Source organism: Protobothrops mucrosquamatus, unplaced genomic scaffold (assembly GCF_001527695.2).
Source record: "Protobothrops mucrosquamatus isolate PMUCROS unplaced genomic scaffold, P.Mucros_1.0 scaffold1629, whole genome shotgun sequence".
NCBI classification, from domain to species: Eukaryota; Metazoa; Chordata; class Lepidosauria; order Squamata; family Viperidae; genus Protobothrops; species Protobothrops mucrosquamatus.
Genome location: NW_015387788.1, coordinates 80630 through 152718, shown reverse-complemented (window position 1 = coordinate 152718; position 72089 = coordinate 80630).

The following is a 72089-nucleotide window of genomic DNA, read 5'->3' as shown; positions in this document are numbered from 1 at the left end:
CTTGACTCTTTTTAATTCAGCTAGCTATATTAAGAAGTTAGAGGAATTTGCACTGGTGTCAGGAGTATCACTTAATTTTCATAACTCACATCTGATGTTTTTTCAAAAAAGCCCCAAAACTCAAATTTCAGAAGAAATTTTCCAGTTTTGGGGATTCCAACAGTATATAAATCTTTAAAACATTTAGGCATTATTGTTACTAAAAATATTAACAAAATCTTTACAAATTATGTACCGACTTGGAAGAAATTAAAGAAATGAAAACCTGGGTTTCAAAATATTTCAATATTTTAGGATGAATTGTAGTGGTTAAAATGAAAATTCTTGCACTACTTAATTTTTTTATTTCAACGCCTCTCGGTGGAAATTCCAGAATGGAGTTTAAGATATTGAGGGGAGGGGAGGAAAGCTTCTGCTTTTATGCCAAAAAGTTTGAGAATAAATGAAAGGATTTTATACATACCTCAGAAACAGGGAGATTGGGACATGCCCAATGTGATAAAGTATTATCAAGTGGCAGAGTTAAGGTAATGATTCCATTTATTATGGGAGATTTGTTTTCTAAACAATGCATTTAAATTAAAACTATGTTAGAATTGGGTATATTTTTATTTATATTATATTTATATTTGGCATTTCTAGAATGCCCATTTTCCCCAAAGAGAGACTCTGAATATTTGCAATTTTATGGGTTTTTTCGCCCTACATAATTTTACACAAAACAGACTGAAAATATTTTTATTAAAACAGGGAAAATCCATTTATCCCTTCATTCATGTTATTTTATTTATGCCAAAGAACAGAGTAAAACTAATTTTGTAGGTCTAATTGTCCCCTAGTTAATGGATCATGCAGCTTTCCCATTGCCTTTCACTCTACCTTAATAGTTTACTGCTGTCCACCATATTCTTCTCTCTTACTAACAGCACTCAAGTTTAGAAACTGAAATCATACTCTCATCTGTAGAACTTTGCAACTGGGAAAAACGGATGCCATCTAAAATATTTGGTTTTTGCAGAGTCAGAGCCATTACCGGTATTTCTTCTCCCAGAAGCCACCCAGATAGTATGTGGGAAAGCGGGGAACTGAACCAAATCTGCCCCATTCCAGCTACAACCTTCTTTGTCTAACGCATCACAATAAACCCTTGTGTCTCACAGAAGGGGTGTGTGTGTGCTCAACCTTGTGCCTGGCAGTGGTCCTGTAATTGGATTGCAGGTAGAGCTCATGTAACTGCGTGCTTCTCTATCCAAAGCAAACAGTTTCTTCTCCATTAAAAAGCAAAGCTCTGCCAAAGAGAATGTTCTAAACAGGGGTGGGAGAGGGGGGAGATTCTGTGGTGCACAGATGTTGGTGGAAGTTATTGAGTTCCTAAGAACTGAAATTCAGACTGGGTTCCTTGTTTCTCTCCTATGCCCAGATCTGGGAAAAAGCAGGAATAACACGGTAAGCAGTTAAGAATTACACTTCAGCAATAGGCAGCGGTCCTATCTTGGTTTAGGATCTTCATTTTGGATGTGGCTGCTACTGCTACTTCTTCTTCTTCTTCTTTTTTTCAGAGAAATTGCTTGTTTTCAATGGATAATCAAGCTGCTATATGAATTAGTCTAATGAAGAGAAGAACCAGGGGTGACATGATAGCAGTATTCCAATATTTGAGGAACTGTCACAGAGAGGAGGGGGACAATCTATTTTCAAAGTATCTGAAGGCCAGACAAGGTATAATGGATAGAAACGGATCAAGGAGAGATTCAACCTAGAAATAAGGAGAAATTTTCTGACAATGAGAACAATCAACCAATGGAACAGCTTGCCTTGAGATGTTGTGGATGCTTCATCCCTGAGGACTTTCAAGAACAGATTGGACAGCCACTTATCAGAAATGGTATAGGGTCTCCTGCTTTAGCAGGGGATTGGACTAAATGACCTACAAGGTATCTTCCAACTCCATTATTCTGTAGAATTACATTGCCTGATACAATTTGACAAAGTTGGTGGCAAAAAAGCATGGTTTGTTGAAAGCTTTCTTACTAGGTTTACATGTTTCATTCATGGTTTTATAGATTTATGCCACTTCCTAATTGTATATTTGAATCTTACTTCCAAATAGCGGTTTATTTAAAAAATTCAACATTAAAAATATAGGGTCAGTATATCCATCTTTAAAAGGTCTATAGAAAAATCAATGCTTTGAACCTACTACTACTAAATGTAACAATGAAATAGTTTGATTTAACTTCAATGAACATTCATTCCAGTATATAGGATAGGCACCATCATGAAAAGAGCAGATTTTATCATTAATGTTAGATATTATCATTAGGACTTGTAAATAGATCTGAAAGTGTGATATGAGGAGAAGCATCCAGGCATCAGAGATTAAACTAGTGCAACCCTAGGATTAAGCTGTGTGTGTGAGTCTCTGTATACAGTACCAAAAAGAGTTCCCTGGATTGGATTCAAAAGTCAGTCAGCAACTAGTGCTAAACCTAAAGTGAAAAAAGCCTAAGAAATAACAATCATTATAACCAATCAGAAAACAGAGTTCCAACTGGGACCGACAAATCTATGTGAAGGCTTCTGGCCATTGCAAATTGCAATTCTGGAAATAGTAGTTTCATGTCTTTGGAGGAAACTAACTTTTAAAAATCACTCAATTGTATGAAGTCCTCTACATTTTCCCACAAGGCTAGGAAGGTCAGAAATTTGCAGGTCAGCAAAATCCAGGGCAGTATCTTTTAAAAAGTACACACATTATTACGAAGGGGGGGTGGGGTTGCAGGAGAAAAATAGGAGGAATTTATTTTTAAAAGGCCACGGGGAGCCCCGTTGTTTAGAGGTTGTGTAGCATTGTATACCGTGATAGTAGGCACATGCTATTACATTCAACGTGGCCAGAAACACTTGGCAGGACATTGCTAGAGCCAAACCCTGGATAGGTAGACATTTGGCCTGGATCAGCAAGCCAAGCTTTCTTTTCTCCCAATTTCCCCTCTCAAACAACCAGCTCTTTGTCCAAATCCGGACTATTAAGACAGCTGCCCAGCACACGGTTCATTGTAAGAATGACTGCTCCCCTTAAACCAAGTGGTTTGCATTCAGATGCCAAACAGCAGTTCAATAGAGCTGGAGAGCTTTACCCTGGCAGCTAGTCCCTTGTCTTATTTTTCCCATTTTTTGGCAAGCAGGCATGTGGTGCTACACAAAACATTCAGCATGTATCTCTAATTATCCAATAAAAAGGACTGCTGTGTCAAGTTCACAGACCCTGGATATAAGAGGACGGATTAAATATCCCTGGGAATGGCATTAGCCCTGCTATTCACTTGTGCTTTTCCCAAATAATCATGTAAGACTTCGAAAATACTGCCTAAGTACATTGATTTCTCACCCATCACCCAAACGTATAGTTAAAGAAACATAGAGCACGTTAGCTAATTGTCATTAGTTGAATTGGACTTTTAGTGACTATATTGACAAATACTCTTCACTGGCCCAGATCTAATTAATTCACCCTTCCCTCAATCCACAGCACTCTTAGTAATTATTTCTAGATCTGTAATCTGAGTGTGTCTACCTTCTTCCATGGTCCTGGGAAAAAAAAATCTATCCACAGGGTCACCACGAGTCCACACTGTCCTGACAGCATATATTGAATTATTTTTTTTTAAAAAAAGTTCTTCATTTTCTTGCTTTTTCCCAGGAACCAGCTTTTAAAGCCTCACTTTACTACTGGAAGATAACTGTTTTAACTGTTCTGATCATAATATAAGTACGGTAGTCTCAACTTACAATCACAATTGGGATCAGAATTTCCATGGCTAAGCAAGGTTACGAATATTTAGCATTGGCCTAGGGTTTTTTTGCTTTTCATTCATAATTAATTCTTCTAAATCAGGGGTAGGCAACCTTGGCTCTTTTATGACTCGTGGACTTCAACTCCCAGAATTCCTGAGCCAGCATAGCTCAGGAATTCTGGGAGTTGAAGTCCACGAGTCATAAAAGAGCCAAGGTTGCCTACCCCTAAATCCTCTTTTTAAGTTTCAGATGAGATTCTTTTCATTTCCTGCACTAAGCTGTGTACAGGTAATCATGCTTGTTCTGCTCTTACAGGAAAAGCCAGCAAAAACTGCATGTTAATCTGCACCGCCCCTAAAATTAGTATACCAGCTATATCATTAATTACAGTATATTAGTGGTATTCCCAAAGAGGAGCATTTACAGGATTTTTTGCCCCTGTGTCAAGATAAAATACCAGCCTGTCTTGAGTCATGCTGATCTCAATGCGGGTCCATTTTTTGAGCAAGCTGCACAGGAAAGACAAGATTTTGAATAGATGGCCCACTGGCCAGTGCCCAATCTTTATTACCCTTATCAGGAGTATCAGATGTAAACAAGGAAAAATGCTTATGGAATCCCAAAAAAAATTCCTAACTCCTGGCACCAGGCCATAAAAGTTCTTGTGTTGTCAGCATCCCTACTTTGGGAGGGATGACACATTCTGTCAATGCCTGGAGAATGCAGTGGGCTTTCTTTGGTGGTGTTTTATTCTGAGTCACCAAGAGAAGTTGTTTACAAGGAAGTGCCTCTCCTGCTGCTAATGATGTGTTTGACTTTAAAAGACTATCTTTAGATCAAAGTCAGTACACAGCTCAGCCCCTTTTATCAAGTCTGTTCATCAGACTAGGTGATTGGAACACGCTTTCCCAGGGAAGGGCGGGAGACAAGCAAAGGAGTGGAAAGAGAAGAATTTTTGGTCCTGTCATGTCTGGCATCTTCCCAATCTCTCTCCTTTCAAAAATAGTTCTGCAGAAGGACTATAATAGTAAAAGGATAATTTCATGGAATTTGCAAGGAAACAAGATAAAATTAATCAGAAGTAAAGAAGTGGACAAAAGACCTTGTTCTGGAATAGTGCATTTAAGGTGCAATTTAAAACTGTACAAATGGCAGGGTTTAAGATAATGACATTTGGAAATGCCTGCAGTCCATAGCCCATTGGCCTCATTCTATCCATGAATTTAAATTTTCTTTTCTTTTGTATCCTTCTGATTATGGATGTACAGGCAGCCCTTGAATTACAGTCACAGCTGAGCCCAAAATATCTGTTGCTAAGCAAGGCAATTGTTAATTGACTTTTGACCCATTTTATGGCCTTTCTGCCACAGTTGTTAAGTGAATCAATGCAGTTGTTAAGTAAATCATGGAGTCATTAAACACATCTAGCTTCCCCCATTCTTTGTTTGATGGAAGCTGGCTGGGAAGGTTACAAATGGTGATCATATGACCCTGGAACAGGATAACTGTCATAAATACGTGCCAGTTGCTAAGGGCCTGAATTTTGATCCTGTGACCATGGGGATGCTGCAAAGGGCGTAAGTGTGAAAACTGGTTATACATTTGTAACTTCAAATGGTCACTAAACAAATAGTTGAAGTCTACCTGTACCATACTCCTTTATGGGTCTTCTGATTACCATTTTCATCTCCTAGAGATCCTTGGGAAATGAAGTTGTATGACTGAGATAACGCAGCACTTTTTGTAGGAAAGATAATACATTCTTACTGTTAGATGTTTCTGAACTACTACTCCTCCCTTATCAAAAGAGAAGAACATTTTCAAGCCTACATCCAGCAACAAAGCCAGTTCTTGGTTGCCAATATACTCACTGTCAATAATAAAGGTTAGAAGCTGAAACACTATAAGATAGCTGGGTCAACATGAGCCTCATTTGATATTTCTTTCATACTTTTTAGACTGCCCATATGAACAAAATTGAATAACATGTGAAAAGTAATACAGCATTATTAAAAGTAATTTAAATTAGGATCTAGATTGTACTAAGTCAAGGTCAAGAAGAAGAAAGTCATAGGAACTGGATATTTCCCTCTGGAAAGAAATTTATAAATTATCCTTAGCCTGTAATTTACACGGAAATGCCTATTTGAGTTTTCTTAACTTGATGCCTCCAACTATTATATGCTGAGACTGCATTAATCTGAATCTCCAACCAGCAAAGTTAATGGCCAATAAATTTTTACAGCTGTGATTTTTTTATATTTGGAGGGCATCAGGTTGGAGAAGACAAGTTTTCTACGATCTTGTAGAATTTGAGAGTCAATCCAATGCAATTTGATAGCTAGCATTTACCTCAGGAAAGTCAACTTTTGACTGAGTTATTCTTGGCTACATATAATGTGGTTGCTGGATTTGACTTCAATGCCACCCACCCTGCTTCAGCCAAACCCAATATAATCAGTTTCGTTTACTTCAGATAAAAGGAAGCATTTTCCTCTAAAACTTCAAATTCTGAAGAGTGAAATGCTTCCAGTTTAACTAAAATTTCCAGAAAGTTCTGTATTCATGAGGAAGACTACAATATTAACAAATAAGGTGCATCTCAAATTTGGGGAATTCCTCAGTCCTTTTCACAGAATCATATTAACTGAAGTCAGCAGCCAACTTTATATGAAAATAATGTATGATGTGCTGCAAGCATTTGTTCTTGTCAAACACTGGAAGTTTTTAAGAAGAGAATGGACAGCCATTTGTCTGAAATGGTGTAGGTATAGGGTTTCCTGCCTGAGCAGGGGGTTGGACTAAATGACCTCCAAGGTCCCTTCCAACTACTACTACTACTACTACTACTACTACTACTACTACTACTACTACTACTACTACTACTACTATTATTTATTGTTACAATGTCATATCTGATTATACAATCTTGAAGCCTGACTACAAAGAGCAATCTTGAAGTTTCTAGATGGCCAAAGATGATTCTATCATCATCTCTTGTACCTCTGCTGCAACATCTGCTATTTGTTTATTAAATGTATTTGTATAACTCCACAATCAAAAGCAACTGTTGGAGGCTCATAGAGGGAAAAAAAAATACAAGAATCACTTAGGAGGGAAAATGCATGGTTCTTTGCCACATAATCTTTTCCTTAAGAAGATGAAACTATATTCAGAGACCATAAAGTTTTGTCCATCAATAGGCTTTGCTTAGAGACAACCTTTAACTTCTTCTGGGAAACCATGCTGAAAATTTGACATAATTTCTTCACCATGATCTGGAATTAGAGCAAATATTTTCACTGACGTTTTGAGATTAAGTTAGAATTCATTCAAGCCTGAATACATGCAAATCTTCTATTGGTGGCAGCAACCAAGTTACAACAAATTTATTAGATCCCAAAGAAGACCAAAATTTATATATGTTCTTCATTTAACTTTCTACTAATTTCCTCCAAAACCATAAGATTAACTACTTGTATTGCCTGTCTACTCATATTCTGCAGCTTAATCTTCTTTTAGTAAAAGAAACCTGAAAGAGCTTTTTCTTGCATGATCAAAGCCATTATCTTTTACTGAAGATCCATCTGGAAACTTCAATTCCAGGTATGCAAATGTTTTCAACTTCCTATCAAAATGTAAACCAACACACAGTTTACATGTTAGACAGCATCACCACCAGATGGATCCGTAGCTGGCTGACCGGCCGTACTCAGCGTGTGGTCCTCAATGGAACCGCATCTACATGGAGGGAAGTGTGTAGTGGGGTGCCCCAGGGCTCTGTTCTGGGCTCAATGCTTTTCAACATCTTCATCAACGACTTGGATGAGGGGATAGATGGGGAACTCATCAAATTTGCAGACAACACCAAGCTGGCAGGAATAGCCAACACGCCAGAAGACAGGTTTAAGATATAGGAGGATCTGGACAGACTTGAACACTGGGCAAAATGAAATTCAATGGTGAAAAAAGTAAGGTTGTACATTTAGGCAAGAAAAACCAAATGTACAGGTATAGTATAGGGGGTACCTTGCTCAATAGTACCGTATTTATTCGAGTATAACACGCACACGTGTATAACGCGCACCCCTAATTTTCGATTAAAAATCGGTATAAAATTTTGTTTCACTTTTTCTCGGCTCAGACCAAGCATTGTAAGTGACAAACGTTGTTGAACACGCCGGCGGTGGACACGTGCGAGCATTTCCCAATAGCCAGAGAGCGGGGAGGGAGCCCCGCCAAGGCTCTTCCTAGAGCGGCTCCCGCAATCCCCGCGCCCGGGGCTCGGGAGTGACGCATGTCGCGTTGGAGCAAGAAAGGCGGAAGGGAAGAGAAGCTTTGCAAACTCTCCGCTGGGCTTGGCTGAAAGTGCCAAGCGGGCAGCCGAGGGCAGTTGCGTGCGGGAAGTCGGTAAGAGCGGTTGTCGCCTTCGGCTTGCTTTCTAACCTCGCTCCTTGCCCAACTTTCTCTCCCTNCGAAAGGCCCCGGAGAAGCAGTTCTTCCTCCCCGGACTTCCCTGCCGCCCCCGGTTCCCCATTGGCGGCCCTGATTCTCCAGCAACTCTTCGGAAACCATGCCGTTTGGAGCAGCTGGGCCGAGTAGCCTCTAAGGCTGGGTCCCGTCGTCGGCCGGGCGAGGCGGGCGAGACGCAGTTGCCTAGGCGAGCAAAGGGGAATCCGGGCGAGCGTTGCTCGACTGCCGCGCGTGGAGCCCGAAGCGATGCGATGCTCCGCTCGCAGCAGGGCTCTTACTCGAGCGGAGGAAGCGCCCCAGGATGCCCGCCGAGGAGCTCAACACTACCACTTTGAAAGATGCTCGGTTGAAAGACCTGCTTTTTCACAGAGGTATTCCAGCAAACTCTCCCCCCCCGCTCAGGACTATTCCCAGAGAGGGGTGGGGCCGGACTCCGTGGGCGTTTATAGGTTTCAGGCGGATGTTGGCTTGCTGCTGGGGGCGGGGTGAAGGGGTGTGGCACCTCGATATACAGCACTGGGAGCAAGCCACTCCCAGTGCTGACTTTGTTTTGGCTGGGGAATAAACCACCCTGCTTTCACCACGTTCCTGCGTTCCTGTCGTCTTTCTCTCCTCGGGACGCCGACAGACGGAGAGTGATACCTCGTTTATAACGCGCACCCAAACTTTGATTTCTTTTTTTGGTAGAAAATTTTGCGCGTTATACTCGAATAAATACGGTAGTAACTGTGAGAGGGACCTCGGAGTCCTAGTGGACAATCACTTAAATATGAGCCAGAGTGTGCTGCAGCTGCCAAAAAGGCCAACACAGTGCTAGGCTGTATTAACAGGGATAGAATCAAGATCATGTGAAATATTAATACCACTTTACAATGCCTTGGTAAGGCCACACTTGGAATACTGCATCCAGTTTTGGTCACCACGATGTAAAAAAGATGTTGAGACTCTAGAAAGAGTACAGAGAAGAGCAACAAAGATTATACTGTAAGGGGACTGGAGGCTAAAGCATATAAGGAACGGTTGCTGGAATTGGGTATGTCTAGTTTAATGAAGAGAAGGACGATGGGGGACATGATAGCAGTGTTCCAATATCTCAGGGGTGCCACAAAGAAGAGGGAGTCAAGCTATTTTCCAAAGCGCCTGAAGGCAGGACAAGAAGCAAGGGATGGAAACTAATCAAGGAGAGAAGCAATCTAGAACTAAGGAGAAACTTCCTGACAGAACAATTAACCAGTGGAACAACCTGCCTCTAGAAGTGGTGAATGCTCCAACAATGGAAGTTTTTAAGAAGAGACTGGACAGCCATTTGTCCAAAATGGTATAGGATTTCCTGCCTGAGCAGGGGGGTTGGACTAGATGACCTCCAAGGCCCCTTCCAACTTTACTACTACTACTGCTGCTGCTGCTGCTGCTGCTGTTGTTGTTGTTGTTGTTGTTGTTATTATTATTATTATTATTATTATTATTATTATTATTATTATAGACACTGCTTCATTCTCCCTAATTAATCTGTTGCATCCAGGCACTGGTGTGCTGATAAATGTTTGGCAACCAGCTCTGCCAGCTCCATTACTGCTGCCACGTTGTGTCACTAGTGATGAAAGAATTGACCAGCATACTAAATGCTCGGGCTCTGCTTTCTTCAGCTTTCAACCAGCTCACAAAATTCCAGAAAACAGAGCAATCAACTCTTACAAGCTTCAGCAAATCTAGGTTATTTACATGTCTGGGATATCAATCCAATGAAGCTGGGACCACAAATCTAAATTATTATGCCTACAGAATGCAAAGCACAGCACGGCTACAGTGAGAAAAGGGGGGAAAAAACCTCCCTAAGTTACAGACATTGCAATTTATTTCATTTTATTAATCAAAATGTTTCTTACAGTCCTACATTTCATTATAGTCTTACAATGTATTTTTTTGCTTATGTTTGGATTCATGCATTGTATTAAACTGTAATGAGATGTGCTTATTTTTTACTTACATGTGAACAAACGCACTGCTTATAAACTATGATTTATGGTGTCGCAAAGACAGCCAGTAACATTTGTTTGAGTTGTGATTGGTTAAACCTGTCTGAGCTGGGTAAACATCATAATCACTCAGTTACTGGCTGGGAATAATTAAGCCCCATCTGATGAATTCTGATGGAAAAAAAATAACTATTTAAGGGGACCAGAGTGTGTCCAGCACAGCACAGCCAGTTTGGTCTAGAGCAGGCATGTCAAACTCGCAACATCACATGACGTTGCGCGACGTATCGGAGCTTTTTCGTCATTGCTGGCAATGGGATGGGCGTGGCTCCGGTATGATGAAACTAGCCCGTGGGCCGCTAGTTTGACACTCCTGATCTAGAGCAGGCATAGGCAACCTTGGCTCTTTTATAACTCATGGATTTCAGCTCCCAGAATTCCTGAGCCAGCCATGCTGGCTCAGGAATTCTGGGAGTTGAAGTCCACGAGTCATAAAAGAGCCAAGGTTGTCTACCCCTGGTCTAGAGGTTAAGGCACAAGGCTAGAAAGCCAGAGACTAAGAATTCAAGTCCCTCCTTAGCCATGAAAGCCAGCTGGATGACCTTGGGCCAATCCCTCTCTTTCAGTCCAACCCACCTCACAGGGTTGTTGTTGTGAAGAAAATAGGAGGAGGAAGCTGTGTTGGATATAGTCACTTCCTTGAGTGATTTGTAAAAAGAATAAAGGTGGGATGCAAATAAATAAATAAATATCTCTTCAATTGTTCTATGGCATTTAATTTTTAAAGTGTTTCTTCTTGGAAATGACCAAGTAAGTGACTCAAAATAGTATAACAATACTACATATCCAATAGTAATGTGACAAAGGCCATGCACGAATGATGGTTATGTCTCCTAAATCAGTGTGAATGAGAAAAATCAGTCCTGCCTTTTCACTATGCAGTCGTTGTTTTAAACACAAAACTTTGAATGTTGTAATTTTTGGGAGAAAACTATATACATCAGCTTAGCTAAAATGAAAAGGTTGTTCATTTTTCTGGAATGAAATCAAATGAAGTTCTTCTCATGGATGAAGACAGGACAATATTGTGTCCTTCAAAATCAACTGTGGAGGTTGGGGATACAGATGGAGAAGAGTCAATTCTTTCATGCATGGAAAATTCAGTTTGCATATTTGATTTCATCCTTAAGTGTTATTTGCCTACACATAATGCTCTTTACTCCCTGTTGGGCCATTTTATATGGAAACTGTTTTAAGCAATCAAACATTTTAAGTATAACAGCTTTGGGCAACCCACGGCTCATGAAATGCTTGCAGTCCTATTCTGAGCACCCCAGGATGCTGCCATCAAAATCAAGCAGCAAATTCTTCTCCACTGCTTACAGTGGGAATATCCTCATGTCATTGGTCATACCCCCAGTGGAAATGTTGAAAAGGCTCCCAGCTGCAAAGGGGTTTTTCATCCCTATAAAGATATTTAACTAACTTTGCCTTATCTTTCATCCATTCCTTAGTCCAGCATAACAAAATTATTAACAACTCTCTGATTCTCCGTGTTCTTGTTGCTTTGCTCACAAACCAGCAAAATAATATTAATAGTAATAGGAGCCCTGGGTACAATCCCAAAATAAGTGGAGCACCACTTGAACACCATTGTCACTGACCAAAATCACCACCAGTCAATTGCAAAAGGCAGCTTTACTTGGAACAGCTTACATACTACGACAATATCTGTAACACCATCAAACATCCACATCTGCCTATCCCAGGTCCTTGGGAAGGACTTGATAGGTAGACAAAAATGCCAACTCCAGTCTGAATATTTGACAGACTGTGTGATGAACCATGATAAATTTATGTGCCGTCAACTTCAACAACGCTATAAATCCCTTTCAAAATCCTCTGTGGGTGTTGGGGTGCTCTCTTCCTTGTCATCCAGCTCTTCAAAAGTCATTTTACCCAAGAAAATTTTCTTGGAACAACAAAGCTGCCTCTTTTCAGGAGCCGCTCCCAACCTTGTTTAACAGCTGGAAGAGTCACCGTTTTTTTAATGAAACGCTAGGGTTTTTTTCCAGGTTTTTCTAGTCCTATTATCTCCCAGCAGTACTACCAGGACAAGGAAGCACCCTGCAACCGTAACCAGAGAAGGGCAGGCATGCCTGCTCCAAATTCCACTACAACAGTGTTTCTCAACCTTGACAATTTTAAGGCATGTGGACTTCAACTCCCAGAATTCCACAGCCAGCATTGCTGGCTGTGGAATTCTGGGAGTTGAAGTCCACATGCCTTAAAATTGTCAAGGTTGAGAAACACTGCACTACAACCAATATTGCTGTGGTGAAAGAATAGAGACTAGATTAGTATGATTCCTTTATGCAGGCAGTCCTTGACTTACAACAGTTCATTTAACAACTGTTCAAAGTTACAACTGCACTGAAAAAAGTGAGTTATGATAGTTTTTCACACTTACGACCATTGCAGCATCCCCACGGTCACATGATCAAAATCTGAATGCTTGACAACTGGCTCATGTTTATGCCAATTACAGTGTCCTGAGGGAAGGTCGTATGATCACCATTTATGACCTTCTGATAAGCAAAATCAATGGGGAAGCCAAATTCACTTAACAACCATCTTACTGACTTAACAATGGAATTGATTGACTTCAAAACCATGCCAAGAGAGGTCGTAAAATGGGACAAAACTCATTTAACAACTGTCTCATTTAGCAACAGAAATTTGGGACTCAAAAATGATTGTTAGTCAAGGACAGCCTGTACAATATATCAACCCTACTTAATGCAACAACAGAAGACCCCAAAATCTGTGTCCACGCCATTGGAAAAATTGTTTAGCCATTAATTTCATGGCTATTTGCCTTTTGGCAACAGGAGCACCACAGCTCTGTTATCATGGTAATAAGCCATTAAAACAAAAAAAAATCCTGCTGATCCATGGATGGGGCTAGAGATGAGGGGCACCAGGGAACTTTGATTCTAGGTGTTCCACTTTTCTATGAGGGAAAAGGGGAAAAGAGTTGTGAGAACAGGCATATGAAATTTTATTTTCTCTCTTTCTTACCTCAACTGCTTCTCCTATCACCCATAACAGAATAACTTTGGAGGTCTTCTAGTCCAACCCCCTGCTCAAGCAGGAAACTCTATACTATTTCAGACAAATGGTTGTCCAATCTCTTCTTAAAAACCTCCAGTATTGTTGTACCCAAAACCTCTGAAGGCAACTCGTGCTACTGATTATTTGTTCTGTCAGGGAATTTCTCCTTAGTTCTAGGATGGTTCCCTCCTTGATTAGTTTCCATCTATTGCTTCTTATCCTGCCCATCTGTGTCAGGAGAAGTTGGGCAAAATGGGTGAGAAGAAGTTATTTGCTGCAAGTTTTCTGACCCCACACGTTTTGAATTAGCAGGAGAAGTCATGGGGAAGAGAGAGTGGAGAAGCAACACAGAATGGCTTATCTGGTGGGTTCTCCTTTGTTAAATGGTACCCAGCAAGATGCGCTCTATCCTGTTTCTGCCAGGCTCTCAATGCAAGCAGCATCTTTACTCCACTTTATTGCTAAGCCAGAGTTGGAGTTGGAAGCACAATTGATATTTCTTTACCAGCACTCTTTCTGCTGGCTCCAGTGTTGCAGAGTAGTGCTCGCTGTGCAGAAGATCATCAGTAAGGTTCAGATTAGATTTTTTTTAATGCAGGGAAAGGGAATATACAAAGTTCTAGATTTGCACTTGGATAATTGTTTACTCTACAAGTAATATACCAGAAGCTAATATGTCAATGTTAGCCTCCCGGATGCATGTGTGCATAATGAAAGGAACACTTGGTCCAAATTTGCTGTTGTACCTGTTCAGCTGTTTAGAAAGCTACAGTTCCACCTCCAGAAGGTCACACCCAATATCTGATCTACATGAGTAGCATTAGTCCCCGTGTATGGTTATAACTCTAGGTAATGGCCATTTTCCTAATGGAAAAAAGCACAATCTCATGTAGTATATTTATATCCTAGTACTTTCGTAAGAGTGCAAGATGAGTCTTATTTGGTCATTAACCTTTCAAATTAGATGTTCAGAGGAATCACAGACAGGCCACTAGAGCAATATTCTCTATTACTATTCTCCAACTGTTATTTAAAGGCAGTTTCTTCCAATATACCCCCAAATCTTCTTATGTTGCCTCATTGCGATGGCTGTGTGTTTGAGTGTGTGTTCCTGAGAATGATGAACAACTTAGGGAATACATGGCAAGAACAAATTTATATGGCCATTAAGAGTTGACATCAACTTGATGGAACTTAATCAATCAACCTGTGATAGTAAGATAATTATCATAAATAGGAGCAATAATAAATTTTCCATCATATATCTAATCTCAATTTAGAGCCTCAAATCATCTGACATTACAACATCATAATCCAACAATGTTCTGTATGTAGTTCCTTTTATATATTTTGCATTGTCTATCATTTAGCTCAGGGGTGTCAAACTGCCTGCCGAGATGACGTCTCGGGTTTGACATGTCTGATTTAGCTGCACTAGATGTCTAGGAGTTTTAATATCATACTATTTCCACATCTTGAACATATCCCTATTATACCCACCATCTTTTACATATCTTTCTGCTAAACTGAAGAATTAACAATTCTTTATGGTTATGTCCAATAATGTTAGGTGTTTTCACACTTTCTTTAACTTTTTCTTAAGTGGCTTTCAGACTGTATATGTAGTTCACTATTTTATCATTTTGTTGTAAATCTCTTTGGGATGTTAAGATTATGTTTAATAAATAAACACATTATAAGACATTTTAGATCAAAACAAATTTACTATTTCCAAACTGATTTGTGAGCTTAATGGACGAGGAGGAATTTGAAATTGTGTCTCCTTAATCCAAACCCAACAAAGTCTAATTCAGCTTTCCTCCAGCAGTTTACCTCCACAAGACAATTATGCTGAATTCCAATTCATTTTCAGTTGTGGTGGAATTCCATTCACACTGCCTGGGAATTATGGAGAAAGGTATAATTAATTCCTATAGAACATTCCATAAATCTTTCAACCCAGACTTGGCTAAAAAAAATGCTCTGATGTACCTACAAACATTGTCAAGAAAAAGAAATAGAGTTATCAGGAGCAATCAACCACCAGGAAGAGGTAACACAGCTTTTAAAGCATAATCTTCTGGAAAACCTGCCCATACAATGCCCTTTTAATCAAATTAACTAGACAGGATTTCCAGCTTTTCTTTAAATAATGACAGGACTCTTGACTTTCAGTATCCAGTTACATAAAGTGAAATGTCTTCCAAGTTTATGCCAGATGCAAGTGGGAATCATGTGCTTTTTTTGAAATTCAGCAACTTCAAAAACTTCATGTAGTGCTGCATGCCAACTACATACCCACACCCCTGCAGCCAGAAGTTACATAACTAGCAGCAGCAGCAGTATAGCATAAAATTAGATGGTATCTCAACTGATTGAGCAAGCTTGGTATTAAAACCTTAAAGGTAAATACACTCTTTGGAACCTCCATAATTTTAAAAAACATGGTTTAAAAATACAGATTGTAAACCATTATGTTAACAAGTCTTGTTAAGGGTAACGATTAGCAAGTCAGGAATTGTGGACAAAGATAATAATTTTCTATGTGGGATTCTTATTTTTTCTTCCTCCATCATCATATTTTTCATTTCTACATATTTGTTTTGTTTTGTTTTGTTCTTATCTTAGCCTAGCAAGGGAAAGATACAAAAAAAACAAAACCATTTTGCGCTGCTGTATGAAATACAGTCAAATATTAGCTAAACGTAGGTCTTGATGGGATTAATTCCTGGGCATAACATTGATTTAGTGTACTTTTAGAAGGCTTGCCTGGAAATCTCAAGCATTGTTTGGAAATGTAAACCGTGATAAGATAGGATTTTGCTCATTCAAGTTGTTTTTAAAGATGGATTTTGGAAGAGGTAACACCACTAGTCTGTTCCAATGATCAAAGAGGGAGGAAAAAAAAATAAACATTACCAATTGCTAACAGTATACTATCTTGAAGAAAAATTCTTTGCAAGAAATACAATATGTCTGACATAATGTGTCAGGAGGGTGTTGGCAAAATGTGTCAGGAAGTCAGCCACTTTTGGCTTTCACTTTTATGTAGGTTCCATCAACATTTTCATTCACTTCAGTTTAATAAGCAGTTTTTAGCATTTTCAGTTTTTATGCCCTAATGCAGCTAAGTCTGATGAACAGATTTGTTTTTAAAGGATCTGAGTTCATCCAAATGGTCATCTGAAAAGTAAATGGAACATGCCTTCAAAGGTTTCATGTTTCCACTTCCCACCTGCATTGCCTTCAATCAAAACCTGGCAGTGTCATCTGATTCCAGTTAGAGAAAGAAAAGAGACAGTGAGCCTCATGAACATGCCTCTATGCACAGAGCAAAAATGACACCTGCAGATTTGCCTGTGCTTTCAGCGAGTTGTAAATCCTAACAGTGGACTCTTGCTTTAAAAACTGCCTCTGATGGAGGCCACAGTATGATTCCTCAGGACAAAATCTGGAAGGTTTCATGCTGGTGGGGGTTAGGCCGAATGGGGTAATCATGTTGGGATGTGTGCAGAGTATTTGGGATGACTGTGGAGTCCTTGATGCTCTCTGAGCTTGGTTGTTTTCTTGCAGACATTTCATTACCCAAACTAGGTAACATTAATATCAATTCTAGTCATCAATACTAGGGCATGATTGTGTTTCTGAAGCAAGAATCTCAAGGATGAGCAAAGTAAATTTTGTGATGAGGGATGAGTTTTGAGAGATTGCTTATTATTGTTTCATGGAAAATGCTGCCAGGAATGAATTCATGTGGATAAATAGGGAGATGCAGAATGTACCACTGACAATAGTATTCTCTCCAGTAGATCATTCTACATAATGTAATCAAAAGGGNCTTGGCTCTCAGATATGGGCAACTTAAGAAACACAGATCCACTATAAAATATTGCCTCATACCAAGATAATTGGTTTATCTGGCTTACTATAATATATGCTAGCCAGTGTGGTCCTTAAAAGCTTTTTCTATTCATAACTGGAGATGTTAGGGACAACATTTGGGTTTATCTGCCTGGAAACACATGCCTTGCTATAGAATTAGGGCCTTTCCCATTAATCCTCACCCTCATCATGAAGAAAGGAGGCTTGATATGTGCAAACAATTCAGCTGTGGAGTTAGTCTTACAACTACTACCTTTTCCTTGTGTTTGAGAAGTTGAGCACATCCATCAATACTTCAGTTTGTCCACCAACACTATAGTAATTCCTCAGAAAGAGCTCCCCCTAAAAAAAAAAGTTCTATGCAGAAAATCTGCAAACATCACAGAGTGATAACAAACGGGAAAGAGCCCAGATGTTTCCTTTTTGGCAAGCCTTGGGCACTCAGACAGAATGACAGACAACTTCCCATGCAAGAGGAAACAAGAAAACTTTCCCCAATAAGCTCACAACACAGATTGCTGGGGTTAGAGAAAGGAAGTTTCAGAGTCATAGTTAATCTCTGAGGTTGGTCATTTCCATCCAGGTGAGGCGTCTGGCTGCATCACAGTGTAAGATTCTTATGCCAATTATTTCTTTGCCAGAGATGCTATAATGTGTTACGTACATGAAACCATCAAACCAGGGCAAGAGGTTGAATATTCCCCCAGGAAGGTACAACCAAATTTAAAAGCAAAACAAAAATCTGCAGAGCACTGAATGCACCAGCACTCTCGTGATCCTGCAGCCAGCATGGCTGACACTAGGCTGAAGAGAAAGGGAAAAAGCACATATAGGCAATATTCTACCTAATAGATCAACATTTTAGCAAATTAGTGAAGAAAGCAGCAGGATGACCAATAATCAAAATTTATATTGTTTGCTTGGAATAGGCAGTGTTCAAATGAAATCAATTGGTCAATCAATCAATCAATAAATAAATCAATCTTTCCTAAAATTTATTTTCCACAATCCACAGTAAAAAGTGCAGCCCAGGTGGTTTATATTGTTTAAGCAAATCACAGAGACAAATACAATGGCTAGAATTATCAGAATAAACTATTAAAACTTCCAAAAGCATTAAAATTAATTTATCTGTCTTAAGTGAGGAAGGGGGGAGAGAGACGGAGGGAAGGAGGTCCACAGTTTGTATGGAGCCTTCCTACTCTTAGCAACAGTCAACATTCAGAGAAAATGCTTCTAATGCCACTCTCCCAATCATAAAATTGGAAGGGACTATTGAAGCCATCAATTTTACTTCTTTGCTTGGTGCAAGAATCTAAATGAATGTTTCTATACGTTGGAAGGAAGGATTTCCTCCAAACCTTATGTAAAACCCGTATAGTATTGTACACCATCACCCTTCAATATCTCCTCCTCATCCACACCAGTCATGAAGGTCTGAGATTCTGGATACCAATCAGGACAAACACTGCTTGATGAACAGAATCAACTTGCTATAAATGCAATATATAATATAAATACCCGTTTCCTATATACATGTCTTGAAGCTTCATTGTTAGCTTTTTGATACTTGCAGCCTACTGTGTGGATCCCAAAGGTTAAATCTAGGAAAACTTAGAGGTTTGAGATTTCCCCAATCTGGCACCCTGTAGCTGTTATTACAACTTTCATAATCCCTAGCCATGGCGGCTAAAGCCTTTATTGAGAACACTTTTTCTACAGGTATCTGCTATAGACCCTTTTCAAAGAAAAACAGTTTGCCTACTGGAGAAAGGTGTTGTTGATGATGGTGTTCTTGCATGGCCATTTGTTTGGGAGTTTATCTAGCATACACTATAAGCTTTTAAAGCAAGGAGCAATGTCTATTCTATATCCTCATCTGCCTTTGAATGCTTTCAGTGATAAGGGAGAATTTTTGGCTATTTTTTTTCCACTATTAGATTTATTGGCTTTGTTTTACATAGTGTTCCAAACTGTACTGCCCTGATAAATTGGCTTTATTTTTCTAAGTATATCTCTACTTCAATGCTATTATATTATTTTGTTTTTAAATTCAGTCTTCATTGCTCCAATTATGTATTGGAGAATTAAGTGGTGTTCAAAGTTGAGTGCCCAGAGTGGCCAATAAGTAAATAATTAAAGATATAAAAAATAGTGAAAGTAGTTTTGGAGATATTTTGTGAAACAGAGCATAAAAATATCTGAAAGAGATAAAATGACATATATGGAACACTTTCCCTAAGAAATTGGCTCAATGTGATGCCCTCAAATTGGGTTAAAATTGTTTTTGGCTATGACAGAAAATTCTAGACACTGAAATTCCAACATATCTGCAGGGCAAGATGACATGACAAAAAATAAATCTGCTAATAGTGTATCTGTGATTATTCTAAGGAAAAAAAACTTGAAAACAAAGTTGGAAATTCAAGAATACAAGCAAATAAGATCCCATTACACATAAGTGGCCAGATGTCTTGCTCAACATAGAGGGATACTAAAGAGGGTCACAGTCTTAAAATAATCACGCAAAGGTTGCCAAATGAGAACATACTTACTCTTTGTGGGATAGATTTGCTAGGAAACGTGTTGAACAATACAATACACCAAACAAATTGCATTCCTTGCTGCAATATCCTTCATACAGAGAAATGAAGTTCTGCCAAGATTTTTGAAATTAGCAAAATACAAATATACAAAAGCTGTCCCCACTATCTGGTTAAGAATCACAATGCATCTGACTTTCAACCTACTCAGGCTTCAAAGCAAAATTTATAATCAAGTGAACTAAAAGAAGCTGCATTGATCCCCCCTCCCCCGGTAGTATCCATTCCAGGTAGCTCACTGTAGGTTTGGCTACAGTGCTTTCCACATAGACAACCATCATTCAACATTTTTAAGGAAGACAAGGGTTTTGTCAGCAGCTAAATGGAAAGAGTATAGTACATTTGCCTGAAGGACTTGCGACTGGCACAGATCAAGCCATGGATACATGGCAGAATATAAATTATTTAGGAACAATAGGGGGAGGAAAACCCTTGTTTGGTGGTTTTCAGGGAAGCATCTGATTAGTCACTGTATAAATAAGATGCATCTTTGATGTATTCCAGTAGAATTCATGCAGTCTTTCAACACCATGCTTGTCAACCTTACCTGTGCTTTTAACATAACAATGTGCATGAACAGCCTTGAAGTTCAAGAATCAGACTGGTGTAACAAATGACACCATTTATGCTGAAGCAAAGGAACTCATTAAAACCTTGTTTGTTGGTGCATAATGCTGTAATGAAACAAATAAGGCTATGTACGGCTTTCTCAAAACTCTTTGGAGAAAAAAGTAGCATAAAAATGCAACAAATGTATCCAAAGAGGACAAAAAAAATGTGTTCAAGTACTGTATCTGATACTCAGGAAAAGATAAGAGAAGTTAACACACTTGCATTCAAATATTAGATAACAAAACCCTGATTCTGCTATTTTGTAAAAATGCCTCTGGCTGTTATGAACAAAGATGTAGACACAGGAGTACCCAGACAAATTGCTGATAAACTCTGAATTCATTTAATGTTTTGGGTATCCCATTTCAAGAGCATTATGTTTAAAAAAAATAAGCATGCTGAATAACATTTAAATGCTCTCTTAAAAAACACGCTTCCCTTGAAAAATATTTTTATTGGCATACTCAGATATTTAGAAATTATGACAATCCAACTGCATTCACTTCTCTTAAGATTTGTTTAAGTGCAAGCACTGAAAGCTCATAACATACTCATTTTAGCAAGCTCATAAAAAACTGAGCATGTCTTCCTCCAAGTTTGGAGAGCTGGGGAAACAAAAGGCTGGCATCATATTTGTTTAATAAGTTACCAGTTAATTTGATGAAACAGTACATTTCCAGAAATAAAAATCTTTTTCACAGAAAAAGTTCTAGAAGCATTGGCATAGTTAACAGGAAAAACAAATAGGCACCCTGCACCAAAGCTATTGGTGGTTGGCTGCCAAAGCCAACACAGGAAAGATCCCAAATCTTTACTTTGAACAAGCCAAAGCCGCATCATCTTGCCAAGCATACAGGCATCCAAGGTAGATTCCAGGAAAAAGACCATTTATCAACATGGAGTACTCTGTACATCATGATTTGCATCACCCTCTTCTCCCATCCTTTGGAAAGTGAAATGTTTGAAAGCTAACAGAGAAAGCATGTAAAAAAGAAAGAAAGAAAAGAAAACAGAAATATTGTAGTCCTGCTTTGCAATTGTTAAAAACTTAACAGCAGGTTGCCACTGGCCACTGAAACGTGAAAACTATTTGATGAGACAGTCTTATGTGGCAACCAGAGTAAAACTTTGATTATTCTTGTCTCTGTAACACTGACATGATCTGATCACCCTGCTGCAAACCATTTTTTTCCCCATTTAATTATAACATCTACTCCCTCTTCCCACGTGAACACGGTTTCTAGGACACTCTGTCCTTTGCATTAATGATGTGCTGCAACTATTGGGGGAGAAGGAAATGCCTTGTTTAGGACAAGCCATGGGATGCCTGCATTAAACAAAAAAAAAAGTTCTGTGTGTCTAGATAATACCTAAATAAACCCCAACCCATCTGAAAGGAGCCATGGATAAAACAACCATTTTGAGAAAATTTATTTTTGCTGCTTTCTATGCATACAGTTACATATTGCACAATCAACTATGTACACTCAGCTCACAGATAACAGTTGCCTTTTCGGCTATGTTCAGTCTGGAAGCCTAATAGCACTTTATTGCTCCAGAACAAGTACTTTAAAAGTTTGATCTTTGGTGCTGCTTAAGAATTTATCATTAGTAATGGGGAGATAGCAAATGTACTGTATTTCAGTCCTGCCTGCCATCTGAATTTTTCAGTGATTAAATATAAGAGGAACTGGTACTCCTGTATTGCAGCCCAATTGTCAGATTTGAACAGGAGGGGACTGCCTGCATTCAGGCTGAGCAGCAGTTGCTACAGATGTTCATGGAAACTATGTTGTAGGGCTCCAAGATGAAAGACAAAAACATCATTTCGATCTGACACATCTCTCTACCCAGGAGAAGTGGAAAAATGGATGCCAGGCAGAAGTTCAAGAGCTGGGCAAAACAGGCTGATTCAAGTATTCCAGGGCTACCCACGAGATGGAGAACTAAGTGGAGTTGAAGTTCCATTCATGACTGTTCTTTCGAGTACCCTGGGATTCTTCATCACACCTTCACTTCAAGACATCACTCTGTGACATGCAGCAGATGACAGCACTTGCTGGCCCTGCCTATGCTTAGAAGCTAAGAAATGTTGGGCCTGATTAGTACCTGAGTGGGAGAAAGACAGTGGGAAAACATTCTGAAAGAAGGCAGTGCCAAACCATTCTATTGTCAAGAAAATTGTAGAGACACATCCAACAAGACATCAGGAGCTGAACTCAGTTCAAAGGGGACTTTCCAGCTTTATCATTTATATTGCTGATGGCACTATGTCACCACATTCTCCCTCTTCCTGTCCTTTTGGACCTCTGAGTCAAGCTTGACTCCTGGTGACCACATACAAGGAAATGGGCTCTCTGCCACGTTTTTCAGAAGTGGCTTGCCACTGCCTTCTTCCTAGGGCTGAGAGAGAATGATGGGCACGAGGTTGGCTTTCAAGTCTCAAGCCAGGATTTGGATCCACGGTTTTCCAGTTTCTAGTCCAGGGCCTTTATGTGCTACTTTGATTTTAGACAGAAATTTGTGTATATTTATTGTGGTTTTTATTATCGCCTGTTCACCGCCCTGAGTCCCGTAAGGGAGATAGGGCGGTATATAAATTCAATAAATAAATAAATAAATAAAATACTACACCAGACTCTCCTATGGAATACCCTCTGCTAGACATAATCTGAACTTTTACACTAAAGTCCAGAAAACATAAAACGAGGAATAGGCTCTCACTCTGTTTCTGCAATGGGAGAAAAGACAGGCTGCTGTTGGCTTCTCCGGCCAACAAATTCAGGCAAAGAGCAATATTTGCACAATAGCATGATGGGTCACTTATTAATTTGTATTTTATTATTTGTCATCTGGTTAATTAACAAGGGAAAGACCTGTGGATTCACTTTTTTTTCTCCTTTTTCCTTAAAGACCCTCATAAAGGGTTGCCTCTTTTTCATTTGTCCAAACAATGAAAAAAGCTACTGTACTGCAGTATAAAGCTGGAGATGCTGACAATCATTGATTGGTAGTAAAAAGTTTCAGTTGGTATTCACTTAGACAATAAAAAAAATCTGCCATTGCATTTCTAACATTCAAACCACAACTACAATTCCTGTACCACCCACCCCATGCACTACCCTTGTTTTATCTTAACATTCCCATACAAAAATCCTAAGCTCTTTTTCTCTCAAAAAAAAAGACACATCGCTTTCCAGTTCAGTAGAAAGAAGACAGTCTTCCAGAGCAGAGGTGAGTAGTCTTAAAAAACTTCACTCTGGTTTGCAGGGCTTTTTTTCTCATAGAACGCCCAGAACGAAGTTCCGGCACCTTTTTTGGATGGAAACTTGTAGTAGGGTAGGCAAGGCGGGTTGTATGACATGTGTGAGTTCTGGCACCTTTTTTTTTTTTTTTTTTTAAGAAAAAAAGCACTGCTGGTTTGTATCAGTAGATCTTCCAAAGTGACAACATACAAATCAAACAACAAATCAGGAGGCAGTACTGAGCAGCTAGTGTCAAACCCTTCCTTTGCAAATCTGTTTTGTTCCATATTCAAGAAATTACGCAAATTTCTAGCCCCAAAGATTTTTAAAACTTATGGGAAACAAGATGCATGGAATACGCAGATCACCTAATTATTCACCCTGAAGATGCATCTCTATGGATGTTTGTGATCATGAAACAATATTTGATACATAACAAATGTTCCTGTATAATATTACATGAGATTGTACCTGGAGTGAATTCAAACATACTAATCAACGTCTGGTGTGATGGCAACAATATTTTAAACTTGACAAAGGCTGTAGCTCCCAGATGTTCTATTATGAATCTCACTGGGTGGCCTTTAGGGAGAGTAGGCCTGCTTTGCTGTAAAAATAGGTTTGCTATTTTTATAACAAAATATAACCTCACCATTGACTGTTGTCTGCAGCTCCCAAGGTAAGCTCCACTATACAAAAGAAATATAGTTGCAAATGAAAGTATTAGAGGCTGTTCCCATCTCCACATTGTGGAACATTTCCTAAAAACACTGCTGCACAGCTTTAAAACTATTCCAATTTTCAAGGGTAAAAACATCACAAACATCTCAATATATAAGGATTAAAAAAAATGTAATGGAAGACTGAGCTATCCACCCAGAGCTCAAATGGGATTTCTTGTAGTAAATAGTTGCATTAAGCCAGGGCTTTTCAACCTTTTCACCCATTGTACCACTTTTAGAATATGGCAATATCCGAGTACCACTAGTCACCTAGTAGTCAAAAACTTGATGACCCCCCCCCCAAAAAAGGAAAAAAGTGATAAAATACAGGTAGTCCTCGACTTACAACATTTCGCTTAGTGATTGTTCGAAGTTACAATGGCACTGAAAAAAGTGCCCCCCAAGCCACAGCCGAGCAAGACACCTGCCTGCCCACCCGGCGGTGCTCTTCCTCCTGTCCGAGGTTTTCATTGTTGTGAGCATTTATGTTGAGGATTGGCAGTGGAGGTGGGGTGGGGGAGTGTTTGGTTTTTATTCCCCCCATCTGTTGGTTTTGATCACTTCACATGACCCTGGGACACCATGAGCATCATAAATATGAATGAGTTGCCAAGCATCTGAATGTAAATCACAAGACCCTGGAGATGCTGCAACATTCCAGCTGATTGGTGCTTCTTCAGGGCTCAGCAGAAGCACCAGGATCAGTGCCGAGCTCCAGCTGGAGCCTGGCGCTGATCATGGCGCTTCCGCTGAGCCCTGACAGCCCTGCAGCTCCAGCCATCTCTCGCTCAGGCTTGTGCGGTGCTGCCACTGGTTCAGCTCAAACAGGAGTCATGAGTCCAGGAGAACCCCCAGATTATGCATCAGGTCTGCCTGGGGCAGTGCAACCCCATCCAACACCAGAGATGGCAATTCTCCATGGACTAAATAACCTCAAACGCACAACCATTCTCTCTTTCCAGGGCTCAGTTTCATCCCATTGTTCCCAATTCAGCCCTTACAAGCCTCCAGGCACTGTGAGAGGGAGTTCAGGGAATCACTTAACTCACCATGGGCTGAGACATACAGCTGGGTGGCTATCAGCATATTGATGAAATCTCAGCCCATGGTAGGGGATGATCTTGCCCTGTAGTTTCATGTAGATGCTAAACAGAAGAGGAAAAGGGTACTGGAGTCCTGTTGCCCAAATCAAGGCAACTATGTCCTATTCACTAATCATTGTTAAGTGCATATAGTAAGTATATAATATACTTATTGCCCCAAGGTTCTCAAGGAACTGGCAGATGTGATCTCAGAACCACTGAACTATATTTTTCAAAGATCCTGGAGCACACAGGGGAACTACCAGAGGACTGGAAAAGAGCTGATGTCGTTCCCATCTTCAAAAAAGGGAAAAAATGGACCCAGGAAATTATAGACCTATCAGCCTGACCTCAATACCTGGGAAGATCCTGGAAAAGATAATGAAACAACGAATCAGCGAACACCTAGAGGCAAACAAAGTCATTACTAAAAGCCAACATGGGTTTGTCAAAAATAGATCATGCCAGACAAATTTTATTGCATTCTTTGACCAAGTGACAAAATTAGTGGATCAGAGGAATGCTGTGGACATAATTTACATGCGACTTCAGTAAGGCATTTGATAAAGTAGATCACAACCTACTACTTGACAAGATAGAAAAATGTGGGGTAGACAGCACCACCACCAGATGGATCTGTAGCTGGTTGACAGCCGTACTCAGCGTATGGTCCTCAATGGAACCGCATCTACATGGAGGGAAGTGTGTAGTGGGGTGCCCCAGGGCTCTGTTCTGGGCCCAGTGCTCTTCAACATCTTTATCAACGATTTGGACGAGGGGATAGATGGGTAACTCATCAAATTTGCAGACGACACCAAGCTGGCAGGAATAGCCAACACTCCAGAAGACAGGCTTAAGATAGAGAAGGATCTGGACAGACTTGAACACTGGGCGCTATCTAACAAAATGAAATTCAATGATGAAAAAAGCAAGGTTCTACATTTAGGCAAGAAAAACCAAATGCACAGATATAGTATAGGGGGTATCTTGCTCAATAATAGTAACTGTGAGAGGGACCTCAGAGTCCTAGTGGACAATCACCTAAATATGAGCCAGCAGTGTGCTGCGGCTGCCAAAAAGGCCAACACAGTGCTAGGCTGCATTAACAGAGGGATAGAATCAAGATCACGTGAAATGTTAATACCACTTTACAATGCCTTGGTAAGGCCACACTTGGAATAGTACATCAAGTTTTGGTCACCGCAATGTAAAAAAGATGTTGAGACCCTAGAAAGAGTACAGAGAAGAGCAACAAAGATGATTAGGGGACTGGAGGCTAAAGCATATAAGGAACGGCTGCTGGAATTGGGTATGTCTAGTTTAATGAAGAGAAGGACGAGGGGGGACATGATAGCAGTGTTCCAATATCTCAGGGACTGCCACAAAGAAGAGGGAGTCAAGCTATCTTCCAAGGCGCCTGAAGGCAGAACAAGCAGCAACGGATGGAAACTAATCAAGGAGAGAAGCAACCTAGAACTAAGGAGAAACTTCCTGACAGTTAGAACAATTAACCAGTGGAACAACCTGCCTCCAGAAGCGGTGAATGCTCCAACACTGGAGGTTTTTAAGAAGAGAATGGACAGCCATTTGTCCAAAATGGTATAGGGTTTCCTGCCTGAGCAGGGGGTTGGACTAGATGGCCTCCAAGGTCCCTCCCAACTTTACTATTATTATTGTTGTTGTTGTTGTTGTTGTTATTATTATTGTTATTATTATTATTATAGTAAGTATAATTTGCAGAAAGAAAATTGGACTTCTAAAAAATAAATAGAATTTTATACACATGTCCTTGACTTACAACCAGAGTTTGGACTGGAAAATTCATTGTTAAGCAAAACTGTCATTAAGTGGGGCATCACATGACTGCACCTGACTTTATGATCTTTGTTTACTGCAGTCATAATCATGTGACCATAACTTCCGCTATCCTGCTAGCTTCTCCATTAACTTTGCTTCACAGAAGCCAGCTGAGAAGGTTGCAAATAGGGATCAAGTGGTAATGCTACATCCATTGTAAAAACACGTCAGTTGCCAAACACTCAAATCATGATCAGGTGATCAGGCGATGATTGTAAATCACTTTTTTTCAGTGCTATTGTAACTTTGAATCGTCGCTAAACAGTTGTAAGTCAAGGACTTCTATATTACAAAGTACCCAGAGTATATTAAGTCACTTTAATAATTTCCTTAGTTTCCCTTTAAAAAATAAATGTTGCAAACTCAGTTAATTGCAAGACTAAAGGATATTCACCTCATTCAGAAATGATGGTTAAATTAAACTTAGTTCCACAATTTTAAGGGGGAAGGGGAGACAAAGTAAAAAGAATAACCAGAAGTTGATTTTATATAGTGTCCTACACATCAACCTGTAGTTATCAAAAAGGGGCTTCTACATTTGTTCAAGATATGATTAATTTAATCTTCTTTGCTATTAATGGAAGTGAACACTTAAGTAAGACATGAAGCAAAGATTTCATTTAGATTTCAAGCCAGATTTAGCCAGGCTTTAGTCAAACGTGAAAAAGATTATTCCACAAATAAGATATTATCCATACTATAGCATCAAGCAACTCCAACCTTCCAAAGAAACTTACTGTAAAAATTGATTTACAATCTTGTTATGCTGATGTTATCAAAACTGCATAGAAGTCCATCAACTGAAGGACACTCAGTGAACCCTGCCCTTCAAAGAGATCAACCTACTCTCTAGTTCCACATAAAACCTGAAATAAATACGGATATTTCGGTTCATCCAGAAATATCCAGACCTGAAACTTTATTACCCATGAATCTTTGGCCAGGATGACTGAGGCTGATTTACACAGCACTGGAAGACATCAAATAATATACTTACATTTTAACACTCAGGATCACTGTTCATATCCTCAAGCTGTACAAGGTAAATATTATACCTTACAAGTACACAAATAATAGCTACATTTGTTTCAATTACACCAACTGAACCAGATATATGTATCCCAATCAACACAAATACAAGTTATTTTATCTGCAATCCTAAGCAAAGTGATCATTATAGGCTATTCAGTCATTTTTGAGTATTTCGTGTTAGCCAGAACAGAAAAGTCCTCCTGCTCATCAACATAATAAAAAAAGCTCCATTGAATATGTCTGTACAAACATACTGCAAAAAAGAAACCTTAATAAATTTCCACCCATCGTCAGTCTACTTCATCCCAGTTTCATCCAACAACACCCAGTAACACTGAGCCCTGCTTGTTTCATTAACTTCAACTCTGTCAGTCTGATGAAACAAAGAGCTTTGTGATACCGCAAAACTGTGTGTTTATTGCATAATATGATACCTGGCTGGGAAGGATCCGGTTCTCGCCCTGGATATCTCATTCTTCCTGCTTCCTCTCCCAACCCTACAATGATTCAGAATTCCTTCAGAAAAGTAGTAATAAAAACATTTCTTGGAAGAGGGAAAGGCAAGTTTTCATTAATAAACTGTCATAAAACATGAACAAGCAATTTAGATAGTGGCTTGCAGAACTGTTCATATAATTATGTCATGTCTGTGGCATAGTCATTTTAATGTTTATTTGTTTATTTTCATTTCTCTGTGGCAAATAAATTTAACAAACAAATAAATAAAATAGTATAAGAGCTATATAAATCATGGCAGGCTGGGGGATTCTGGGAGCTGAAGTCCACAGGTTTTAATGTTGCCAAGGTTGGATATTAATAATAGATATTAATAATATATAAATAAATAATAGGACTATGTCAAAGATACACATGGAGATTTATTTTGGATAGAAACAATTTCATTCTGCTTTCTGCGGACAACCTATCACTTTTAGAAACTGTCTTCCCTTTGAAAATTGAAAGATCATGGACGTGATAGCCTTGTTATATGGATCAGACTTTTTAATCCCTGTATCCAACCGTTGCCTGCTTTGGCAGCAGCTCTTCAGGACTTTCTGCAGAACATCTTCATCCCCTTCTTACTCTCAAAAAATATTTCCAGAGAACAGAACATGCTGCAAGCACACAAGTCATATCCAGAACTAGGACAGCTTGTTAATTGTCACAATGCTTTAAGTCAAGACCTAGCAAGCTTTCCAAGGACTTCCCGGGCTACGCATGCTTTTCTGAACAAGTGGTGTATATTTATCAGAATGGAAGCTCCATGTTGCAATGTTTTGTTCCAAATAACCCAGCATCATCCGTGATCATTACCATCATGCAGAACTTCTCCAATATATAATCGACTATACAAAATACTTCATATATATCTTTAAGTTCTTTAAACTTTAAAAAGTTCTTTAAAAATACAATATATTATATACCATGTGTGTGTGTTGTATTCTTTAAAACAAACCCACCTAAATATATATTTAGTATTTGATTCATTTGTTTATTATAATTTCTATCCTGCTCTTATTGACCTTCAATTCAATTTCCTGAATGCTTGTTGCCTGAACCTTAAATATTTTATGTACCACTTTGTTCAGAATGATTGGATTCACATGTCTTTTATCAACTTTACTGCTAACCTGAGATCAAACAAATGGAGGATAATGCTTTTTCACAATTATTAACCAATTATAGTGATAAGGAAATTAGGCACAGATGAAACTGGGGAATGCTCTGTTCTGTTGATCCTCAGTTATCTGTAGCCTGGCTGACTGTTGTTAAAATGCTAAACAATGTTTCCCATGGTCTGATACCATTACAAATGTTCCATTCTCATGTGGAGAGGCAGAACCAGCCAGTTTATCAAAGGTTTAACTCTGCATGTGGCCCACAAGCACTGCTTTTATGCCTCCTGAGCCATGTCAGTTTAGATAAAGCCAGAAAATTGGCCTGCATGATTTTGGGGATGAACAAAATTAGTGCCTTAACAAAAAAAAGTATACACGGGATTAGACTGCATTAGGACAGCAGCATTTATTTTATTTTTTATTTTCTAAACATTAGCATATATGGACATCTGGTTTGAAATCATTCATACAAAACTGAGGATCAGCCACAGGACATACGTGTGAAATGTCATTTTGCACAAGGAGTATTTTTCCAGAGTCTTTGGGGATTAGCTTAGTTTAAGCCACTCTTAATATTGTTTACTGGAGCCACAAATAGATAAGATTAACTTTTCACATTCAAAAACCTTCCTCTTGCCTAAAGCAACCCAGCACCATTCATTAAACTTTACATTGCTCTCTCTCTCTCTCTTCTCCTTTCTTTCTGACACCAAAGCTAGCTTTGAAAAATCTTTTTAGAGCATTTATTATGATCAAAATAGCAACATGAGGTATCAGAGTAGAGAACAGACCAAAAATTCTTACTTTCTAAACAAAAAAGCCAACTGATATATCAAAATGAGTGGGGCATTCTCTCTCATCCTATTAAACAATGAAGTCCCATGGTGCCATCCCAAGGTAGATATAACCTCATGGAAATATAAGTGTCTTGCTATGGGACCTCAGTGTAAATGACCATTCAGCTCTACTCACCACCACACAAGAAGTGATAGTTTAGACCCAACAGTAAGTTTTTAAAACCACAAAAAGGGTGAGGATGTGACTAACAATCATCATGCATTGCTCACTGTCCATTACTATGTACTACATAGCACATTCCTTTGGGAAGATAAGCAGCATGAAAGTGCTTGCCTGTCAGCACAGGTGATTAGGAAAAAGGTTGCAGTCTATGATCTGGTAAGCTTCCCTAGGTGAGGTTACTTCAGATACTTTGCAGCAGGGAGGAGGCTGTTAAGGAGAAAACACCAAATCCATCCTAAAAGACTAACAGCAAAAAGGAATCCAGGGGTAGAATGATGGGAAATGGAGTCTTCATCATCATTGTCTGGAGAGATTCAGGATCCTTACCATGAATCCATGGTAGAAGAGATACTATTAACCCTAGTACAGACATGTCAAACACAAGGCCTGCGGGCCGGATGCAGCCCGCGAAGTGGTTTCATGTGACCTGCGAAGCCATCCTGGAAACAGTGAGGAAACGGCCCCCTCTGCCTTGCCCTGGCCCTGGCCAGCTGGGAGCCAATGTACAATTTTGTGGTGGCCATCTATGCTGAAACGCATTCAGTCTTAGCTCCATAAGCCCCCCCCCACATGGCATGAGAGGAACAATGAGGCTCCTCCAGTGGACCATGCCTTGGCACTTGCCCTGGTCCCACCCCCTTCTGCCAGAGACCCTCAGATCTATCCCACTCCTGCCCAGGCCCCCACAGGCACCCTTGATGCGAACGATGTAGAGCTGGCCACACCCACCCAGTAGGCCACACCAACTCCATCCACACCCACCCAGTAGGCCGCACCCACCCTGGCCAGACCCACCCGGCCCCCTGAGGGCAACCGCAATGTTGATGCGTCCCTCAATGAAATTGAGTTTGACACCCTTGCCCTAGTAGGTCAAGAGTTGTTATATTTTATTTTAGGGTACTATTTGCATAAGTGCCCAAAGAATTTCAACAGCTTCTTCTCGGTCATTGTTGCAATTGCTATTTTTATCTTTTGTGTCATTCATGTCATTGCATATGTAACAACTGCTTTTCTGAAATCAGCCAATGTTGTCATCAAATGAGGGGAGGAGAGAAGAATAGCTCCTTTGAAGCCATTCAGCAACTTTATGGTTGAATTAAATTTTAGAACAAGGACTTCCTTGGTTGAGAAATCACACTATTTGTTTCAACAATATTAAACACCCTTAAAACCAAGGAGTTCTTTTTTTCCCTATAAATCACAGCTGTTTGAAACAAGGAAGGAAAATCTTTATTGCTTAAATGTTATCGGCACAACAATTTTACCCCACTAAATTCTCTCCCCACTAAATTCCACTGTATTTAAGCTGTGAGCAAAGTGAATAACCCATGGACCACGGGATGCATAACTCCCCCAGGAACATTTCTGCAGCTCCTAAGAGTGTTTTATTTTCAGCTGTTTCTTGTTTGCATAAAGGTGATTGGATGGAAAAATAGGCATTAAGCCTATTTTGTTCTTTGTAGCATTTCTAAACTTCATGAAAACCAAGCTACATTTTTTGTTTCCCCCATTTGTGTAGCCCTAGGTCTCAATAAAGTTGCCCACCCATGCAGTGTGCTAACTCCTATTATCTCCAGGAGAAAGAAAGAATGAGAGAAAGAGAGAAAGAGAGAAAGAAAGAAACATGGGGTTGGGTAGTGTTTTCATGGAGTGAAAGAAAAATTTAGGTTGCATGTGGGTCACCTGCAATCTTTTTCAGTTCAGTGGTTTTTGACTCTGAAAGTATTTGTGAATGGATTTCTTGTTATATATTGCCTGGGGCATACCTGGTCAGAACAGTAGGCATCCACACCCAACATACAATGAAGAGCAAAAAAGATATACAGACTTAGAATACAGAGCAAGTTGAGTTGGATTTGCAAACGTCTTAGAATGCTATTTAAACTCCACACTCCTCAATGAAACCTGATGAGAGAACCTTGGAGCATCTATTGCAGTGCGTAACACTGCATATCCATGTAAGTTCCTTTTATGTATTTATGAATAAAGCACAAATGTTACTGAACACGCTAAGCCTTTGGTAACCTCATTCTAGGAGTGGCCAGCCCAAGTATATATTATAACTGTAAACCTGGCTGCCACCACTTAAGAGAATTGGGGCATGAATAACAGGGCCTTAAACTGCCTGCAGCCAGTTACCACATATATAATAATCCAATTAAAAAACTACTTTTGCAAAAAGCCAACTGGCTCTGACCATCCTGGAACAAATGCCAAAGTCAGCAACAACTCGGAAAAGGTCTGTTGAGCCTCCCATAAAGATACCCCATGTGTTAGCCTTACATGATGGCAAGAATCCAGTTTGCCCAAGAATATCTTGACCCACTGCATGCCAAGAACAGAATATTGAGGGAGGAGAAAAATTAAAGATCAGGGTTAGCTTTATTTGATAATGTTTGCTGGTTAATCCTGACACTCTTCTTCTCTCGGGCAGGAAATGTTTTAAATCAAATTTCTACAGACTGAGAAAAACAAGGCCAGTAGAACAGTTCTTCCTTGAAGATAAGTATCAGACAAAGAATTCCTAAAATAGTTTTCTGTATATCTCTGGTGTTATGCACAGAGCTCACCTTCCCCCTCCCACTAGGGATCTAATGGGTTCAGCAGAGGAGAGTCAGAACATAGAACATAGAATAATAGAGTTGGAAGGGACTTCTTTCTAGTCCAACCCCCCCCCCCCCACTCAAGCAGGAGACCTTATTTCAGATAAATGGTTGTCCAGTCTCTTTATAAGACAAAGTACAGGAACACTGAAGAAGTCTCTTATTCAGTGTTTTTGTACCCTGGTAATTTTAAGATATGTGAACTTCAGCTCCCAGAGTCTGGCTGGAGAATTCTGAGAGTTGATGTTCACACAAAGTTGCCATGATTAGGAAACAATGCTCTAATGCCTAACAGATTTAGGACATTTTACTTTATATAAGAATGCTTTAAGGTCTCTGATGGTGCAAGATTACTAAAGCTTTTCAGAAGGTAGCTCTGTAGACAGGGTCTTCTTAGTAACTCACTGACTGCCAAATCTGCCCCAAAGATGTGCCAAGTTTTTTGTCTGCTGTCCTTTCTAAACCAGGCAAGATTTTATTTGTCCAACAATCAAACTGCTGTGTTCATACCGTAATTCTCATTATAATCAAGATGATTCCTGTCCTTGTCTTCAGCTGTTATACTTACTTGTGTTTTAGTTTTACTTGTTTAATCCTGTTGGCTGCTAAGAGATATTGTCTATATATTTTTTAAACCTCAAAAAAGAAGTATGGCGTTTCTCTCTCTGATCTCTTTCCTGTAATTCCAAAAGTACAGTAAAAAGGTTTGGCCAAAGCCTCCTAGACTGAAGCTAGAGGCCACTGGAAATATGTGGCTGCTATTGTATCCTGCAGGTGTTGTCACAACCTTGCCAACTTCTGCTCTTATCACTGGAAACAGATAACAGAGGCTGAAAAACATGGAGAGGAAAGTAACACCAACAATAACTGAGGAAGAGAGTAGGAATTGATACAGGACTGTAATTTGGGGGTGGCAGTCTCACAATCCTTCTCATCTAATTGCAAATAGTGCAGTTGGGTGAGATTTGAAGCTGCACTGCATACATTAAAACATCAGAAAGAATGATTGCTCTTATACCAGGCTTGAGGCACTGAAATGAAACTAGTTTGACCAAAACAGCTTTTTGAAAATGAAGGACTGCCAAGTCAGACTTAAGACAGTATCACTTATATGCATATAGTTAACGGCAAAAATCCAAGCAAATCTTTGAATTCAAAAGAATTTCCTTTAAGTACACCACATTTAAATGTTCCATTTAAACTTAAGAGTCAGTGACTCAAATCAAAACTGCATTTTGCATAAAGCTTATTAATGCTATCAGCAATACATGTGCTTTTTAAAAAATGCATTAAAAAACTGGAAAACAGAAAAACTCCTAATTTGTGAGATGACATTGCAAAGAAAGGTCATTGAGGTATTTTTTTTTGTCCTCCCTAAAAAGGAAGGAGGAACATTTTGAAGCAAAAAAAAAAAAATAAAATGCGGCAAGTGGGATTTTTAGATTTGATTATTTTTGTTTATTTTCAGCCTTGTTACACAAGATAAGACTCAAGGTTTAGGAATTCCCAGAGCATCAAAACAATTGACTTCTTCTTCCTCTATTATTCAAGCTAAGTGTTGTGGTTTTATATTGCATGCAATCCAGCAGTCTAAATCAGTGAAAAATAACTAATCATTTGCTAAGGACAGAAATAATTATAGTTTAGGCATAATATTACAAGGCTACATTAACAGAACTATCTAATGGACCATTTTGATGCTCAATTTATATCACTCATTTATATTTTAGCACTTAGAATAGCTTGAACTCAAATTCCCTGCTAAAGCCCAAGATCCACTTCTAACTCCCAGTTCAGGTAAGGTAAGGTAAGGTAGGGTAGGGTAGGGTAGGGTAGGGTAGGGTAAGGTAAAAGGCTACTTAGTGTGACAGACTGGCCCTAGAGCTACCTTTCCACAAACACTCTGATACTATGCCATCTTCATGACCCAGTCAACAGAAATTCATTTGCTTCTTGAGAAAAATCTTGACTCTCAGTGTGTAATTTGTGTTTCAATGGGCACATTCTGCTACGTAATTATCTATAAAATGCATACATATAAAATTGCTTTTTGAAACAATTCCTCCACTAGAAAGATGTTTATAATTTTCATTTTTTTTTAAAAGTACATATTAATAATCCTGATACATTTTCCTGATTTTATAGCAAGCAAAGAAACATGCACTGATCAGCATTATCAAACTTGTATAAGAAGAACAAGTTTTACTTTAGCACAAGACACACTCATGTTTTTAATTTTAAAACTGATGGATACATTCCAGGAACTCTACTCCATAATAGATGGGAGTGAGTTATTATCTCAAATGTTTTGAAGATAGTAGAGATTAAAATGTTCAGCCAACTAATCTGCACTAGGATGGCTAGAAGCATCTTGTGGATGTTCATCACCTGGCCTTAAAAACCTAACTGCCAAGCAGCTGGGGGATGGTAAGGAAGATAAAGTTGAAGCAGCACTGATAGGTTCAGTAAGGCTCAAAGGTTTCCAGAATCAAAGCCCAAATGATTCAGTACAATTTTAGACTATGGAGTAGGGCAGAGAACTTTACATAGCTTTTGGGCCCCTAAAACGGAGAATAGGGTCACCAAATACACCAGGTAATGCTTTATGGAATTTCAGAAAAGGGAGCATGAATTAGCAGAGAAGGTAGTTTTGAAGCTCCTTGCCATGCTTTTAGTGTCTGCTGGTTATCATGACAAGGCAATACTAGCTAAATCCTGAAATGTTGGAGGGACTCTATAGAGGCCATAAGAATTCTTAACAATTCTAGGAAGAGCCAGTATTTACAGGTATCTAGCAGCTGGGAATTGCTAGAGCAGCAGGTAAACAGCCTTGGCGGTAAGCCACTGAATGACTAATAATCAGGAAGAAGTAGAGTTGATGTCTGTTGGGGAGTGGAGAATACAGGCAAAGCAAACAACATAAACATAACTTTTGATCCTGTTACAGAAGTCCACGGGGTGCTTAGAATGCAAAACAATCTGCATTTGAAATGTCTTCCTTACCATTGTGTTTCTATGCAGTTACTCACCTGGGGCTTGCAAACATTAGCAAGCTAACATTTCCTGGAAACATCACAAGTTGAAGAGACAGCGAATCAATCCCCAGGCATTCCATTCTCAAAATCTTGCATCTTTAATACATTTAGAGCTCTATCTACTGCTCCATATAGAAAACAGTTACTATTGCATTGCTTATAAGGATCCCTCCACTATTGAGTACATTCAAAAACTAGTAATTAATTCAGTGATTAACAAGCTCAAGAAACAAATGGATAACAAGTCCCTACTCACTTGCTTCAATTTATGGTAGATGCAGATTCTGGGTACCATTCAAGGTGCTAATGGTCTTCTACAAAGCTCCTGGAATAGAACCAGGAAATCTGTTGAACTGCATCTCTGTAATTGTTTCCAACTGTTAATAAGAACCAATAGAGTCAGCATGAGAGGAATCCCATCAATTAAGCAATGCCATTTTATGGGAAACAGGAGGGGTGCCTTCTTTGCTGCTACACCACCATTTTAAATAATATCCAGAGGTCCATTTGGTGAACTCAGATACAGTGATGATGAGTATACCTTGGAAGACCTGAAGGACCAAGTTAGGGACAGATTTTCATGCAGAAAATCTATCTAAGAATTGGCACCAATTTAATGGCATGTAATCAATCAATCATATCTGATGTAAGTTTTAATTTTCTGCCTGTGGGATAGAGAAGAATATGATGAGACTTGGAACAGTGATTTTTGAATACTAAGAAACAGAGGAAGGTGGTTTCTATCATTTTAGAGAACTGACACACAAGATCTGTCTGCTAACCAATACTGAATTTACACTGTGGTCTTTGCTTGCTGAGCCCAGATGCTATTTTAAAGTAAATGAGATGCTGTATCAATGAATGAAGCATTCTAATATATACTACCTGTGGTTTCAGGGACCAAGTTAGGAATATCTTATTGTTTGGGAATATCCTCTGCACTACAACAACAAAATCTATAACTTTTTTGAAAGAGAATTGTTCTCTTTGTTGTCATCTAGATACTGTATACCAATCTATTCCGATTTGGTGTTTCCAGATGTTTTGAGTATACTGACAGGAAATTCAGTACTACCAAGTTGAGGAAGGCCAAGATGTATCACTCTTTAATGTACTAATCCCATCTAGTCCTATTTCCTCAAACACACGCATTGTAAACCAGTTTAGGAAGCTGGTTCTCTTGTACTCCTATGATGAGTTCTACATCAAAGAGTTTATTTTTATCCTATGAAGAACTTATGAATGCAAATGCTTCCAAGAAAGCCTCTATGTATTATTTTCAATGATAGTCTCTGAGCTTGAAAGCTAGCAAAATAAAAGTTTCTGAGAACTCTCTTGTAAAGAAAAGAATAGTCCTTGACTTATATCAATAATGGAACCTGCCAATAATGGTTGTAAGTCATGAAATTGTAAAGTCCATGTGACCGACCCAATTTTATGACCTTTTTTACAATAATTGTTAAGCAAATGACATGATCGTTTAAAAGATTTTTACTGTAGGGGGTAAAAAGGCATACACAACTGCAACCATAATAATTACTTATTCATCCAAAACATATGCTCTTAAAAACAAAAGTAGATGGATGGGTTAATTTGTTTAATCGGGCAGCCTTTGCATTTCTCCAAATGTTTACACAGTGTTCTATAATTGCAGAAAAATTGAGAAGAAATGACCTAGATCTTTGGACATGGTAATAAGATCAGTGTTTATTATAACAAGAAACCACTAGTGCTTATTTCAGTGGAAGTTATGTTCCAAATTTTTAGGGTCAGCCCAATGTATTATGCTGCATAAGAAAAAAACAAGATTTATGTTATTTATTTATGGTGCATTTTTACTTTAGGTACAACTAGTCAATGTTGACAATACAACGGCATCCTCCACTGTAGCTGAAAGAAGTTGATTAGCTTTGGAGTTGCAGAATACACACCATTTTCTCCATCATCTTGCTATCACTTCCCAGCAGCCATTATTCCTGCCACTTTAACTGCCTCATTCAGTCTAACAACAGCCCCAGGTACTGAAAAATGCATAAAATTACTGGGCATATCAGCGCATTTTCCACTTGGGGTAGAATTTTCAATACTCTACAAATCCTTAAGCCCCAAGCAATATGTGGTATAGGAACTTTGTATTTAATCTTGCAAATCCTCCACTCCTTCTTTGTCTCTAAATTCTCCCCCTCAGCCCTACTTACTTCCTTAATTTGCCATAAATTATATTCAAGAGCCACGAGTGTGCAATGCATGTTGCTTGGATCATACTTGCTACCTCCTCCTGTGAGTTGACCCGAGAACTATCATAGCTCCATCTGGGAAGTGATTAGCATATCATGAAAACCAGGTGCTATGGCTTGTTGCTCCATGAAAAAAAACAGAAAAAGAAATTGCAAACAATCTGCATAATATATCAAACAATCACAGAAAAACTTATTTGTTATTGGTTGGCCAAACCTATGTATGAGAAGCCACAGAATCCGTAAACACCAGTTTATTCATAACCCATATTGTGCTTTAATGTGACATACAAAATTTGATAGCCTGTTATTCTGTTCAGAATCCCAAGATTTTTTTTTAAAGCCAAGCTCGTAATCATAGATTTAACCTGGAATGTTATAATGAAAGAAATCGGTTGTCTCCATACCCCACGCATTACTGCTTGCTGGAAATAAGATGGTATGCATAGTAAATTGTTCGACATCTTCACACATTTCTTATAAATATGACCCATAACTTGAATTTATACATGATTTTATGTAAAGAAGCCGCAACTGGCTGGGTACACACATCAGACTCTTAGATTACACCAATATGGCTGGTTCCTACCCTTGAGCCTCAAGATGTAGATTACTAATTCTGTTATCCTACAATAATAATTAAATCACCATAAGGTGTGCAGCGGTGGTGAGGGGGTGTAGGAGAAAAATAATCTGTAGCAAATTCCACTTTAGAAATCTCATCTTAAGCGAAGTGGAGAAACCATCAGTTCTGCTAGCCAAACTATGCAAACCAGTGTTATTCCAAGGGGAATGCTCAGAAGAGAGGTTTCGGAAATCGGTCCCCATCTAAACATAACCCAGGTACTGTTTGGGAGATGGGCTGAAGCAAAGGCTTGGCTGGCAGGAGTTCAGCATTCTTGGCCATGCTAGAAGACTGCAGACATAAATCATCCTGTTACATAATACTGTACACGAATAATATACACCACATTTTAAGAGATCAACTGAAAAAGGTCCCTAGCATAAAAATCTTTCAAAGTAAATTTCTGCAGATGTAGAAACAAAGGTAAAAGAGGGAGTTAATTACCACGTAACTCTGGCTTCCACTTTGATTGAGAATCAAAGAATTGCAGAATAAGAAATATAGCATGCTAAAAACTATATAGCCCATTTTTTCTATATAAAGATGGGCTGAGAGAAAGATCTATAGAGAGGCAGCATGTCATAACCAGGCTAACAATGTTCTCACACAGCTAAGGTTAACAGATGATCATTTTCTGGGCAACTTATGGCAGAAAGGTACCATATCTAGGGAATAACACAACTATGGCCTTGCAACCTAGAAGGCAGTTGCTTATTTCCTTTTCTGCCTGTCTTGGTGACGTAAACATAATGGGTGGTGACGGGTGACAATCTTATAGCATCACAGATATTTCCTTCTGAACAAGACTACACCCAGTTCCACCTTATGGCTCCACCAGAGTTGTGAAGACCTGCTCCACTCATGGCTAGTAAAACAAGATATAATGATCAGCAGTACAAGCAATTCTTACTTTCTTATATTAAGCCTAAAATAACATATAAGGTTTCCAAGTTCTATGTGGTGGCATATAAAATTAGACAAAGAATAATTAAGAGCAATTGAACTTGTTTGACTAGGGCAGGGATCTGCAACCTTGACAACTTTAAGACTTGTGGACTTCAGCTCCCAGAATTCCTCAGCCAGCTATGCTGGCTGAGGAATTCTGGGAGCTGAAGTCTACAAGTCTTAAAGTTGTCAAGGTTGCAGACCCTGAACTAGGGAATGGCCTTGTCTCTGCATTACCAGCTGGCAATTTTTTTTATGTCAGCTACTGTCAACTGTGTCTTCCTCAGATTTGTCAGAGGTTTTGTAATTCTACATTATAAGTTAATTTTAACTAATAAGTATGACGCCCTTTAGCATATTTCTCTATGCATCGTTCCTCCCTAATTATTTTTGGATGTTCTGGATATTTGGAAATTACTTTTTTCTCCCACCCCCACCCCGCTTTCTTTCTGCTGGTTAATGACCACAATAACATTATTTGATTTGAGGTTGTGAAGACCTTCTTATTCCATTAGTTATTTGAGTTATTTTAAAATTGGGTACTTTATAAAAGGATACTTCAAGATTCTTTTTACATATATATTATGGTGTTGAGTCGATTTGATTATTAGATAGATTTTCCCCATCTGGAATATTGGCTTATTTAATATCGTATTTTTGTTAACTAAGGATGAGGAAGCTAATAATTATTCGTAGATCTGTTATGTAAGGGGAGGAGAACCAATCAGTTTCTTTTTTAATCTATTCATCTTTCAGCATCCAGGTAGGGTGGACCCTTTATGTTCAATGTTATATATGTTCAACATTTGGGCTTTTTTCTTTTCCTGTTTTTTTGTACACAATTTTTTTTCTTTTTTTCCTTGTTAGTGTTGGATGTTTTTCAGTTTTGTATTTTATTCTTGTTGATAAATGAAAATAAATATGTTAAGAAAGGGTATTTCAAGATTATTAACTTTGTTCTGTCCAGTTCTATTATAGCAACTGCCTGCATAAGTCATCCTACTGTTTTCTACCTCTCTTGCTGCCAAAAATTCAGAGGCAATGTACTAAATACAGCACTGTGACTATTCACCCACATCCTGTACAGTCCCCCCTGGCAGGCAGAAATTGCAAGGTAGAGATTCAGGTAGAGATCTTTCTCTATCCCCCTCTTCCTCTGCTTCTCCCCCTTTCCATTTTAAAACCAAACAAACATGAAAATGACAGGAATAAAACCCAGGGCATTGTTTTTTTCAAGCAATGGGTTTTTCTATTTAGCTACGGTTTCTATTCCTAAATAGCAAGTCTTAATTATTTCTGATAAAACAGCAACAAAACCAGACTAATAATTTCTGTGGCCTTGTGTGGTTATTGATACTATATTGTGTGGGAAATCTTTTATCATAATTAGAATGATTAAAGAGAAAATAAAGTCAGCCTTTTAAAATTAAGACATTTGGGCTCTTTATAAATTAGATCATGACCAACTACTTCTCATGGTTGCTTACCCGGCCGCAGCATGCCAGCAACCGGTCCGCATAAACAAGCAAAGCCCCATCTGCGGGATGCAGGCAGCACACAAAACCATGCACCCTCCAGTCCGCGGAAAAACCTCTTTCCACATAACCGGTCCCTGGTGCCCAAAAGGTTGGGGACCTCTGGCTTAGGGTACACATTCAATCTGACTGTTTATCTGCCATCAAGTCATTGCCAACTCTTAGTGATGGTAGTTTTCTTCATGATGATCTATCCCTAATCTGGTCTTTCAGGTCTCTCAAGGGCACCCCGCATTGTATATGAATCCATCCATCTTGTTGCTGGTCATCCTCTTCCTCTTTCTTTCCACCTTCATTAGAGCCTTTTCCAGTAAGATACTGTCACATGATGTACCCAAATAAAAATAGTTTGAGCCTGATCATTTGTGTCTCAAGGGAGAATTCTGGGTTGGTTGCTTTGATGATCCATCAGTTTATTTTCTTGGCTGTCCAATGGTATTCTTGGAGTCTTCTCCAATCCGAAAGTTCAAAAGTGTCAATACCTATCTTGCTTCTTCAAAACAATTCAATCTACCATGAAGACAATTCATTCTACTGTGAAGATCATCCATCCTTGGCTTTTTTATTATCTCAAGGGAGAGTCTTATTCAACCTTTCACCCATGCTTCTCCAAACTTGTCCCATTAGTAATAGAAATACAAATGCCATTCTTCATATGAAAATCCACAGCAGAAAAAAGACACACCTCACTCAGGATTGTATTGTAATTTATTTCCCAATCCAGAAGAACCAGATGGATTTGGGCAGGCAATATGGTACCCACAGGTCCCTCCCTTGACACCTCGCCCTAGCAGAATGTAAGAAAAATTTAAAAGTATTTTATTTTTTTAAAAGTGGCAAAATAAAATGCAGACCTTCAACATAATCATAATGTATCAGGATACCTTTAAACCTCATATAGCATCACAGGCTTTCTAGGAAAGTAAAAGTTATAGGTGGCTTCAGTTTAATACTTAGTTTGTAATCTGGAAGCCGAGTCATGGCAACAGAGCTTCTTTTTTGGTTTGAAATGTTTCATTACTTTTATCCAAGTAGCTTCTTCAGTCTGAGGAAGCAACTTGCTTATTAGACTGAGGAAGCTACTTGGATAAGCAGCGAAACATTTCAAACCAAAAAAGAAAATAAGTCCAGTTGCCATGACTCAACTTCCAGACAACTCTACTTGGATGACTGAGAATTTTCATGGGCTTTGTTTGTAAATTTGCTCCTCCCCCCCCCCCTTTGAAATTAGGATGAGCTAACAGAGTGTAGCTTCATCAATTTTTCTTTTGAGTTGGCTATACAGATTATATCAATTCTACGTAAATCCACAATATATGTCATTTTGTAGAGGGAAAAACCACAACATGCTGCAAAAATTGGAGGTGCAGAAAATACCTATCTTCTTGTAAACCATCATTTTAAAGCCATTTATAAAGATTCTTCTGTTCCACAAGATAGCTCATTTATTACCGTAGACCGAATGAGAAGAGCAGAGAAGGGGAACCTTGCTATAATTTTTTTTTTCTAGCTCAGGAAAAAACTCAGGATGCAAAAGAATAGGAAGAGACTACCAAAACAGTAAATAATAATAATAATAATAATAATAATAATAATAATAATAATAATAATAATAATAATAATAATAATAATAATAATAATAAAGTTGGAAGGGACCTTGGAGGTCATCTAGTCCAACCCCCTGCTCAGGCAGGAACCCTACACCATTTCAGACAAATGGCTGTCCAGTCTCTTCTTAAAAACTTCCAGTGTTGGAGCATTCACCGCTTCTGGAGGCAGGTTGTTCCACTGGTTAATTGTTCTAACTGTCAGGAAGTTTCTCCTTAGTTCTAGGTTGCTTCTCTCCTTGATCAGTTTCCATCCGTTGCTTCTCGTCCTGCCTTCAGGCGCTTTGGAGAATAGCTTGACTCCCTCTTCTTTGTGGCAGCCCCTGAGATATTGGAACACTGCTATCATGTCCCCCCTCGTCCTTCTCTTCATTAAACTACACATACCCAATTCCAGCAACCGTTCCTTATATGTTTTAGCCTCCAGTCCCTTAATCATCTTTGTTGCTCTTCTCTGTACTCTTTCTAGAGTCTCAGCATCTTTTTTACACCGTGGTGACCAAAACTGGATGCAGTATTCCAAGTGTGGCCTTACTAAGGCATTGTAAAGTGGTATTAATACTTCACGTGATCTTGATTCTATCCCTCTGTTAATGCAGCCCAGCACTGTGTTGGCTTTTTTGGCAGCTGCAGCACACTGCTGGCTCATATTTAAGTTATTATCCACTAGGACTCCGAGATCCCTCTCACAGTTACTACTATTGAGCAAGGTACCCCCTATACTATACCTGTACATTTGGGGTTTTTTGCCTAAATGTAGAACCTTACTTTTTTCGCCATTGAATTTCATTTTGTTAGATAGCGCCCAGTGTTCAAGTCTGTCCAGGTCCCTCCTGTATCTTAAGCCAGTCTTCTGGAGTGTTGGCTATTCCTGCCAGCTTGGTGTCATCCGCAAATTTGATGAGTTCCCCATCTATCCCCTCGTCCAAATCTTTGATGAAGATGTTGAAGAGCACTGGGCCTAGAACAGAGCCCTGGGGCACCCCACTACACACTTCCTTCCATGTAGATGCGGTTCCATTGAGGACCACACGTTGAGTACGGCCGGTCAGCCAGCTACGAATCCATCTGGTGGTGATGTTGTCTAACCCACATTTTTCTATCTTATCGAGTAGTAGGTTGTGATCTACTTTATCAGTAACTGTTTGAAGGCAGAATGAGGGAGAAAAGGAAAGTCGAGCAGACAATTTGATTTATGGTGGGGAACTCAAATGCACTATATCCATCTCCCACAAATCTAGTTTTCTCCAGTTTTTAAGGGACTAGATTTTCCTTAATTAATGTTGCCTGTATTGCAGTCCCAACACAACTGATGGACAACAAATGCAGGAAATATGCTATTAATAGTAATAGTAGTTATGGTGGTAGCAACAAAGCAGCAGCAATAGTAATGCCACCTTAATGTATAGCTATGTTTGTCAAAATCGGTGGAGTAAAGTATCATAGAGTATATAGAGATAGTAAAGCAGAAGAAAGACTATTAGTTGAAAAGGAAAGGTTAGTTTATATACAATACAGTATAATCTCTGCTAATCATTAAAGCAGCTTTCTTCCACGTGGGGGGGGGGGACATGCCACTACTTCAAGGAAGACAGTCATTACGGTATGGAAACTTCTAAATGGTTCATGGGAATGAAACTCCATTCAGCATCAAAAATGATATTTCACTGGAATTGTTTACCCACAGACCCAAAGCCCCACTCTGTCTTGGGGGGATTCAGATTGAGTTTGTTTTCCCCCCATTTGGACCCTGGGTACTGGGTTAGCATTTCTGCTGCAAAATCTAGCCCAGGGATGAGATGTATTGGCATTATGAGCATACTGATTATACTAAGTCCCATGCTGGCAGATGACCTTGCTTAGAAGTCGCCTATTCTATAGGTGTCATACAGATGTTAGGAAAGGACCGGAGAGATCCCTGAGGTTCTCCACAAAGTACAAATCTCTGGGCAGATTTCTCCTTTCCACTCCACCAACTGGAAGGGCCCCTTAGGAAGAAGAACCATTGCAAAACAATACCACCACATCATTTTCAAGGAGGTGAGCCGGAGGAATACCAAAGCTGAGCATATCAAAAGCTACTGAAAGATTAAAGAGAAGCCAAGAGGCATCTCCAAGTGTGACTAATGCAACTTTCATGCTCTGCCCTGGCCTCAAATTCAACTGCCAAGGCTCTATTAATACAAAGGGAAGCTTAGAGACAGGTCCAAAATTACTCATTAATACTTGAATCAAGTCAAGGCTTCTTCAGCAGGAAGCACATCACAGCCTTTTTTCATAGATAAGGGAAACATTTCCTCAAAGAAAGGTTGCTTACTGCTAAAATTCAACCTTCTGCCACCTTATGGGAACTCTTAACCAAACAGGAGGGCTGAGATCCAACTGAGAAGTGGGAGAACTAATACTGCAAAGGGCCCTATCCACTTCTTTGGGACTCACAGACTCAAATTGAGCCCAGATCACCTCACAGAAGGAAGCCCCAATCGTTTTGATTGGATTGGAATACTCCAATGCACTCTACATGGGTTGTTCTTGAAGACCATCTAAAGTTACAGATGGTACAGAATAGAGCAGTGTGAGCAGTGATGGGGGTGTCATATTATGCTGGTGTATGCCCACTGCTAAAGTGGTTATCAGCTTCTGGGTGCAATTCAAGGTGCTGATCATCATCTATAAAGGCCTTAGTACCTGGTTATTTGAGGGTCCACTTTGTTTGCAATTTTTCTACCCATCTGGTGGGTCAGGCAAAGTGGGCATGTTCCAGGTCCCATTGATTAAATAGTGGGACTTTGTGGGACTCAGGAAACATGGCTTCCCTGGTGTGGTACCTGCCCTCCAGAACAGCATCCCCCGAGATTTGTACAGCTCCACAACCTTAATGGCTTTCAGAAAAAAAAATTAAAAACTGGTTGTTCTTGGGTTAGGCAACTGTGGATCCCCCATGATTTTGGTTTTTTATTGGCAGTGTGTAGTCTTCTGATCAATTGTTTATATGTTGCTTCTCTCTGTTAATAGAGAGCCAGCCAGAGTCATTAAGGAGTTGGATGGCCTTGAAATCAAATATTTTCATTGGACTTGTCTCATGTCAGAAATGCAGGAATTAGAAAGGAGAAAATTAATTTAAATTTAAAAAGATTAAAAACTTTAATAAAAACATAAATTTATATAGTTCTAGCCCAGTGGTGGCGAACCTATGGCACGGGTGCCAGAGGCGGTACTCAGAGCCCTCTCTGTGGGCACGCGTGCTATTGCCCCAGTCCTAGGCCTTCAGCTGGGTTTTATAAAATCTTTCCGCTTTAGGCCTCTGTCGCTGTGTACAAAAAAAAAAAGGTTCAATCAATCAGTCAATTTCAACTTCTCGCGGGAAAAAAAAAGATCTTGCAAAGTTGGAATTGGTTGATTGAATCTTTTAGACCCACCCAGTCTGCTGTTGCCACCGCAGCCACGCCCACCCAATGGGCCACACCCACCTGGCATCCGACGATGTATAAGTGGGTTTGGGGTTGCAGTTTGGGCACTCGGTCTCTAAAAGGTTCGCCATCACTGTTCTAGCCCAATGCTGGCCACATTGATGGCAGGGATATTTCCAAGCAGCAAGTCATTCTATTTTCATCTAACTCCATTAGAACGCTGCAATAATTCTTCACAGCAGATATTCTTACCGATTGTGTTTTCCTAAAAGGGAACAAGTCACATTCAGCAAAGTGACAAACTATTTTCTTTTGCCTTTTGATTTGCTATTGTGTAGGGCAGAATATGAACGCTTTCCAGTGTCCAGTCAGACTCAAAATGGATCTTCCTTCAACGATGCTCCAAGCATATCCTCTGCCACTTCATCTCTCTCAGTAAACCTAAAAGTTAGTTCAACCAAAATTGAAACAATGCTCTAATACTGGATTACAGATTTTTTTTCATAATTGTCTTGGGAAACGGCAATGAAACATCAAAAAAGACTTTGAATGTTGCTCTTACCTCATTCATTAATCTGACCGGACCAAATTATAAAGTTATTCCTCTATAGAACACAAGGAACATTAACACTGCAGGCACAGTCTAAATAGATAAAGTCATATTTCAGTTTCTATGGAGATACTCAATCATCCAGGTCTTGGTTGTCTCAAATATGCTTTTTCAAGAGGCAACTGGATTTTCTTGTTTTTCTTTTAAGGTGTTTCACTTCTCATCTAAGAAGCTTCTCCAGCTCTCAGAGCTGAAGAAGCTTCTTGAACGAGAAGTGAAACGTCTTCAAAGAAAAACAAGAAAGTCCAGTTGCTTCTTGAAAAAGCACCTTTGGATCATATTTCAGTTCTACTTCACCATAAAAAGACATTTGTTTGTAGGGACTGGCACATCCATAGTCTACATTTTTTAACCCTTTCAAAAACAGAATGTCGGTAAAAATAGAGCCCATGTATAAATTTGCTCTCCCCAAAGATTATACTACAACTGTTTACCTGAACTGACAATGGTTTTCTCCATAGACTCTGACTCCAACCTCCAGATATATGAGAATCACAGTACCCAAAATTCCTAGCCAGACTTTATCCCCACTTGATTAGAAGGGCAAAAGCAGCACAATTGAAAGGTAGCAGATTAGAGAAAGCTGCTTAAAATATTTTCAGTATTTGGCAGTAGAACTGTGGCATTATGCATACTGAAGATATACATTACCACCTAATTAATAAGCTCTCTCCCTAAAATATTGAATGCTTATATGTTGCTCTACCTAGGCAAAGAGATGTGTGAGGCTGTAAGTATATGGTCATACTACAACTCAGTCTTAAAACCAGGTTAGTTGGTACGTTTATCTAATGTTAAACCAAGGTTCAAATGTTATTTATTTAAAATATTTATATAGCTGCCCATCTTATAACCAGCTCGGGCTGGCACCATGTTGTAGTTGAATGTAATGGCCCATTCCCACAACATGCCAAAACAATGAATGGGTTCCTATGACACATTGAATCACAAACCACCCAATTACATTTCAGCCTAGTCTACAGGTAATGTGTTGTATGAAACCAGTGAAAATATTGCTCAATAGACTGCTTGAAATCTCTGCAAGACAGCCCAGCAGCCTGTCTTACAAATTTGTTGTCATTTATCTTATGCAAATTCTTGGACTACAAAATGACAATAAGAACAGTTCAATGACAATGTGTACAAATTAGACACTTCGCACTTTGGTCCTGCAAAATTACAGGATTAATTAGATATTTCAGCAACACAGCAATTACAAGGATAGATCTATGACTGAACTACGTCCTTCCTAGCTTTTCTATTCCACAGATATAAACCAAAATTAGAATTTTGTAAGGCAAATCTAATTTGGAATATTCCCGCATTCCTTTATATATTTTATCCCACAGAATCAGAATTCCTTACCTGCGTAGCTTTCAGTTAGGAGTGATGTACCATTTTACAAAAGCATTTTATTCATTCATTTATTTTGTATTATTATGGGCTGCCCACTTCACTAGATCCTACCGCATTAAAATCATCATTTCTCAACTATAAAATCAGTATACTATTGTAAAATGTGATCCCCTAAAACCTATACCAAGCATAAAATCAATAAGAGTAAAATAGCAGCCAATATTTCTGTTCCGCCAACCAGTGTTTTTCAACCTCAGTAACTATAAAATGTGTGGATTTCAACTCCCAGAATTCCCCAGCTAGGAAACACTGCCCCAAAGCTTTGATGAAAGAGAACAGTCTGTCAGTTTCTAGAATACTAGTAAGGTTGGAACTATTCTAACTTCTGAGAAAAATGTCAATTTCTTAGATGAGATCCTTTATCCTTTATGTAAAAGATTTAAACTAATGGCAGACAGTTCAGAAATTGAGATTTTCCCAGAAATGTTTAAAACTGGTGAGACTGTAATCCACAGAATCAGAGAAAGGTGGATTGGATTCCTCTGCAGGAGTAAATCCAATGTTGTGCATTCTATCCCTGAAGCCCAATACTGAAATTTCCAATCAAATTAATTAAAACCAATACCACAGAGTTAACGTGAGAATTCATATCAGCTGACATAGTATTGAACTGGGTTGTGACCTGGATTTTGAAGGCTAAATTAATTTCCCAGCTAATTTGAGATGATGAAGGGATAAATTGCCAACCCTGTGTTCAGTTGCCCATAAAGATGGGAAATTGTCAATATATAATTCCCCGAGCTGTTGGATCCAAAAGAGCTAGAAAAATGTAAACACATTTTAATCAATACAACATCTAAGTTAGAATCATTGACCCTTGGCTAACACCTTATCCAAGTGAAATAGCTACATGTCAACTCAAGAGCAAGGATATGCACAAATTTTACAAATTAGCCATCTGAGGGCCAACAAATTGAAATAACAATGTAGCAAAGGTACAATATAATTACATTTAGCACAAAATTGCTGTCATTTGAAGCAAGGTAGATACAATTCATCACAAATAGGTGCAATGCCTTAACAATGTTCAGTTTGGTATAATTTTACTTAGAAACATTTTTAAGTCATTGATACAGAACAGGGCACAAAACAAAGTAGATACATTTGTTTCAGCCTTATTCCTCCTGATGCCCTTTCCACACAACACAACAGACACTGCATGTGGACATGTCAAAGCACACGATGCATTGCTGCAAAATGGCAAACCACCTTTTGTTACCATCTCTGCATTTTTCTTCTCAGCTTTCACCTGAGTTTCAAAAAGCTCCTCACAGCTCTTGTGCATGAAGAATAAAGCTACAGCGTTTTTAAAAAAAGAAGCTTACTGTAATTTTGCAACAGGCGTTGAGCAAGTGTGTTAGCATAGAGTGGGATTAGGAAAGGAAGAGGAGGCTAAGGAAACACCCTGTGCAATTAAGGGATCTCATGCCTGCCTACGCTTCTGAAGATTTTCTCGTTTCTATGAATGCAACAGGGGAACCCACCCACACCTGTCACTAAGGAATTGCCAGCCTCTTCTTTCTTCGCTGCTTCCCAAACAGAGCTGTGCCTTGGCAAAACTTACACTATCCTGTTTTTAACCTAATCCTCTCCTATTAGCATCCACTTCTAACTCCAAACTCCAAAGAAAGCTAAATATGCAAGCTCCCAAGCCTCAATTCTACAATAAAATAAAGCTGCTAACCTAGGATGTGTTCACATTGGCCATGAGAAGTCAATCTTGATTCAAAGAAGTCCTTCTTTTACATCACAAGACTGGGCTCCTCCCCCACTCATACCTTCACCTGCATCCCATTTTTCCAGAGACTGAAAAACAGACCATCGCCAGCCACACCCTTCCATGGTTACCAGGCAAAAGTGGGAGCTGGGAAACCCAGATCTAGGGGAAAAAACAGCAATGCTTCAACAGCATAAGTAACCATAGCAACTCGGTTTCTGATGCCCCGCCCCCTCCCCTGTTGCAGTCAGCTTCTCCTTCAAAAATCCTCAATCGGCAAGAGATTTTATTACTGCTGCAAACTAGAAGGCACATTCACACACTTGAGAGAAAATAGGCATGTGCACAATGGCTACTTTCTTCCTCTGCTTGTGGAGCAAAAGCCACTGGGCAGCCGATCCCTTTTAATGAACCGGAGGAACGAAGGAGAAGCTCCCCCCTGTAGGGTCCAAGATGCTCAAACGCACCCACTGGGGGGGGGGGAAGCCAGCAAGAGACCCCTAAATAGAGGGAGGAGCTGGGTGGGAGGAAGATGGAGACCAGGTGGCAGGAAAAGGAGCAGCAGTTTCTGCATCTTCCACAGGGGGAAAAGCCCGATTACCTTTTCTTTTTTTTCCCCTTGAAGAAAACAGAAGCATGGATGGTCTTTACGCAGGATACAGATGGAGATTATTGACTCCCCCCGGCGCCCCAAACCCCCCCAGCAAGAGTCACAGATTTTTTTTTAAAATCTATTTTTAGAAGAGCTATGTGGATGTACTGATGTCTCTTTCTGAAATAATATTCGAAGTATTGGTTCCGCCTTATTTTGTATTTCAAAAGCCGAGGTGGTTTCCACGCCTTTTGGCATTTCAGTAATGGTGGGAGCAGGCAACCCCGGGAGAGCCGTTCGGGACTCCGTTCTGCACGTGTAGCGGATCCAGTTATCAAGAATACGGGGAGGGGGAAAAGGGGTTAGCAAAAGGGTGCCATGAGCTTAAAAGAGATCGCAATACAGAGGACGGCGAGCATGCAAACCGTCCACCCAAACACGCACCAAGTCTTGTTGCGGCAACGTTAAGCCACGACTTACACGCCTCCTTTTAGTCTGCTTGTTCAAAAGCCTTCGCGATAAGCCGGCAGAATCAAAACTCCCTCCCTCTCTCTCTCTCTCTCTCTCTCTCTGGCGGCTTTGGACCCGCAGCAATGATGTGTGTGTGTGTGTGTGTTTAAACAGCACCAACAAACAACAACAAAAAGTGTGTGTGGGGGGAGAGGGGAGAGAATGATAAAGGCGGCAGACCGGGTTTTCAAGCCGATCTCTTTCGCGGCGTATCCAGCCCGACCTCATTCAGAAGAAAGAAAGGCTGCAGCCGGAAAGAAACGGGGGGAAGACATCTGCACCTTTTGTTACACTCCCCGAACCCCCCCCCCACTCCCATTTCTCTGGCCTCTCGCGCAGATCTGTTCGGGGAGCCACAGAATTCCGGGAGGCGAAAAGGGGCGCAGGGATATTTCCAGAAACGAGCGAATCCAGTACACACAGCGACGCCCATATTCTCCCCTGCAGATTCTACCTCTGGCTGCAAGAAAACGCGTTTAAAGTTTCTCTGCCCCCTTTCCCCCCCCCTTTAAACCCAAGACCCTGCCTCGTTTGCAGACTCGAGCGCTTCCCCGATTAGCCCAGCTTAAACCCTTAAAGCTCGGGCGTCCCTCAAAAGCCGCTTCTCCCGACGCCGGGATCAAAAGGGAAAGCCGTTTAAGCTTCACCTATTATTTTCCCCCACCTCGGAAGGTAACTTAGGTTCCTCCGTATCGCGTTAACCCAAGCCGAGCCACCATCTGAAAACGGGCCCTCGGGTTGGGCATTGATTGCCGCCTGCAGTGAGCGGGGGGGGGGGGGGAAAGCAGAGACCGCCTTACCTGAAGCCCCCGTGCATCCTTTCTGGAGCCGCCGACGCCGCCCGCTCCAGTTCCCCGCTCTGCTTACAATGGGTGCTAGCTAAGGCAGGCTCGCTTCCTCCTCCGCCGCCGCCGCCGCCGCCAGCAGCAGTAACTCCAGCCTCACTGCCTCACAAGCCCGCAGGTGACATCATCGCCTTTTGGCCTGATAGGATGCAATGTGAATCTGGAACTACGTAAGGGAGGCTCGCACAGAGAAAGCCTCCTACCAGCTCGCTGCCTAGTGCGCTCTGGGAGATAGAGTCCGGACCGAATGGTTGGCCATAGGCAGCTGTATGCCAAGGACTACCTTTCCCAGAAAGCCCTGCGCGCCCCCACTTTCTCTGCCGGTTTTTTTTTTCTTCTTCTTCTCCCTCCCCTCATCCACCAGCTCGAGTATGTTCGCGTTCCCTGAACCAAAAAAGCCGCGCTCAATATATTCAGCCGGGCGGGAGGTCTGGGATCAGCGACTGGGCTGCGAGGCTGGCCATTCGCTTCTTTTCCATGCTTCCCTTTTGGCGGATAAGGTGGTTTGCAGTGCGGCGAATCGGAAGGGCTGACTTTGAGGAGGTCGAATGGTAACACAAGTCCCTTTTCTGAATTTAAGCCTCGCTGGAGTGAGTCCTCGGTGCTTGTTTTTCAGTGAACGTAAATACGACTCAAGTATGCGTGATTTTATACATGTGCTTGAAAAGTTTCAATTTGGAATTTATTTTGTCAAACTCCTTACTGGGACCTAGAGCAGGAAACATTATCTTATTTTATTTAGAGTAAGTTTCCAGAATCTGGCATCTGCTTTTCTGATTTAATTGCATAGTGGCTCTTTCTGTGCACGTTGTTGACTGAGTCCTAGGCCCACTCCACTTGGGGCTTTATAAATAAGAGCCCTTGATGCTTTTTACCCGTCACTAATGTTCAGATCTCATCTTCAAAATGTCTTTCCCTGCAGCAAATGAAATTGATTAGCATGATGTCCTTGCTGTGATTATAGCATGGATACATGAATTTGCAGAGGTAACTGTCAACCACCGATCAATAAGCTTAGCCCTTGGGCAGAATCGATTGGTGCATAAAACTCATTGATGGGCAAAAAGGGAACAAGAGCCTTAAAACTTTTATTTGAACTGGAAACCAATGAAAAACCAGTGACCTCTTCGGGCATTGGTGAATTGTATGCCCATTTGGGACTCATATGGAAGGTGTTGCAGTAATCCAAATTGGAAGTGAACAAGGCAGGAATGACCATGAGCAAGGCTTCTGGCCTAGGAAAGGATGCAATTCATACGCAACGTGAGTCTGGGCAAAGACCTCCTTATCCATGGCCTCCACCTGCTACTCAACCAGGAGCTGTGAGTCTAGAACAGACATGTCAAACTCGCGACGTCACGTGACGTCGCACGACGTATCGGAGCTTTTTTGCCATTGCCGGCAATGGGGTGGGTGCGGCTCCGGTATGATGAAACCAGCCCGCGGGCTGGCAGTTTGACACCCCTGGTCTAGAAGGACCCCAGTTTGGTCTAATGGTTAATGCACCCGGCTGGAAAGTAGGAGACTTTGAGTTCAAGTCCAGCCTCAGCCATGAAAGCTAGCTCGGTATCTTTGGGCCAGTCACTCTCTCTCAGCCCAATCTGCCTCACAGAGTGGTTGTTGTGGGGAAAATAGAAGGAGGAAGATATATTCGATATCTTCACTGTCTTGAATTATTTGTAAAAATAATAAAGCTGTGATACAAACTGATGTGTGACACAAATAATATAACTAAACAAATAAATAGCACACCAGCTCAATCTCGGGAAATGCCATCAGAGACAGAGGCCAGTATTGTGGCTTCCAGATCAAAAAGGGAGGAGACCATCAGGATTTACAGAGAAAAAGACACACTTAAGTCACTTCTTGAGAAATTATCTGAAGAAATGTATGCCAGATTCACCCAACAAACTTTGCCTTGGTTTGTTTTGAACATGATTAGCTGAATAAACCATAACAGCATCTTCCACAGTAAATCATGGTTTAACAACCACAAAACCAAGATAAGATTTGTTGGTTTGTTTTGGATGCTGGGTGAATCAAATCATAATACCCTAGGCTCTTTAGCCACTGCAGGGGAACACTTCTTCTCACTGAATGTATGGGATGGTAATTTTTGCTCCTCCCTCTTTTATTATAATTATTGATACAATATATTATTTCAATGCAGATTTCAGTGAAGTAATGTTTAACAATATGATTAAAATTATTAACATTTATTTAAAAAGTGTTGAAAATAAAACATTCTATCAGTGTAATTGCCATTTAGGACATCAATATTACAAGCATAAGATTATTTAACTTTTTATGCAAAGTTGAGTAGATAAGATATTTCTCTGTTTTCATTCATTTAGCCACCATAATGTTCCCCAAAGGAAAACCCCATTTTTCCCTGATCCAGACCATGAAGAGGAAGTTTTAACAAGTTAAAATTGGGGAACAAATCAAGGCACACTGCCATTCACTAGGTTAATCAACAGATTCCCTAGAAATAACCCAGTGGAACCCATGATCTTCGCAGTTTCTAATGCCAAGGAGACAACATGCCTGTCAGCTTTTGCTGTAATAACTGTATCCTTAATCATGCCTGTGTGGGCTGCTGCTTGCTCCCTTTATCTCCCTTGTCATTGCTGATAACCTCCCTCAAATTAACATCTCTCTTGAAAGAGACAAGGAGTTGAAAGGGTCGTCTGCTCACCCATGCTGTCTCTCACCAATAAATGCCAAAGTTCTCAGCAATATAAATGGGCTTCTCCTGGCAAAGATCTTGACTTTTAATAGTTTGTAGTTAATTATATAACGATTACATTTAGTTCTGGCACGGTATTGGTGAGCATAGCTATCCCAATAAATCATGATCTCAAGGTCAGTGCATTGCAGGTCATTGTCCCTTAGCAGCAAACCATAGCTAAGGGAATCATGGTTTAATAGAGACAACTCAGTTGTGCTCCTTACAAGATTCTCAAAGCTGCAAGTGGGAAGTCAAGATTTCTTACCAAGGTTGGTGCAGAGAGCCACGGAAATGGCCTTGAAGGGAATATTCAGAAGACTTTATAAGGGCAGAAGCGTTCCTTAAGCCCTGCGAGAGGACATCTGCATTAGGAAGAGGTTGAGGTTGCCCCTTCCTTCACTCAGTGGGAATATAAAAGGGAGACAAAAAGTTGTAAGATTGATGTAGGAGATGACCAAACTGGGGGGGTGGGGTGGGGAGTCAAGCAGATTATCTAACCGGAGTCCCTGCACACCCACCGGAGATCAAAGTCCAGCCCAACCTTGAATTCCATTGATTCTTATCTAATGCCAATTCGCCTTGACTGTTAGTAGTTCAGATTCTTGTAAAGAGTGTTAGCATGCAATAAACCTGTATTCATTTGAACTGCCTTGGCTCCTGATTTCCTGTGCTTGACAAGTCTGTTACAATAATTTAACTTGGTAAAGTATAGTTATAGCCTTTCTGAATAGAATAGAATAGAATAGAATAGAATAGAATAGAATAGAATAGAATAGAATAGAATAACAATAATCAAATCTTTATTATTAAATGTACACTAATAATCATACATTAAAATAAAATGTCATTGCATTCAGCTCTCAAGAAAAAAAATACCATGCATATACCCAAATACACACATTTATGACACAGAAACATCACAGTCTAGTTTGAATGTATACATATACATGGCGGGGAAAAAAGAATCCTGCAAATTTACAAGACAGATGGCATAGGGAACAAAGCTGTTAGAGAATCTAATAGTTCGGCTAGAAATACTTCAAAACCTCCTCCCAGAGGGGAGCAACAGAAACAGACCGTGAAGTGGGTGTGTGGAGTCTCTAACAATGCTTCAAGCTTTAAGTACATAGTGCTTATAAGCAGAGTCGATTCCTTCATCTTGTCTACCTCACAAGGCTGACAGGTTCATTGATCTCTTTCCTAAGGGTGTTCCCTCAAGAACTCGATTTTCTTGTACGTCTGTTTTTGCTTCAATTGGTCCAACAATGGAACTCTACTGATTAGGGCCATGTGGTCATCTGCATAGAGTTACTTACAGACACTGGTTGTTTTGATATCCAAACTTTGATTTGCTTATGAAAGATGCCTTTAATTTTGCTGCTTGACTGAATTGTCTATCCACACAGCCTTATCTAATCTAAATAAGATATTACAAAGCACACTGTGCTCTAGCCATGTTGGGGGGAGGGGGAGGGGAAGGGGAAGAAAAGTGTGCTGACTTAGGCTAAATGCAACTCTGAAAAAGAATAATTTATAAAATGCAAAATGACAAGCAGGGAACACGGTGGTTTAAAAAAAATAACTGCATATGGAAGATGAAAATCGCTGGACTGACAACCTTTTGTCTTCACTTTGATGTGGGGGGGGAGGGTAGACTCTGACCAATTTCTTACTCTAAAAGCTCTCCAAAGCCATGTCCTGGCCTGCTTTTTAGTCTTTATTCCCAGATTTATCATAGTCATTCTCCTTGTTCTTCCAGTTCTACCACCCATAGTTATTCAAAGGCTTCCTAATCTCTTAAATGAATTCCACCTTTGCTCTCTTCTTATGGCGCCTGAAACCAGTTCTGGTTCCAATTTGGATGGAATCCTTGGATAAGAAGCTGTCAGAAATAGCCCAGGTCCTGCATCCCTCAGAGCCTTTCTTAGCAGCCTCCCCATCTCATTTGCTTGCTATCCTCTCTTAGAGCCCAGATGTGCCGAGATGTTCTTTCTTTTCCCTCTTGGTGAGAACAGGTGAAGAGCTACATCACATCTGAGGTACAGCAGAAACAGGAAACTCTGGTATTGGGAGAAAATATTGCATTTGATGCATATAGATACTGTAGTTAAGAATATGGCCTGCGTTAGAAGAATTAGGCTTCCAGTAGCAGAATTACAGAACAGGATGTAACTAATATAGTATTAAGATCTCTTTCCCATTTTCTGAGAGATACCTTCACCATGAAAAGAAGTTTCTGTTTATCCACCTTTTGTACTTACCTCATCTCTTTCAGGTGACCAATTTTCTGCTGCTTTGGTGTATTCTCTCCATTGATCTGGGGGACGGGGATTGTGGCAAAAAAGTCAAGATGGTGACTTTGACTGCACAATTGATGTCCCATCCCATTTTTATACATGCTCAGATGTCTCTGCCTGCCTTCTAACTTCATTCTGTTTGCTCAAACTTCCTATTCTAGATTTTATTCTTATAAACCCATTAACTTTTCTTAGGCTCACTTTTCCTTCTGTTTACCTTCTTTGATCCTTGTTCCTTTCCTTAAGTCAGAGCAGTCTTGGGGCTTGCGCAGTCCTAGTTGGGCTTCTATCCTGGATGTGAGCCAAGCTCTTGATCCAGGTGTGGTTCCAGGCCATTGCTGTGACCCTCATATCCCAGAAGTTAGTGGGGCTAGAGCAGAAGCAGGTTTGAGAAAGGCCAGAGAGCTATCTGCACAATGTTTTGCACAAAAGGTCAAATGTCAGAGATAAAGAGAACACGCCATCAGGGTAATTTTTAAGACTCTAGATCCTTTTGCATTTCTCAAAGGCTGCATATCTTTCTAGTGAGGTCAGTTTGGAAACAAAATGTGATGCAGAACTCCTACAGTGCCCAAATGGAAAAAGCGTGTGGTCCATCATTGCTAGTGTCTTATCATGGAACTATTTCTACCATTTCCTTTATATATATATAGTAAACAGCTTAAACGTGCAAAAACCAAAGGGTTCAGAAGAACAATAATGCAATATCTGAATCCTTTGACTTTCACATTATTCACATGTCACATCTAACTATTAATGACCAAAATCTCACATATGTGGCCAAGATTTTTTGTACCTCAGCCTGCTATCATGGTAATTTGCCAAGGCATTCTTTCATGCCAAAAAGTTCAGAGTTTTTTTTAGTCACAAAATAACTGCTACTGTGTTGTCAAATGTCATCTTTCAGAATGAAAGCCTATGGCTGAGGTAGGCAACCTTGGCTCTTTTATGACTCGTGGACTTCAACTCCCAGAATTCTGGGAGTTGAAGTCCACGAGTCATAAAGAGCCAAGGTTGCCTACCCCTGGCCTATGGCATTCTTTCCTGATTCATTATGATTGCACTTCCCAATTGCAATCTCTTTCAGCTATCTGCTAGAATGAATGCCACTTAGTGATTGGGTTGATAGGTCACACTTAATTCATCTCACATCTGTGAGCTGTTTCTGGCTATTCTCCCACTCAGATGAAAATATCCTGCAGGGACTTTTCCATGGGAGAAAAATTAAGCCTCGAATTGATTCTGGCTGGCAAATGATATTTGATTTACAAACAGGATATGGCCTTGGGACCTCTGTGACTTGATTCAAACATTATACTAAGCCAAGATATGCTTAACCATGTTTTATTGCATAGACCATAATTGGCTAGATTGAGCCATAAAACATGATTTACAAATCAGAATGGCTGAATTCATCCAATATGCTACTCCCAAACAAAATAAAAGACAGTCTGACTTAATTTGTGTGAGCCAGATCTTACTACAATTTGGCATATCTTGTAGTTCAGCATTTGATGAGTCATAAGGTCCTGTTTCCTGCTGTGTAGTGATGTCATTAATAATGTCCTAAATTCAGAGGCAGCATTTCCCCTGAATCCATCCAGAGAAGGACTGATGCTAGGTGTGAACTGTGCTTGGCAATAATTTTAGTTGTTTGATTGGAAACAACTAAATGGAAAAAGCAAGTGTGGTGTTTGTGTATGTCACAATATAAAATAGACATACTTTTAGACCATTTTGAAAGGATATTAGACTAATTTATAGAGATTACTATCAATGGGATTATCATCTTGATGAAAGTATGCTTTCCTCTTCAGTCCAACATACCATAATTTAAAGACTGTTAAGAAGAAAAAGGAGATTGAAAAAAGAGCTGCCTTTTTTCTATCCTGCTTATGACCTTATTGAGTCTAGCATTGTGCATCACAAAATATTGTAATGATTCAACAGCATTCTTAATATTTTTACGTATGTTGTACTAAGATGAAAACAGTTAGTAAATCAAAAGTCATAATTTTTATAGATTTGTTATATTTGGACAGGTTCTCCATAATGGGTAAGCAGCCTACAATTCTGAACACTGTTCATCGTTGGTCATATTGTGTAAGGATGCTGGAATCTGTAGCTCAGCAGCATCCCAAGTACCACAGCTTGCCTAAATCCTGGCCCATAAGAAAGAGGACTGAGCTTCTTCAGCTTTATTATTTTGTGAATACAGAAATGTTTGGATGCACAATTTTCTTCTGTCCTGATTACAGAACAGTTATGAATCTTTAAGACAATGAAATCTTACAGAGCAACAAAAAGTAACATGCATGTTTTACTTAAGCCTGATAGAGACCAAATAACATCTTCCTTAGACAGAATGTATTTTTTATGTTTCTCTGAAAAAGGAGGTAAAGAATTGGGAGGTGCAATTGAAGATGGCTATTTCAAGAGGTGGAATCACAGGAGCATTTCCATATACTGTAAGTAGAGTTTGCTACAAGAAAACAAAATAAAATGGAATACCAGGGCAGACATACCCAATGTAAGTTAATAGAGAAGAGATACTTTTTAAAAAAAACTACAATTGCCACCTAGACCAGTGGAGACATTCTCTAGTTCTATAAAGTTATCAGAGGAAGCTCCTTTGGATTCTCTTGGAAAGTTCTGCAGGGTTCTGTAGTGTCTTTCTGTCCTTTCTGTCAGGAATATGGCATTAGAAGGAAATATAAGCTAAAGTTGTTTCACTACCATACTTGAAATCACCATAATCTTTTCTTGTTGTAACCTGGTAGAAGGCTTAGTAGAATGGGTTTCTTTTTCTTTTTTCCATTCCTGTCAGTTCTGCCCTAAATGGTTACATTTTTGGTTTCGATTTCACAAGCTTTTTGCTAATATTTATTTAACTTATGTACTTCCCCCTGATGCATCTTTATCTACAAAGATCAGAATCGTGCAGAAAATATTTTTCCCTGTGGCATCCATAGAGCAAGATGGACTTGGAAGAAGCAGAGTGGAAAGAATACTGGTTTTAGACTTTGGTGCTGGAGAAGACTCTTGAGAACAGCCTGGATAGCCAAGAAAATAAATTAATGGACCATAGAACAAATCAATCCAAAGTTTTTGTAGGAGATGACCAGGCTGAGACCGAGGGTGGGGTCAAATGTGTCATAAGTCACAAGTCCCTGCATGTCTGCAAGAGATCTAAGTCCAGCCCACCTTGAATGCCTTCTTATTCCTGCTTATTTCTTTTGACAGTTAGTAGGTCAGATTTTTGTAGAGAGCTTAAGCTTGCAATAAATCTTTATGCTCGTTTGAACTGTCTGAATCTCCTGATTTCCCTGGCACTTGTCATACTCAAGGCACAAACAACCAGGTTCAAATTATCATATTTTGGACACATTATGCAAAGATCTAGCTCTCTGGAGAAATCGATAATGCTGGAAAGGTGAAAGAAAAAAGAAGGAGGACCAGCAGCAAGCTGACTGGACTCAATTGCACCAGGGATGGATACCTGAAAGATCCAATTGAGAACAGATCACCCTGGAGAAAGTGTTTGTGATTACTAGAATTCAACACTATCTTGATGGCTCATAAGCAACTATAATCAAAAGAGGACATTGTATTACAGGGTGGTATAGACAATAACATTAAAAATGTTTATTTATCTATTTATACTTTATTTCAGGATCGTGTGGTTTATAGTGCAAGAGTATTGTGGCTGAAGAGTAGGGAAGCAGTTTTATATATGATAGGCTGCTGCATTTCATGTGCTGTGGAATAAGCATTGAATTCTTATCCTTTCATTCTTCCTGCAGTGGTGTATTTGGATCAAAGCCAAATAACTGCTTCCTTTTCACCCTTCCTGCCATACTTCAGACAAAATGCTCACTCTCATTCATTCATTCATTCATTCAAGTGCCCGACATGTTAATCTGATCCAGTGTTTTTTTGGCAAATCAAAACAAATATTCCAGGCTTTTAACGCTGGTTTTTAAAATTTACAAAACTGTCAGTACAGGGGAGATTGTTCATTTGTGATTGCCCCACAATAAGTTCTTTCCTTCCTTTCTTCCTTCCAGGTCAATTTACAAGTATTGCTCTGGGAAGTGAACAATGCTGGGAATCTGGATTAAGATTCTGTAGTCTATATGACTCAACAAACAAATTAGGGTTTTTATATTCATTCCCCCTCCTTTTTTTAAAAAAAGACAGCAATATGGCTGCTATCAAAAATAGCTATGTGTTGGGTTTCCTTTTCCATGCATACCAAATATCTCAGTTTTTTTGATGCCATGATATGAAAAACAGGAGGTGGGGTGGCAATGAGGAAAATTAAAGAAACAAGTTTTGCAATGTGAACTCTGGTCTTTTGTATGTGCCGCACAGTGTTGCATACATGTACATAAGGGTTGAAGTTTGCATTATAATGTTGCAGTGCTCATTTCCTCATTTGGATGGTATTCCCATTTGAATGTTTTTATACTTCATGAACTTGTTTAAATTATCACTAATCTTCTGGAGGGAAGCATTTCCTTTTTACTTTTGCAATACATTGATCATATTTTGTGTATTCTCGAGCAGAAGAAAACAAAGCTATCTCTTTTCATTTTGTTGCTGTCCATTGTGTGATCATTTAAACATTTTAACCTAATATTTAATATTAGATTTTTCACTTTTTGTTTTTATTTTCATTTTGAGCTCTTCTAATATGCTGTAAAAATCACATTTATTAACCGCATAATTTTGTTTATTTGTTATTTGATGTAACCTTTGTGACTGGGATGCAGAAATAGATGAGTGTAAAAAAATAGAAAGAGATAATACATCTAATTTGAAATCCCTGCTGGAAGACTGAGTTTTCACATTTCATTCAGTCATAGCGTGGTTTGACTAGTTTCTCTTATTTGGCATATAAACAAGACACTGATTTAGTCTTACATGAAGTAGATAGTTAAATAAGCCATAGGTTAACGTGTTAATTCAGATTAGTAGCTAATTGTGCTACATTCACTAAACTATGAGTAAACAAATAGGTATGTACTGTATGTATGTAATATCAACTCTTGCAGTAAAGTGTTCTCTCTATTATACAAGAGGATGGAAGAATTAAATACTATAGGTAGCTGCTGTCAGACGGGTTTATATCACTTTCAGCCTCAGTGGTGTCTTTGTGCAACATGTTTTCAGCCTAACCTGTTTCACAGACTGTTGTTAAGATAAAATGTGTCTGAGCTCCTTAGAGAGGTCTGGTTAAAATGTAATAAATGATGTGGTAATTACCAGCAAGAGGTACAGACCCAGAAGTGGTTTTGTGAGGGGACAAGAGATCATTGCTGAATGATTACAACATAAATATAGATAAATACAGAATAGAGAATAATAAAGTTGGAAGTGACATTGGGGTTTTCTAGTCCAACCCCCTGTTCAAGCAAGAGACCCTATACCAGGGGTAGGCAACCTTGGCTCTTTTAAGATTCGTGGACTTCAACTCCCAGAATTCCTGAGCCAGCATGGCTCAGCTTGGAAACCTCTCCCTTTCCCTCAGCATGGCTGGCTCAGGAATTCTGGGAGTTGAAGTCCATGAGTCATAAAAGAGCCAAGGTTGCCTACCCCTGCCCTATACCATTTCAGACATCCACTCTCTTCTTCAAACTGGCTTTTAGGAAGAGACTGGATGTAAAATATATTTCATTTTTTCATGTTATTCTACTGAAAATAATAGCCTACAATTTGCCAATTATACTTTTGCCACTATGTAATTGTTCAAACGCTAAGCAACTAGGTAAAAATTCTGTCTGCATGCTTTTTCTAGACAAAATGAGCAGAGACTTGCTCTTCTAAAATTATATGTGGATGTGAAATATCCCCAACAGTTCCAAGTCCAACAATTATTCCTGTGGCTTCAGCCCCACAGATGCAAATGTCAACATTCATTGACAGGATGACTTTCAGGTTGTTTGCTAGTTGTCCAAACAACTGATTCTGATGACATCAAAGCTAAGGTCATATTTGGGTACACAGAGAGCTCAGAATTATCCATCTCATGAGGCTCAGCTCTGACCAAATGCCCCAGATGTTTCTCAAGCCTGCCAAAACATGTGCCAAAATTCCTGTTGTAAAAGCCTGGGAAGCAGATTTCACCAGTTAATGTCTCCCTTTCTTTCTCTCTGTCTATGGAGGCACAGTTGGAACAGCTGGATGGATTAGTTTAATCTGAGGAATGTTAGTCAGTTAAGTGTCCTTGGGAGCTTATGATCAATAGTTCAATCATGAGCAACCATTTTAAAATTTTACTCTTTCCACAATACCAAACCATTTAAACAGGGGTCTTCCTTTGAGTACATTCCTAAGTTTTTATTCTCCTGTCTTCTGGAGCTTTCATCTTTCTCTGAATCTTTACCTTGGTCTTGCTTAATGTTCCTGAGATTGGGAAAATGTACATTGTCACTTAATACTGCAAAACAACTCAATTGTGATTATTTAATATGAATCACTTCATTTTATTTATTTGTATCCCGCGTTCATAATTTTTAGAAATAACTCAAGGTAGTGAACATATTCATGAGGAACACTTCCCTCGTCCTATTTTCCCCACAACATCAGCCCTGTGAGGTGGGTCGGATTGAGAGAGAGTGACTGGTCCAAGGTCAGCGAACTGGCTTTCATGGCTAAGACAGAACTTGGACTCAGTGTCCTGCTTTCTAGCCTAGTGTCTTAACCACTAGACCAAACTGGGTCTTTTTATCTCTTTATTGTGTATGATGCAGTATAATAAGAGAGTAGCATGCTTACATAAATTTTCTTCCAAATTATCAGCTTAAAAAACAAACTACATCAGAGGCAGATAGAACTCAACAGCAAATGTTATATGTTTGAGATTATTTTAATTTTATAAGTGTAAAGTTGGGAAGCTTCTCAACAACTCATAGTAGGCAATGTTAGGACACTGTCTTGTTCAAAGTCATCTGGGGAGTTTAATGCTGTCTAGAGTTTTGAACTTAGATCTCTCAATCTTTTATATATGGGGGGGAGGTTGTTCCTTTCCCCCCCTTCCCACTAGTATTAAAATCTCATGTCTGAAACGTTTGTACTCATTGCAGGCATAGTAAAATGACATGATATTTTTGTGTCTACAATGTATGTTCTCAGAGATAACTGGCAACAATTGTTGGATAATACTACTTTTGGTGGGCAAAAAAGGAGCAAGAGATATCTTAAATAGCACCACTGATCAAGGTAGTATATATCTAAACTTGATTCACAGATTATGGCAGGTTACAATTTGGTTTATTTGGTAAATTTTAATGTAAGAGCCTTTGCTGTTCACATTCCATATTCTCTTATGCCTTAGAAATTGTAAACTGCCTAGAGCCACGTATGTGAGATGAGCGACTATATAAATCAAATAAATAAATAGCATACAACCAGCTAATTGTGGCTTATTATAGGAGTTGAAGAAATTATTACTTAAAGGGCTAAAATCTCATTTGTCATATTTTCCATTCCTCCCAACAAACTGCTGTTAGCTTAGCCTACGACAGGGGTAGGCAACCTTGGCTCTTTTATGACTCGTGGACTTCAACTCAGGAATTCTGGGAGTTGAAGTCCACGAGTCATAAAAGAGCCAAGGTTGCCTACGCCTGGCCTAAGAGAAGATGAAGCTCAGGGCCCATTTGTGAGTTACTGGGCATGGTGGAATGGGTCCTGGAACCCTAATCTCCCAAACTGGTATTCTGTCTGCTACTTGTAGATACATAGCATACCAAATATTTTACACATGCCAAATATTTCTTATAATTCTTTAGCCTGGCATATAGTTTGCCAAGAAATTGCAAATTTAAAAGGAGCAAAGGAACGTTTACAAAGCATTTCTCATAGTTTAGCAACACATACACAAACAATGGCCAGATTCAAGCTGGACAGCTGCAACCGAAGGTTGTTTCAGTTCATATTTGCTTCACCTAACTCTGCCAAGACTCTTTCCTCTGCCTTGATCTCCCCTCGTGCCAATGCCAGAAGCATTCAAGCAATGCTTGAACCCCTTGCTATCTTGGACAAGCTAAAGCATGATTCTTTTATTACTGCCAGCATCAGAGATGGAGTTATTCCATGCTGAAGAAGAAGATAAGATTGTTAGGGTAATATTGTGAGCATTGAGGAAAAGATACTGTAAGAAGTTTTTTCCACCCAACTTGCCTTCTACATCGTAAAAAGGAACAATGACTTGATCACACGTAATGAATCAACCTTTCCTGAAATGCTCTGCCTATTTGAATTAGAAAATCCCATCTCATTTGGACTTCTAAAGAGGGCCAACTGAGGGCCTGTCTAGCTTGGTGAAGTTCTTGATGTGCATATTAGATGACAGACTTTCTCTGTGGCAGCCTTTTGAGAATTCTGTCAAGAGTTCCCCTTATTCCAGCAAGTTGTTCATCTTATATATTTAGTTTTTGCTCTTAGGGTTATGTATTTTTAGTTTATTTTATTGCTGTGTACCACCTAAAAACTTTTGGGATTGGTGCAAGCATCTTCAGATCTTGAGGTGGCTCCACTGCTGATTGAATCTCTTGTGTATGGCTTTTAAAAATATGACTGTCTTTGACATGTTTATTGTTTTGATACTTGTTTTGCTGTACACCGCCCAGAGAGTCATCTTTTGTGAGCTGGGCGGCCACATCCATTTGATAAATAAATAAACACTCTAAATTAAACAAATAATCAATTGCAAAATCTCTACCTCCTTTAAAGTACTGCAATGGTATGTGTATACATTTCCTACCAAGATTTCATGAATGGAAATATTCATAGATTGTACATAGTTAATATAGCCAATTTTCAGATTTGCCCATACTGATGATGACCACCTTTCCACCCTGCTTCTCAGCACCTTTGGAGTCCCTTTGTAGATATTTTGGCTAAATGGCCCCAGGAACATGAGAACTGAAGTATCAAGTGCAGGACATCAGCGAAGTCCAGGCGGTTCAAATGAATATATACGTTTATTGCAAGCTTCTGCTCTCCACAAGAAACTGAACTACTAACAGTCAAAGCAAATTGGTGGTACATAAGAATCAATGAAATTCAAGGTGGGCTGGACTTAGATCTCTCGTGGGCACAAAGAGACTTGAGACTGATGACGTGTTTGATTCCTCCTCTCTCTGATCATCTCCTACATGGGGGTGGATGAGTAACCTGACTTTCCTTAAGGAAGCTTCATATCAGAAAAGTTCATTTCATATTCTCAGCCCCCACAGGGTAGACCGGACCAAGAAATCAATGCCAGAGGAAGACTAAAATGACTTTGACTGAAATTGGTTCTAACTACAGAATCTATTGCAAATCTTGACGGCCATCTTCCTTACTCTCTGAACATGTTCATATTAAGATCTTTTTAGCCCCAGACAAGTTTATTTTTCTTTTACTCATCTTCTACAAACAGTAATGCTACATTATGCATCCTTAAAAACAAAACTGCCAGATTTGTTTTTTAATTATTTTTAATTGCGCTTTCATTATTTTATGGCTTTTCTGTAAATGATCTGTTAATCTACAGAAATTAAGTCACGTCAGTTAATCATGGAAGCCTGTGATGAGTATATGGCATAACAGGGAGGGGATACTTTGTAAAAGAACTGAACATTATTTGCTGTGTACACATATTCTTTTATCTTGTATCATATCTGGCCAAACAAGCTTGGTAGGATTAAGAAACAACACAGGAACCTTAGAAGCTTTTAAAATCAAGAGTTAGAGTAATATAAAGGAATGAAGACATTTAAATCATTCCATGTTTAATCCTCTGGGGAAATGATTGACTACATATATCCATGAAACCACTAGGAAATAAGCTTGACTTGGTGAAACTGACTTGAAGGAAACTTTACCTGTCAAGGGGGAAAATGTGTCATTTGTAAGAGCTATTTTAGCTATAAAGCCAAACCGTAGCTTGTTGTGAAGTCTGAATCAACATCACTTCCAAATCAAAAACTGCAATCAAGATTTGAAATTAGATTTGTCAGTTTATATCTTTGCCCCATTCATATGGGGCTAAACCCACATATCATTTTGGGTTTTTTTTCATCCTAGAAAGCTGCTTTTCACAATAACATTCACATATGGGAATGTGGGAAGAGGGAAGCTGCACAAAACATGGTTTGTTATAGATGCAGAAATACTACTTAGTAGAAATCCTTGTTTCGTCTTACAACTGGAAAAACTAAAATGCCAATAGCCATGGGAATCTTTATTTTCTTCTTATTATCAAACAAGAATGTAGACTACACACTCTATCAGCATTATCTATCAATCTAAATGGTGCCTTCTTGGTGATGTCCCCTTCCTTTGGAACAATCCCTATCCCTACCCTTCTCCTGGCATAAGGATAACCTGATTTCATATTAAGTTTTGCAAGAACATAGAGTGTTTGGCTCTTTCACAGGGCTTTGGAGGAGGAGATGAAAGGATGACTCTACCCTTGAAGAGGTAGACACCAGAAAGTGATGGTTTCTGATTATTTTGACTCTATTATTCTCTTGTTTAGACCCTAATTATGGTGCAGGTAGTCCTCAGTTTATGACTGATTGTTACAATGGACTTCCCAAAGGTAAGTAGCCACCATCACCCCGCAGTCACAGACTCACATTTTGGGCGCATGGCAACTGGCTCACCATCAGGGCCATTTGCAGTGTCCTGCAGTTGTGTGACTACAACGTTGCCTTTTTTGCTGGTTTCTGGCATTTAATTCCATTTTCCGGCAAAAAGCACCCGTTGGTTAAATGGGTTTGATTAACGACAGTGACATTCACTTAACAACTATAACCCCCCCAAAATGTTGTAAAATTGGGTGCAGTCATGTTACGTGCTGAATGACCACAATGATTTTATGACCATAATTCCTGGCTTAATTACAATAGTAAGTTGAGGATTTTCTGTATATGGGAACTGTAAACTAATCACAGTCTTTAGATTGGAGCAGGATAGAATCCTAGGAAAATAAATATTGACTACAGTGAACCAACTATTTTATCTATCAACATTATCATAGCTATGAATATTCTATGCCTGCAAAATAGATTTTCTTGTTGTTCCCAAATAAATCTTACATTCTTTGTATCGATAAAAGTCAGACCATCCTGTTTTACAATTATTTAAGCCCATACTTAACTATAGAACATTAGCTTGTTAAACATTAAACAAGAAAAAGATCAAAGTCCATCAAAGGCAGACTCAAGGCCAAGACTACAAAAAAAGGTTTTATCTCCTTCCTATTAATGACCCTTCTATTTTCTTTAAGAAGTGGTTGTTTCCCCTGATTTTTTTTTATTTGCAATCCTTACATTTTAAAGAGTTGTCATTTCAGAATAGTATTGACCTTTGGAGTAGATCAAGTACTCTGAAGATTTTGTGATATATAACCTGCTTCCAATATCAGAAATATTTAATGGTAACTATTGGAAACACAATACCATATTATTTGAAATGTTACTCTGATTTAGCAAACCTTTTTCTTTATTAGTATTTTGCAGGGACTGAAGAATCTACCAACTTTGATGCCATTTAGTTTCTCTGCCTGACTATTTTAAGTTAGTTCCATGCTGATTTTACAGCAATTCATGCATATTTCTAAAGTCTCTTTGAAACTTTATACTGTATGTCTTTTTAGGCATCTGTATTTTTATATTTGTATATTATACTTGGAACTAGCAAAAATTTATGCTAAAAAATGTGATAAGTCTTGGTATCCCAGTGTGTTATAACTGGCGTCAGGAATATGGCATCCATAGTTTCTAAGCATTACTATCTTCCAAAACAACGTCCACCCCAAATAAATTAAAATACGTTAATTGAAAAATAGTCATAATCTCACATGATTATCAAATCTCATACAATTTAAACTATTTTGCCTTTAGCAATCTTCCGAGGGAATTTATTTTGGACATGTCTGGGACACCTGAATCAGCACAATGGTGGAAAAGCCTGAAAAAGTTAACAATGTTTGTGCATAGAGTTGGGCAATAAAATGAGTTAAACAAATGCAAAAATCACAATAAAATCACAGTGAAAATATAACTGACTAAAAGATGGGGATGGAGCAGAATGTATGGGGAGGGGGGTGCTGTTATTAGTTGATCAACCACCTCCAGTGTGGTACTCCCCCACTGGAGCCCCAAGCCAACTAGTAGAGCCAGGTATTCAGGTTCTTGAGGAAGGTCAGGAGACTGGGAGCCAACCTCACCTCAGGGGGCAAGACGTTCCAAAGAGCCAGGACCATGGCAGAGAAGCTCTTTTCCTGGAACTCCTTGATTGACGGGACCTGCAGCATGCCTACTCTGCCAGCATAGGTGGAGCAGGCCTCATCAGGGTAAGATGGTTCCTCAAGTAACATGGACCCATGCCATGCAGGGCATTATGAGTAATAACCAACATCATGAATTGCACCCGGAAGGAAATTGGCAGCTGGTGGAACAGCAATGTAACATGGGCACTCTAGGGGTCCCAAAGACTGCCCATGCCATTGTACTCTGCATCAGTTGAAACCTCCAAATGCTCTTCAAGGGTAGCTCCTAGTAGAGTGCATTGCAGTAGTTCAAGTGTGAGATGACCAAGGCTTAAATGACTGAACACAGGGACTACTAATCCAGGAAAGGCCACAACTAGCATACAACCAAAAGTTGTGCAAAGGCTCTCCTAGCTGCAACTTCCAGAAGTCATGAGTCCAGGAGAATCCCCAAGTTGCAGACCAGGTCTGTCTGAGATAGTGCCACCCCATCCAGAACTAAAGATGTCAAAGTCCCAGATCTTAAAACTCCATGCACCCAAAGCCATTCTGTCTTGCCAGGGTTCAGCCAAAGCCTATTGTCCCTCAGCCATGCCCTACAGCCTCAAGGCACTATGAGAGGGCAGCAACAGTATGACTTGGGTCAACGGGGTGGAGATATAAAGTTGAATATTATATGCATACTGATGATATCTCAACCCATGGTTATGGATGATCTTACCCAGTGGCATTATGTAGATGTTAAAAAGGAGTGGAGTGAGTACCAAGCCCTGTGGCACACCACAGAAGAGCAGCTGTGGGTTGGATCTCTCCCTATCAACTCCAGTTGGGACCGGGCTTGGAGAAAGGAGCTGAACCAGCACAAAACTGTACCACCCAGCCCCAGACTTGTAGCCAGCCCAAAAGGAGACCATGGTCAATGCTATCGAAGACTGCTGAAAGGTCAAGGAGATCAAGGATGGTTGCACTACGCGTATCCCACTCTTGTCAGAGATCATCCACAAGTGTGACCAATGCTGTTTCTGTCCCATAACCAGGTCTGAATCCTGATTGAAAGGGCTCCAGATAATCCATTTCATCTAGGAGCTTCTGAAGTTGCCAAGCAATCACCTATTCTACCATCTTCCCTAAAAAAGGAAGATGGGAAACTGGACGAAAACTGTCCAGGTAGATGGGATCAAGTGATAGTTTTCTGAGGAAAGGACAAACCAGGGTCTCCTTAAAAGGCCCCAGGATTGCCCACTCTTGGAGTGAAGAATTTATGCTAGTCACCATCCTGAAGGCTTTCACCTTGTCCAAGACAGATAAGAATCTAATTGGCAGGTGGTTGCACTGACAATATTGAGGACCCTGTCCATATCCTCAGCTCCAACAGGATCGAACTGTTCCCATATAACCGAGCAAGACCATTTTTTCCTTCATTCCTAGTACTTTGTTAGATAGTGCAATCCTAATCCTGATTGTGGTTGTGGAGATTGCCATTTGGTATTACATTCTAATCATAAAGGGTCTGTCTCCTGGGAAGTCCCACCCTTTGGGAGTTTCACTGACTACCTTCACAGGGATAATGAGGACAGAAGTTGTGTAGCTTTCTATATCACAAAATTAAGAGCTGTGCAATAACAATACTAATACTAGATAAAAGATTCCTCTAGTGCAGTATTTTGAGCACAAAACAGTCAATCTGAAGTCTACAAGCAGAATACAAATTGCATTTTTATTATCATCTGAAAAACATGGGCTAGTCACTTTCTCACTTTCATAAGATTGTTATTGTGGAGAATAAAATTAGGAGAGCGCCACATGATCTGAGGTGGAATGTACATTTTGTTGAGGGGACAACAAACAAAACATTTCCTTACTGAAGTTGCCTGTCTCGAGTTTAATAGTCCTTGCTTGCTTTTAATTGAAAACAGCCATTGATAACTGTACTTCCCTCTCCCTTTATATTAATTTTCCCCTATTCCCTCACCCTTCATATTCATTTTGCCTTTCCTCCAACCTACATTTTTCCTGGTGGAGAGATAATCCACACAGTTGACAATGCTATGCAACATTTGTGACAATCTGTATA